General features: G+C 41.3%; 4 protein-coding genes across 13 annotated transcripts in view; all 4 read left to right on the top strand.

Moving 5' to 3' along the window:
* The window catches only part of LOC136710907 (histamine N-methyltransferase-like), an 11,372-nt gene extending 9,573 nt beyond the window's left edge, over positions 1 to 1,799 (top strand). For 5 of the 9 annotated variants that reach the window (XM_066686794.1, XM_066686791.1, XM_066686790.1 and 2 more), the window contains 3 exons: positions 1 to 103; positions 671 to 764; positions 952 to 1,798. The exon at positions 1 to 103 is cut by the window's left edge and continues 28 nt beyond it. In XM_066686794.1, coding sequence (XP_066542891.1) covers positions 1 to 103; positions 671 to 764; positions 952 to 1,310 — 556 coding nt within the window. In that variant the 3' untranslated portion in view covers positions 1,311 to 1,798. Of the gene's footprint in view, positions 104 to 670; positions 765 to 951 lie in introns of all 9 variants that reach the window. The other 4 variants (XM_066686797.1, XM_066686796.1, XM_066686795.1 and 1 more) reach the window with 2 other exon arrangements.
* Positions 1,800 to 6,076: 4,277 nt separating this feature from the next.
* LOC136664267 (histamine N-methyltransferase-like) lies at positions 6,077 to 11,571 on the top strand. The gene is made up of 6 exons (XM_066641396.1): positions 6,077 to 6,251; positions 8,120 to 8,172; positions 8,458 to 8,565; positions 9,070 to 9,200; positions 10,085 to 10,178; positions 10,791 to 11,571. The coding sequence occupies exons 1-6, from the start codon at positions 6,112 to 6,114 to the stop codon at positions 11,144 to 11,146; spliced, it is 882 nt and encodes a 293-aa protein (XP_066497493.1). The 5' UTR covers positions 6,077 to 6,111; the 3' UTR covers positions 11,147 to 11,571.
* Positions 11,572 to 15,570: 3,999 nt separating this feature from the next.
* On the top strand, positions 15,571 to 22,861 carry LOC136664244 (histamine N-methyltransferase-like). The gene is made up of 7 exons (XM_066641356.1): positions 15,571 to 15,587; positions 16,834 to 16,998; positions 18,565 to 18,617; positions 18,888 to 18,995; positions 19,561 to 19,691; positions 20,105 to 20,198; positions 22,127 to 22,861. Exons 2-7 carry the CDS (start codon positions 16,859 to 16,861, stop codon positions 22,477 to 22,479), a joined length of 879 nt encoding a protein of 292 aa, XP_066497453.1. The 5' UTR covers positions 15,571 to 15,587; positions 16,834 to 16,858; the 3' UTR covers positions 22,480 to 22,861.
* Positions 22,862 to 36,379: 13,518 nt separating this feature from the next.
* LOC136664120 (histamine N-methyltransferase-like) lies at positions 36,380 to 65,924 on the top strand. Of its 2 annotated transcripts, XM_066641184.1 has the most exons (9): positions 36,383 to 36,412; positions 53,266 to 53,469; positions 56,733 to 56,773; positions 57,292 to 57,440; positions 59,263 to 59,315; positions 63,177 to 63,284; positions 63,787 to 63,917; positions 64,818 to 64,911; positions 65,022 to 65,924. In XM_066641184.1, the coding sequence occupies exons 4-9, from the start codon at positions 57,301 to 57,303 to the stop codon at positions 65,375 to 65,377; spliced, it is 882 nt and encodes a 293-aa protein (XP_066497281.1). In that variant the 5' UTR covers positions 36,383 to 36,412; positions 53,266 to 53,469; positions 56,733 to 56,773; positions 57,292 to 57,300; the 3' UTR covers positions 65,378 to 65,924. The 2 variants fall into 2 exon arrangements, with proteins under 2 accessions (XP_066497279.1, XP_066497281.1); XM_066641182.1 differs by lacking the exon at positions 53,266 to 53,469 and having other exon boundaries at positions 36,380 to 36,412.
* The last annotated feature ends 6,165 nt before the right edge of the window (positions 65,925 to 72,089 follow it).

Raw genomic sequence — 72,089 nt, 5'->3', positions numbered from 1 at the left:
CCACATCACCTTCAGGTTTAATACGATGACAGCGTCTGAGTTCGAGGAGAACTGGAAACAGAGAAACACAGACAAAAAGATGGATTTCATTCACATGATTCAGGTTCGTACTGGTGTTTAAGCTGTGTTGTGATTCTCTTTTTGTCCACTGGGAAACATATGTGTTTTTATAATTGTTTTTTTTTTTTTTTTTTTTTTTCAGCAAACATCTATTAAGAGTTAACAGCTGCAGTCAGAGAACACAGATCAGGTGTAGCCTGGAGTGTAGACATTTGGTTCCTGAGTGGGGCAGGGGTCTTAGCGTTGACTTTATCTACAGCAGGGTGCCGTTTTAAAGCCCAGATGTTGCGTCAACCACTCAAGGCCAGGGGTCCTGGAGAGCACAACTGGTCTCTCTTTCTCTGAGAGTGTGGGATCGCCCTCAACACCCCAACACAGGTGTCTGTCTGCTGATGTGACAGACCTGGGCAGTCAATGCTCTCCTCCAGTACATGGAGCTGTTCATTGGGGAAGCATTAGCTTTAGCATAAGTGCTAATGAGATGATGGTGTCTCAGAGGAGACATGTACTCGTCCTCACCTTCCCAGTGTTTAAGGACATTGTCCTCCAGTGTAAACAAAGACTAATTTTCCATCTAATGAGCTGCTTCTGGTGTCTCCTCTCCGTCTAGATGCTGTATTATGTGAGGGATCCCGAGGCCACAGTTGCATTTTTCCAAAGTTTGCTGAACAATCATGGAAAACTGCTCATCATCCTGGCCTCAGGTAACACTGACAGGTGTTGATCAATGTACACAGGGTTTAAAACTCCAGCAGCACTGCTGTGTCTGATCCACTCGCACCAGCACAACACACACTAACACACCACCACCACGTCAGTGTCACTGCAGCGCTGAGAATGTAGCCTTATCTAATCGTTAATCCAATATCTTTATCATTACGCCCCCTGCAGGAGACAGTGGATGGGGTGGACTGTGGAGAACGTACCGAGCAGAGTACATCGGTAACAGTGACCTCAACCAATTCACTAATACAGGAGACATCAGAAAGTTCCTGGACGCCAGAGGAATCCCGTACAGTAAATACACTCTTCCGTCTCAGATGGACATCAGCGAGTGCTTCTCTCCAGGGGACGAGCGAGGAGAACTGCTGCTGGACTTCCTCACAGAGGTTGTAGACTTCAGTAAGAACGCCTCTCCAGAGCTGAAGGCAGGAGTTCTGCAGCTGCTCAAACACCCAGAGTGCAGCAGGGAGGAGAACGGCAGGGTCATGTTCAACGACAATATGGAGGCTCTCGTCCTCGACCCGTAGATCAGACACATACCTGCACTCACTGGACAGTGATAGTGTCCACTTAGAGCTGACTCACACTGTCCAGGGATTATTTATTGTTAAACGTCACAGGTTCCTTTAACCCTATGAACCTCATACTGTCCTCATTTTGGTCAGTTACAGTTACAACGTCTTTATATGAGGCAGCTTTATGCTTTATGCTTTACGCACATGCTTTATGTTCTTATTTGCAGGAGATTCTTGTTTCCTGAAACGTGTAGTTGTTGGAGGTGGAATTGTTAACATTAATTAGTGTGTACATGTTGTGTTTGTAGATTTTACCAAATACCTACCTTTTTTGATGGATAATCATTAAACTTCTTTTCTGTAAACGCTCATGAAATTTCAATTTCACAAACTGCACAAACCCAGCCAAATACTTTCAAAGATTAGACCAGCGTTAGTGGTATTTTTGCTCCTAAAGCCTCAGAGTAATTCACTTTTACAGCAAGGTCCTGAAAGTGTGTGTGTGTGTGTGTGTGTGTGTGTGTGTGTGTGTGTGTGTGTGTGTGTTCACTGCCACAGATGGGTAAAATACAGAAGACTTGCTGTACAACGACGAATAGTTACACATTACATGTGTGTGTGTATATACACACCCTCCATCTGCGTGTGGAGGCAAAGAATGTCTTTAAATCAGATATTAACTCTGGTGGAAGGAGATGAAGAGTACCATTTCACTATGTTCCCTGTTGGTCTTTGGAGCTGATACTGTGAGCTGCATGACTCACCCATAGATGTGTTAAAAACCTATTCAAATGACAGCACCCTCTTGTGGTGAACTCAATAAGGACATGACAAATGAAGTAATGCAATATCTTGAGGTCAGCTACAACGACTGTGTTAGCACTGCTCCTGTCAGATATATTGCACAGGTCCTCAGAGGGAGATTCCAGTTTAGAAAAGCAAGCGCCTCCAACTGGTGTCACAGAACTACAAGATGGACTGGGTGAGAAAAAGGAATGATGGAGCGGGATGTTGGAGCCCCTGGAAAGCTGGAGCTAATGAAAACTGTCAATCAAACTGGGAAATCTTACTCATCAATCATGTGTCACTCTACAATCAATGTTTTTAATCACTCAACCAGGCATTGCTCTATGTACATGTCAAATGCAAATGTTCATCTTCTGTAAATTAATCTCCATGAAAGGGATGACTCAGGTGTTCAAGATCGAGATCTTCTACAGAAATCTAGACCCATTAGCCTCTAACGTGGCCATTTCATAATTGAGTTTACGGACTAATATCCCATGATCTACGATCACAGCTCCAGGATAAAGACGCTGCCCTTATCAAGTGAAAGAGGGAAATCATTAGTTTCTCTCATTAACTCATGCAGACACAGGGAGAACACACCACACTCCTCACAGACAGTCACCCGGAGGAAACCCACGCAGACACAGGGAGAACACACCACACTCCTCACAGACAGTCACCCGGAGGAAACCCACGCAGACACAGGGAGAACACACCACACTCCTCACAGACAGTCACCCGGAGGAAACCCACGCAGACACAGAGAGAACACACCACACTCCTCACAGACAGTCACCCGGAGGAAACCCACGCAGACACAGGGAGAACACACCACACTCCTCACAAACAGTCACCCGGAGGAAACCCACGCAGACACAGAGAGAACACACCACACTCCTCACAGACAGTCACCCGGAGGAAACCCACGCAGACACAGAAAGAACACACCACACTCCTCACAGACAGTCACCCGGAGGAAACCCACGCAGACACAGAGAGAACACACCACACTCCTCACAGACAGTCACCCGGAGGAAATCCACGCGGACACAGGGAGAACACAGCACACTCCTCACAGAGAGTCACCCGGAGGAAATCCACGCGGACACAGGGAGAACACAGCACACTCCTCACAGAGAGTCACCCGGAGGAAACCCACGCGGACACAGGGAGAACACAGCACACTCCTCACAGAGAGTCACCCGGAGGAAACCCACGCAGACACAGAAAGAACACACCACACTCCTCACAAACAGTCGTCTGGAGGAAACCCACGCAGACACAGAGAGAACACACCACACTCCTCACAGACAGTCACCCGGAGGAAACCCACGCAGACACAGAGAGAACACACCACACTCCTCACAGACAGTCACCCGGAGGAAATCCACGCGGACACAGGGAGAACACAGCACACTCCTCACAGAGAGTCACCCGGAGGAAATCCACGCGGACACAGGGAGAACACAGCACACTCCTCACAGAGAGTCACCCGGAGGAAACCCACGCGGACACAGGGAGAACACAGCACACTCCTCACAGAGAGTCACCCGGAGGAAACCCACGCGGACACAGGGAGAACACACCACACTCCTCACAGACAGTCACCCGGAGGAAACCCACGCGGACACAGGGAGAACACACCACACTCCTCACAGGTCAGAACAACATTGACCTGAAATTCTGACCTGCACCAAACATAACCAAAAATAATCACCAGAGAAGTTTTAAACACATCCTGTTATCCCACAAGCTCCTAGATGGTCTGTAGTTACAGACGGGACAGTTCCCTCCACAGATCCTCCAAGCCCTGCCTCTCTAAATTAACCAAGTTCTGTACAAAGGGGCCTTTCCATAGCTGTGTTTTAATGAGCTGAAAGAGACCCGGGTACAAAGTGAGAATCCAGTAGATGCCACACAGCGGTCTTGTGCCTAAAGAACTACAGACCTCTAAAGTCATCAACATACAGCATCAAAGATAATGATGATTATAATGTCTTTGCCCAAGAACAACAACAAACAAGGTATTTGAAATCTATACATTCATGTACCGCTGCTCTCTGCCGAACATTCGGCCTGTGTCTTGTGATGTCTCCAAAACGTCAGTGGAACCGAACAACTGCTGAAGAGAATGTAAACGGGAATGTACTGACAGGTCTTAATGTATGAACATTTATGAAGGGTAATGGATCCCCACAGAATGTGCGCACATGTTTCTGTAGAGGCTCGCTGTGGGATTTTCTCCAGAGCCAGGGAGGTTATTTCCAAAAGAGAAAAAGACTCAGTCACAGTCCAAGAACAGTGTAAAAATCTTAATCACTGCCCCATCTTTGGAGAAGACTATAACAGTTCTAACACAAACATCTCAGGTCCTATTAGATTTTTTTTAAACAATGGCTGAAATCTAATTTTTGTCCTCCGTTACCACACATCAAAAACAGATTAGATGAATGAATGAATTCTCCCTCCACTGAGTAAAGTCAGTCCAATATCATTTATTGTATAGTTCTCTCTCTCTCTCTCTCTCTCGCTCTCTCTCTCTCTCAACCAGGAAGGAGGACAGATTCTCAGGCCCGAGGAGAAATCAGAGGAACAAAGGCACAGAGTCAAGTACTCACTCCAATCTCTAGTTTATTCAAAGATTTGTTGCACTATATATAGGACCCCAGTCACGTACACCCTTATGTCATGTGCCCCTTCTGCACGTACACCAAGCATCATGTGTACCGTTCGAACGTTATTACATCATGTCTCATTTCATCAACCCAGACGTTCCCTTAACTGGCTTTACTTGCTCTGCTTATATTTGTTGTCTCCTATTTTATTACTGTCAGCAAAAATGGTTGCAGATGGTTGGGGCTAGGTTCAAGATGTGCAGGATGTTCTTCAGCTTGTTGACTCTCAACTGCCCTTTTCCATCGTATCAAAGAACCTAGTTCCCAAATATAATCTCAGCACTTTCCCCCTCATACACTCACCAACAGTCTCCTGGGTCATGTCCGGACAAGTCCCGAGGACACAATGCAACAAGTTATTTAACGTCACAGGCACACTAAGGCCTATATCTTTAATCTAGTAAGATTTATTCAAGATTAATTACTACAATTACTCCCTGAATATATTGTGTCATTAGTTATCATTAATCATTACTCATTGGTGTTAGTCTGCATTTTCCCATCACAACGAGAAGCAGGGGGGATAGCCCCACCCTCAGTTAATCAACTTATATTTACATGTTCCGCCTGAAAATGAAAAGGGGACAATGAAAAAGAAATTGGCAGTAGGTGTAGTGTTTCATTTCCCTTTTCTTTGTTTCCGTGAAAACACCTTCAGAGATGAGAACGGAATTTTAAACCCTCGTTCTGACTTTTATTTTTCCATTTTTCAGTTTAATTTGGTCACCTCTGTTTCATACTGGAGATGAAAATGAAAAGTTAAACACACACTTCATTTTCTTTTGACTCTAATTACGCAGTTCATGAAGAAAAGAAAAGTCAAAGTAGAGTTTGAATTCTCTTTTCCTCATTAGTTTTCATTTTAGATTTGATCATATAACACCAGCGTAGTTTCATAATAGTTTCAGTCAGATGCTTGTGATTGAAATGAGTCTAAACATCATGTCTCTGTGTGTTTCACGCCCAGGCTCAAAAATTCCTGTCTTATCCTTATTTCGTTGCAGGGAAACCTTTGAACATCTACAATAGTCTCTATCCACTTCCAGCAGCTCCCACAAGGGGGCGTCCCCGGTGACCAGCCCTCACCTGGCTGAGGGTTTCACTCAGGCTCCGGATCTGTGTGTGGAGAATAAACTGCCCCCCTTCAGGCTCTGCAGAGCAGTTACACTCATCTCATGAGTTCATCTCTCTCGCTCTCTCTCTCTCATTCCCACACACACACACACGATACCGAAAGCTGCAGTAGCTGCAGTATTTATTCCATCTCAATCTCTCTTACAGACACAGATACACACACCCTCAGGAACAGAGAGCTGCATCAGGTCTGTATTCTCTCACAGAAAGTTGAAATGGCGGCGGCTCCTTTTCAAAATCTGATAGAGGATTTCTCCAGATATCTCCAGACGTTCCAGCTGTTCCTGGAGTGTTCTACCGAGCAGCAGTGTATGAGAGAGTTCATCCAGAAAACACTCCCAGAAATCCTGTCCAGGTAAAACAAGCCTTGGGGTATACAAACACACACACACACACACACACACACACACAGAGTGTAGAATAGTAGGTAATGGTGCAGCAAGTTGAATGGATGAGACTCATAATGCATGTCACTTCTAAGACGTTACTTTGACTTAGTGTTTTAAATAAATTCCAGTGGAGTCCGGACGCAAAAGATTTGTATCTGAGTCAAACATATTCTTCAACTACGTTTAAAAAAGAGGGGCACTACAGGCCAAGTACGAGAACCACAGATTTAAAGGAAAAGGCGCTGAAATTCCATGGTGCTCAGGTACTGTTTGTGCATGGGTCTCTGTGCCTCTGTTGTGCTGAAGTGTGAGTGTGTGTGTGTGTGTGGTCGTGGGGGTGGTGGTGGGGTCCACGTATTTATCACATTGTGTGGTATTGTTTTCTTTATGGAAAAAGCAAAGCATGTCCCTATGATGTAAATCATAACATATTCGTGTGAAAATGTGCTCAAGGTAAAGTTGTCATCTACAGATGCTCCGCCCACAAGCAGACGGAGAGTCTGATACTTTTAGTGTGTTAATCTGGCCTCACCAATTACATTCTGATTGGCTCTCTTTATATCTGCTTATACACACTTCCATGTACTGGTCAAATAGGTTCACCTCGATGGCAGTGATTCAACTGGAAGGAGAGATACTACTGCAATAGACCCATCAGGACTATTGATCAGTTTAATGAATAAACTGGAGAGATATGGTATTAGAAGAGAAGCATATTCATGGCTCAAGAGTTACCTTTGTGATAGATAACAATTTGTATTAATTAATGACATTAAAACCAAAACTACTCAAGGTCACTTATGGGGTCCCACAAGGTTCAGTGTTAGGACCTAAGATGTTTCTGTTGTATATTAATTGTATCTGTAAAAGGTCTAAATTGTTTAAAGTTGTTGTATTTGCTGATGACAAAGGTACATTTTTAGTATAGTTTGGACCAGTTTGTGAATGCAGTGTAATTAAAAGACTAAAATATATATATTTTTATCATTGATTTGTCTGAAACTGAAAAATCAAGAGTGATGTTAAAATTATGATCAATAATTTTGAAAGAGAAAGAGTGTATGGAAAATATCTGGGTGTGATAATTGATAAACAACATAAATAATGTAAAAACAAACATTTATAAAATTATTACAGTATTATATCAAATTAACATCATGAATCAGCATTGAATCAGAATTCACTTTGTATACTGTACTGTACATAGCTCCACACATGGTCTGTGATGTGGAGGTATTGGGAAACACATAAATCCATAACTCAACCAATTTTCATGCTACAAATGAAAGTTAAATGGATTGCAAATCCAACTGATTATTACAAAGCAACCGAGAAACTATTCATCGTTTTACAAGCTTTACATATCAGTGATTTACTTAACTGTGTTTGTTCAGCACAAATAATATACAAACTGTGTTCAGAACTTGTCTGAAATTAAAGAGAGACAATATGAACTTGGGGAAACAGGTAGGTTTTAAAAAATGTGAGCAGATACAAAAAAAAAATAATAATAAAAAATGAAAGGTGATGTTCAGGATTGTAATCAATAAACATTATATATAAAATTCAGAAAATGTTTCATCACCACGTGCTGCTCTCCAGTCAGAGCATGTTACCAGTTCCCAAATGGACTGGAAACCTTTTGATGAAAACTAACTTGACCCAACATATAGATGGATTTTGGGGCAAGGATTGTCCCTGTCACACAGAAGACAGTTGACCAAAGAGGCCTCATTAAAACGAAGGGACTCCTGAAGAGTGTCACAGCAAACAAAAAGTGTGGGATCACCTCATCCAATAGTTCTGCATAAATGTTCTCATTCTCTCTCTGCAGCATTGGAACTGGACAGGACACTATAAATGTGATGGGAGTGGGAAGTGGAACAGGTCAGACAATTAACATTATATTAACACCTTAACATTGACCCCTCTAGTTCACAGCATTATATTTTTTCTGATTTGACACCCACAAAATGTCTAAAAACTGTACTGATTTTAATCTCTATAAACATTTATATATATCAGTGAATTAATAAAGTCCATGTCATCATGTGCCACCATCTAATCAGCTACTAGACGTTAAGAAATGTACTCTTCACTGTTCTTTAATATTTATCTGCTATAAAAATGCACCGCCATAATGTTCACCATCATATTTTATACCATCCGCAGGTGTGATTGACTTGGACGTGCTTCACCAGCTGCGCCTGCTGTATCCAGACACCAAAGTGGACAACGAGGTGGTGGAGCCCAGTGGAGACATGCTTCACAGATATAAAGGTAGGGACTGAAGCTGGTTACGTCTGAGTGGGTTTGATGTGTTTATACATGTAGTGTAACTGTGGAAACAGGTGAGGGGCAACCATGGGGATAGCTATAGCTAGAGACATTGAGAGGGAAGACATTGCTCACAGGTAAAAATAAAAATGAATAAAGATAGTTCTTTATGGCTAAGTGTGGCATCTGTTCATGGGGATGTCTGACCCTCCAATAAAAGGAGAGGTGAGAAAGGACTTATCTGGTAGCAACCTGAAAACAATGGGATATTTAAGCCAAACACTACAAAGGGCTTGCTTTATTCACATATGGGCCTAGTCTTGCCCGAGTGAAAACAGTGGCCCCACAGCATTAAAAATGCCAGTGGAAACTAGTGTATGTTGTGAAATGTGTATTTAAAATGGTGTGACATACACATAGATGAGAGTGTAACCCTGTGCTGCTATAAATGAGGAGAGTGGATTAACTACATTTCACAGTATGTTAACTCGGGTTCACTGTGTTCAGAGTTAGTGTCCAAGACTCCAGACCTGGACCACATCACCTTCAGGTTTAATGAGATGACAGCGTCTGAGTTTACGGAGAACTGGAAAAAGAGGAACACGGACAAAAAGATGGACTTCATTCACCTGATTCAGGTTCGTACTCATTCAGTCATTCATTTCATTTAACTATGTATCCAGTTCAGGGCCCCATTGGGTCTGGAGCGTGCTTGGACTCACTGGGTGCAATACAGAAACACACACGGAACAAGGCGCCAGTCTATCACAAGGCATAACACCTAAGGACACTACTGATTAGTCAATCCACCTACCAGTGTGTGTTTGTGGCCTTTGGGAGAAAACCAGAACACCTGGAGGAAACCCATGCAGGCACGATAGTAACACGCCAAACGCCTCACAGACAGTCACCCAAGGAGGGTCTTGAACCCACAACCCCATGACCCTGGAGCTGTGTGACAGTGACATTACCCCAGGTTTTTCCTCAGCTTTTAAATAATGTTGTGTTTTTTTCTTTTTTCCGCATTTGGAAATGAGTCTTAAAACATAATATTTCAGCACATAATCAAAAATGGAAATATTTTCCAATTCGTGATTATTTGTTTACAACTAGCAAGTGCTCTACAGCTACAAAAATCTGGTCTAAATATCAAATTAAAGAAATAAATCTGGGTGTTGCTGAATAGTGTCTTAGCATTAACCCTATAATCAGGAGAGTGCTGGTTCAAACTCAGATGATAATCCAGCCACCCGAGGCCAGGAGTCCTGCATCAGAGAACTGGCTCTACTCTCCCGTCAGCACAGGGCACGATGTCAGACAACACAGACATCTATCGGGTGATGACTTATGCACACAGTGCTCTCCTTTGGTACATGGAATTGTCCGATGGTGAAGCAATGGCACTCGTCTTCACCTTCCCAGTGTTGGTAGCATCATGTGTGAAGGGAAGAGTCTCCCGCAGTGTAAACATCACCTGATTGTTATCTAATGAACTGTTTCCGCTGTCTCTTCTCTTGTCCAGATGCTGTATTTTATAAAGGATCCTGAGGCCACAGTTATGTTTTTCAGAAGTTTGTTGAACATTCACGGAAAACTGCTCATCATCTTGATTTCAGGTAAAACTTAGGGGGAAGAGAGTAAATCCTGAGCAGTGTACATCAGTGATGGGGCAACACTGACACTGTGCTGGTAAAATGGATCAGACACAGCAGTGCTGCTGGAGTTTTAAAAACCCTGAACTGAGAACAGTCCACCGACCAAAAATATCCAGCCGACAGCATCCTGTGTCACTGATGAAGGACTAGAGGACGAGCGACACACACTGTGCAGCGACAGATGAGCTACTGTCTCTGACTCTACATCTACAAAGTGCACCAACGAGGGAGGAGTGTCTCACAGAGTGGACAGAGAGTGGACACAGGGTTTAAAAACTCCAGCAGCACTGCTGTGTCTGATCCACTCTACACCAGCACAACACACACTAACACACCACCACCACGTCAGTGTCACTGCAGCGCTGAGAATGATCCACCACCACATTACACCTGCTCTGTGGGGGGGGTGTGCATTTAAGAAACTTTCACTTTTAAGGCGAACATAGTATTCAGAGCAACAAATGGACTACGGTGTGTATATGTGTGGTACCTGTGTGGTCAGCGGAATTGAGAAAATGGTTAATGCAGAGACGTCATACAAACCCTATATTTTCATAATTGTGACCCCTGCAGGAGACAGCGGTTGGGCTCGACTGTCAAAAACATGCCATGCAGAGGTCTGTGACAGTGAACAATGCCAGTGCATCAACTCAGGAGACGTCCAAAAGTTCCTGGACGCCATAGGAATCCCATACAGTAAATACACCCTTCCATCTCAGATAGACATCAGCGAGTGCTTTTCTCCAGGGGACGAGCGAGGAGAACTGCTGCTTGACGGCCTTATCGAAGTTGTAGACTTCAGTAAGAAAGCCTCTCCGAAGCTGAGGGCAGAAGTTCTGCAGCTGCTCAAACACCCAGAGTGCAGCAGGGAGGAGAACGGCAGGATCATGTTTAACATCAATCTGGAGGCTTTCATCCTCGACCCGTAGATCACACACATACCTGCACTCACTGGACAGTGATAGTGTCCACTTACAGCTGCACTCACACTGTCCAGTGATTGTCGACAGTTAGACATCGCACCTTACATTCATTCATTATCTGTAACCCTTATCCAAATCAGGGTCGCAGTGGGCCCTACCTGGAATCATTGGGCGCAAGGTGGGAATACACCCTGGAGGGGGCGCCAGTCCTTCACAGGGCAACACAGACACAGACACATTCACTCACACACACACATCTATGGACACTTTTGAGTCACCAATCCATCTACCAACGTGTGTTTTTTTTTGGACTGTGGGAGGAAACCCACGCAGACACAGAGAGAACACACCACACTCCTCACAGACAGTCACCCGGAGGAAACCCACGCAGACACAGAGAGAACACACCACACTCCTCACAGACAGTCACCCGGAGCGGGAATCGAACCCACAACCTACAGGCCCCTGGAACTGTGTGACTGCGACACTACTGTGCCGCCCTTTATATATATAAATAAAAGCATAATATGCTATAGCCATTTTTATTATGCATTATGTATTATCATAATGCATCATCTCTGTTCATAATGTGTTATACGTCAATATCAATAAAACCAGCCTCATGTTGCAAAGAGGCATAATGACTAACAAACTGCATATTTATAAACATACACCCAGCCATACACTAATTACCTTTTACCACTAATGATTTATACTTATCTTGGATATTTTACAGATAAGTTTACAGACACGGCAGGTGACAGAAGTTCATCAGTGAAGTATATAATTAATGATAGGCACAGTGTTTTAATCCAGTTTTAAGACTATAAGAAAGTACAAATTCACTTCTATTGAAAATTAAGAAGTGCTTTTACTTTTCCTGTAGTTATTATTTTGGGAGATACAGTACACGTTTTTAATTGGACAGTCAATTTAACATGTGGATGTCAAAATGAGAGTCAGGTCAAAAACAAATCTAAGTATTTAACGGTGGCACCGTGTATTACTAGCGAGCATCATCAGCAAGCAGTGGTAAGTTCTCTGTTTTATCTGAATTTAGCAGAAGTTCTGAGTGCCACCAAGACTTTAAAGTCTATTGGAGAGCGAGTAAAGTTTTGTAGACAGATGATGACATTTGTTTTTTGTTGATATATAGAACTGAGTGTCTTAAGACTAACAGTGGAAATAAATGCCCTGCTTACGTGTTGTTCTACCCAGCAAGAGCATAAAGCATGAAGTGTAAACGACCAAGCACTGATCCTTGAGGAACATCATATTTGATGAGGAGATTTTGTTATTCAATAAGACATTGATAACACTCATTCCAATAAGATCAAACCAAAAGAGGACAGATCCTTTAACGCCAACCAGATGTTTGAGCCTATTGAGTAAAAGTACAGGATTATGGTATTAAATGCAGCATTATGATCAAGTAGCACCACAGAGATACTGCTATGTGAAAGAATTGCGTCATTACTTACTCTTGTTAAAGCAATTTCAGATGACAGGTAAGATAGTCATCATTCCCAAGCAGCGGGACATTTACAGATTTACATGGATGAGAGAATAAGCATTATAAGGTAGATATTGTTCTGATGCTGTAATTGAAACATTTGTAACCACTAGGATAGGCTTCTGTAGACTGGACAAAATGTGTATGATGTGCAATCATTTGCTGAATTTTGACTGCAAGAGGCAGTGCTATATTTATGGCAAGCAACAAAGGAGCTGTGTTTGGTCTACTGTCCACCAAAGAAGCAACAAACTTTATCATCTGAAAGTAGAGTTCAAGATGTTTGGGTGAGGGTTGTGTAGGAAGTAGCTTGAGAAATCAGTGGTCTACACAATTAAAAATGATGATTCTACAAGGGTTTTTTACATAGAACCCTGCACAATTGAAGCAACTTCTGCATGATTAAAGTGTTCTTTGAATCATTAAGGGGTTCTTCAGATTGATGGAGAATGTGCTATAGATGGTTCTGCACAGCACATTTTAGAGAAGGGTTCTATACGGCACCAAAAAATGTTCCTCTACTGTAACAATCTTGACATCATAACAACTGAAAACCCTTTGTGGTGCTGTATAGAACCCTTCTTTAAAAGATACCATATACAACAATCAGTAGCACAATTTCCATCAATCTGAAGAACCCTTTAATCATGCAAAAGTTGCTTTAAGTGTTCAGGGTTCTATATAAAGAACCCTTATAGAACCATCATTCTTATTTACAGTTTTGCAGTTTAATCTCTTCATTATGTAAATAAAGATACACAAGACACGCTGCATAAGGCTCTGGTATCAAGTCTCCAATAACAAATGAAAAGTCAAGAGAATTAGGTCTGGACATATTTATCATACACAATAACTAAGATGTTCTAACACATGAAGTGTACAGCTGGAGATTTTCTGTGTCTAGTGCATTTTCACAGCTGGAAATGACCTGCATGCTGTAGACTGTGGGTGGCGCTGATTGCCAGGTCTGTTTGCACATCCATCCATTGTGACAATACCTGGAATTTGCACTAGGGGGCTGGCAGGAAAAGTCTGGGTAAGGTCAGGTACATGTTACAGACATTTGCATTCACACGGCACAAGTAAAGTCTGGAAATGTTCTGAGTTAGCATTCACATGTGAGAATGTAACATTTCAATCCCCATGTGAAGAGGCAAAGTGCATGATACAACTTCTACAGATGTTTCAGGAACAATGTGTTCAGAGTTTCAAGGGAAAAGTAGCTTTGGAAACAAACGCTTGTGCAAAAAGCTCAACCAGTCTGATGTCCTCAAATACGTCATGCACAAGGCCTGGGGCATAGCCCAGAGTGACAGAAATATTAGACAAATTCTGTTAAAACAAACCTTCTCAGTTGCCTGAGCTCTAATTTGCAGCATTATTCTGTTCCTCATGTATTTCATTTGTTCAAAGATAAAAACAGCCTGACTTCTGACCTGTAGAAGTAATAATAATAAATAATAATTAGTTTAACTTATAAAGGGCCTTTCACAAACCAGACACCAGACAATCTTTCAACAATTTCTGCTGTCCCATGTGCTCCTGAATTTTCTGCAATTACAGACAAGATAGTTCCCTTTGACAGACCTTCCAAGCCCTGAAGTGAAAACCATACATCTCTAATGTAATCCAGTCCTGTCACAGGGGCTCAACAACTTTTTTACTGCTGTATGAAACAGCTGAATGAGAATTAGGTAAAAAATTATTAAGAATCATGTCCTGTGTCTGATTAATAACACTCTCCAAAATAACTCTGGGATTTAACAACTGCTAAGTAGAAAGTAAAGTGGGTTTGTACTGACAGGATGAACTCAACTGGCTCCACTACACTGGAATGCTCTTCATAATACCTGCTCTTAAAGGTGTCTTTGCTCAAAGAATTGCCATTGCTCAATGGCAATTCAAAGTACTTTACAAAAACATTACAGAAAAAAACTGCAGTAGAAGAAAATAATTTTTAAAAATAACTAAACACTTTTAAAACAATTAAAATAAGATTTGCAACATTAGTGCCAAATAAAACAGTTCAAAAAGAGAAAAGACATGATTAAACTGAAAGAATCAAAGCATTAGATCATTTCTGAGATCTAGATTTTGCACAGAAACATTTAATAAAACAGTACAATGTGAAACAAACAAACAAAGGCAGTAAATTAGAATATAAAATACAGTGGCTGTAAAGTGCTGTTACACAATAGGTGAAGTATTTTAAACTGAGCAGTGAGATTTTTTATTTAAAAGTGTCTAAAGTTGGGGCTCTTCTAATGTTCTCTAACTAAACCCTGCTTCTGGTGCAGTGTGGAGTTAATGAAGATTGTCCACCAGGCTGCTCCAATTTAGCCATGACACCTCCCACACTACAATGACAGGTGTTTCCATCTTTTCAACTTCAATTTGCATATTTTTGTTTCATAATAACTTTCATTTTAGTCATATGTTCTATTGCACTATATTTTTACCCTTTTAAAGTTTTGTTTTAAAGAAATGATCTGCATTCATGTATAACATTGTGCAAATAAAGATTACTACTAATATTATTATTATTATTATATGGTTATTGCCTGTTTTCATGAGATGCCTAAAGGATTAGAGTTTCACTCAGGCTCCGGATCTGTTTGTGGAGAATAAACTCCCCCCTTTAGGCTCTTCATCTCATGAGTTGGACTTCGGTGACAAAATGCAAAATATTATTAATTGTGTTCAAGGTCATTGTTTGCTAGGTTTGGGCAGTAAAACTGACTGACTGCACCTTTAAAAGCAAGTGTTCAGGTGCACTAACAGAGGCAGGACTATGGCACAGTGCATTTAAAATGTGGGTGGGGCTTCTCTCTTACTTACATGGTACAGGAACCTGCAGTAGGTCAGAGTATAAATTCTCTCTCAATCCAGCGTACAGATACAGACACACCCTCATGAAACAGAAGGCTGCAACAGGTCTGTATTCTCTCTCTCTCTCTCTGTAGCTGTATAATTGACATGTCTCTAACATTCTTCTCTGTTCAGTATTTATTAGTTTAGTAAATAATTTACTGTCTATACACATGTTTAACTTTAGAATTAAATCTGCAGATTTCAGGTCTGGTTTATAGTTGGCCTATTTATGAATTAACACAGTTATGATAAAAAGATCATTAATATTTACTAATGAGTTTGGAGGGGTAGGCATCTGGAAGCACTGGAAATATTAATTCCCTCAGGCTTTTGTTGTGGTTTGGTCTTGGGACTCAGACGCTCCGCCCACAAGTAGATGGAGAGTCTGATACTTTCAGTGCACTAACCTGGCCTCACTGTCTGGATCCTGCCAGCTGCATTCTGACTTCCGTGTATGGTTTTGTACTGGCTGTTACGTGGTCCGATGTGAATTGCGTCCTTGTAGGCGTGATATCAAAATAGCCGACCTGTGATTGGTCATGGCGCAGGTCTTTGACGGTTCTTTTCCTGTAGTGATAGGTGGTTTTTGTCCACGTTAAGTGGTAAAAAGGCACCAGATTCTCCCTAGAGGCTCTGGAAATGCAGGACTATTATGTGGTCAGCCAAAAGGAGCTCTGGGTTTGTACAAGACCTCATATGGCTGTCGCTGGGGTCAGGCCTGTAGAGGTGAGGACCGTTATACAGTTTCACTGAGGACAGACCTTTCAGTTAGAAAATGTTTCTGAGGGGCTCTAAAAGTCCCACTAAGTTTCAGAAAAGTCCATCTCAAATATATGGATTTATGAAGGATTCCTTCATTTGATGGTGGTTACAGAGATGCCAGTGTCCATCCTTCATCATTTCAGTTCTGTAGCTCTGACTGCGTCTTCACATTTTCTTTTATGAAAGGCAAAGGAGATCTGACACCCTGACGTCCCGTCTGTCATTTTCTTAGGAGTTTCTCTCACAAAATACCTCTCCATGTTGTGTACAATCCCCACAGTGCTCAGTATTTATTGTGGACTAGACTGAGACTAGTCAATTCAACAAGTAGAATCAGGTGTGCTCCTGATTAACTGATCCCTTATCCCTTTGGGGATAAGATTGGTGACCCATGCTATAGACCATCAACTTGACCATCTATCCCTTCACATTATTTGGATTTTCTGTTTTTCAGTCACTAAAATAAAAAGTACTGGGTGGGACCTGGTTTAGTCGGAAGAACACAGTTCCACTGGTCCAAAGTGACTCATATTATGTTTATCCACAGATATATCACACACGTTTTGTTTGAGATGATGGCAGCTCCTCTGAAAACCATAGTGAAGGATTACACCAGATACCTCCAGGCATTCCAACTGTTTCTGGAGCGTTCCTCTGAGCACCAGTGTATGAGAGAATTCATCCAGAAAATTCTCCCAGAAATCCTGTCCAGGTAAGACGAGCCTCGGTGTCCGAGTACACACACACCGGTGGACCCATGTTTGTGTGAGAGTGCAAAGATAAGCACCTCATCTACATATTTATCACATTGTGGGGATTAAAATCTCTCCACAAACTCTCCACATTGTGGGGACTTGTTTTTCTTATAGGAACAACCCCCATAACATAAATACCCCATGACATAAACCATTAAGGTGCATTAAGGGTAAAGTTATCATTAGATTTAGGGTTATATTGATTAGGGTAACGATGATAGGGCTGCGGTCAAAACAGTTGTGCAGGGGCACGTACACACATGAAAAATTAAACAACACCCACAGTGTAGTTTACAAAGTGATGCAAACACATCTCAAACTCTCACTGGACAGAGACGTCTGCTTTTCTCAGAATGCGTCAGAATGAGCAAACTGTTTCAACAGATTTTTATGGATATCTTGTGATTAAAAATGGATAAGAATTTATAAATTTTACTAATAAAAATAAACATATTGAAATGACATTCTGTTGCCATGGCACAAGGCCAGCCCATAACAAAAGTTCTTATTATTTCCATGACACTCTTAATTATTGAAGACATTTGTAGTGCATTTACACAATTGACCAACTCGTCAAAAGTCAGATATGTCAAAGGACATATCTGTATACCCCAGTGAGTATTGGGTGAGGGTGATGGGTGGGGAACATGGCCACCATCTTGAAAACCACCATATTGGATCAAGGGCAAATTTAGATCAAAGGGCTGTGACCCTTCATCCGTGAATTCATTTTCTCTTGCTGGTCCCAAGCTCACGTCTTTAACCTCAAGGCCACGGTTACCAAGGATGAAAATCTGTGCTGCACCGGTGTCCATTAAATGTATTATCTATTGATTAGAAGTGAAACAAACCCATCCAAACAAATGGTTCAAATGCAGCATCATAGGACCACACCCATGGCTTTAAGAGGAAATGTGCATGTTCTGGTTGTTTCTGGTTAATGCTGAAGACACCACAATTAAATTGCCAATTTCACGACAATAAACGCACTCAAAGGATTCACTTTTGGAGACTTTAATGCTCTTAGTTATGCTGGCATTAGGTCACAAAGCACATGCTGTGGCAAAGGAAATACTACATGTGAGTACAAAATCTTCAGCCAAAACTGTAGCATCAACCAGCAACAAGATCATTTGCTCATTGAAATATCCCATAATCCTGTGAGATACGCAGGTCTTTGTTCATGTAACAAAACTCAGTTCTTAAACTGTTTTTGGTCACAGTTTTACAAATGATACACAATGTGGTGGCTTTTTCTTGGACAAATAACACAATTGTGGCTGGCTGCTTTGATGTGTTTCAGAATTTTCTGTCAGTAAGCTTCAGGGACAAGTCACATACACACACAGCACAGCAGACTTTACCGCCTCATAATCTAAACTTCCCTGTAATGACAGAGTGGAGCAGATTTTTTGCGCTTTCTCAACCAACTTACACCGTAGCAACAAAGACCAAACTGTGTCGGGCCATTGTAGTGTCTCCTCTCAATCACTCTCTCTCTCCCTCTCTCTCTCTCTTGGCAGCATTGGAAATGGAAAGGACACTATAAATGTGTTGGGTGTAGGAAGTGGAGCAGGTCAGTTATTATATTAATGCCTTAACTCTGACACCTGTTTTTTCTGTCTTTTGAAAGTACTGGTCAAAACAGACTAACATTGTTTTAAAAATGTCTACGACTGTATTGATTTTATTTACATAATCAAAAAAATCATACGCAAATTAATAAAGATGTCATCATATGCCACCATTCAATCAGCTATATGTTACTAAGCACTAACTCTACACTCTTCAAGTCCTGACATTACCCAGCAGCAAAGCACAAAATCATATTTCACACCATCTACAGGTGAGATGGACCTGGACATGCTGCACCAGCTGCGTCTGAAGCACCCAGACGCCAAAGTGGACAACGAGGTGGTGGAGCCCAGTGGAGACATGCTTCACAGATATAAAGGTGCGGGCTACTGCTATCTGCATGAAAGTAAACACAGAGGGAAAGTGCTACAAAACTAAACAGCTCGAGTTACACTTGAGTTTCTGTGGGAATTCAAACAGTGAATAAACACTTACAGACAATTTACACTTCAGACACCAACAAGATACAGCTTGCTTTTGACTTAAATATACCGTTCCACTATACAAGATGATGAACCTCTTAATAAACACCAACGCTGGTTGGTGGTTTTCCTTTGAGAACAGAATCATCCACATTGCATTAAAGTATTGTGCTACAGTAAATCAGTAAAAAGTGAAAAAAGGTAAAATGGAAAAAAAATGTGTTTTTCAATTCTACCACAGTTTCAGTAGGTAGTTCACAGAGGATTTCTAGGAACCTTTATAAGAGTCAGTCCATTTTCTTGTGTTGCTCACCAGGTACTTCCAAAAACTTACTGAAGTTGTTTCTAAAGTATCCAGAGATTTTACAGCAGCATGAATTCTATTTCACTCTGTTTTTATCTACATTTAACTGCATTTCACTATATTTTAACTGTTTTAATTTACTGTGTTTCACTGTTCAGAGTTAGTGTCCAAGACTCCAGACCTGGACCACATCACCTTCAGGTTTAATAAGATGACATCTTCTGAGTTCGAGGAGAACTGGAAACAGAGAAACACAGACAAAAAGATGGATTTCATTCACTTGATTCAGGTTTGTTCTCAGGGTTTTAGCTGTGTTTTGTTTCTTTTTTGGCTTTAAAATCAGATTCTTCAGCACAGAATCAAAAATGGAACTAGCTGTTGTGATGTTCATATCAATGTGTGTTTACTACTAGCCAAGAAATAGCAACTGCCCTATAGCTACAACCTGGCCACAGGAGGGGAAAAAGAACAAAACAAAACAAAATAAAAAATGGGTGTTCAGTAATCTACTCCGGCACGTGGAGCTGCCTAGTGGTGAAGCTTGAGCTGCGGTTGGCTAACATCATGAGTCTCACAGAAAACATGTGCTCATCCTAACCGCTCCAGTGGTGGCGGTAGTGTGATGAGAGAACTATGTACCCACTGTAAACAAAGCCTAATTGTTATCTAAAAACCTGCTTATGTCATCTCTCTGTTGTCCAGATGCTGTATTATGTGAAGCATCCTGAAGCTACGATTGAGTTTTTCCGGAGTTTGCTGAATAAGGATGGAAAACTGCTGATCATCGTGGTGGCAGGTAAAACTGATGAGTAACTGAGTGTAGATCATCACTGCAAGGGCAGTGACGTGATAGTGGGGTGTGTTTTGCTGCTATAAGTGGATCAGACACAGCAGTGCTGCTGGAGTTTTTAAACCCCCCAGTGTCAATGCTGGACTAGTGGATAGTCCACGGCCAAAAACATCCAGCCGACAGCGTCCTGTGGACAGGATCCTGTGGGTAGAGTCCTGTGTCACTGATAAATGGCTAGAGTACCTTCAAACTGTGCTGCGAAAGATGAGCTACTGTCTCTGACTTTACATTGACAACCCCTGACAAACATTGAATCACAGTTCTTGGAGAATGTTCTTTAAATTGTTTAATCTTGTAGAAAAAATGTACCAGAAACATACCAAAAAAAGAAACATTAATAAAAGATAGAAATGTAATGGTTGTAGTCAGTTAGTCAGTCACAATTGTTAATTTTTTAGATCATATAGAGGAAACAATATGGAATCACATAATTCTGAGGAAAACATTATCACTAGAACTACCAGGATTTTCATACAACCCCTTTTTTTACCAGAAGCTGCCAAATGGCAGTGCTGGGGTAATTTGCATCCCATTAGGCCACCTTTTGTTATGTACATTAAGCCACTACTAGGTGCTAAACAGGGGGATGGGTGATAGTGTGAACTATGTTGACTGATAAAGCTCTGAGAGTCACAGCAGGCACAGACTTTTAGTTCAGGGCAACAGTCTCAACAAATAAAAAATATTTTGGTACTTTGGCAGTTTTCTCAGCTGCAGATAATAATAACAATTATTATTATAATATTTTAAAAATATGATGAAATAATACTTGTTTATTTAGAATACACACAATAAATAATTATTTAAGCTTTTTAGTTTATATTTGTTGATCTAATGCAATATTATTTGATGATGAAACTTACAAAAACCTTGAAAAATATAAATAAAAAAATCAGTTAAGTAAAAATTGCTCAAAAATAGTATTTTATCTTAATTTGAGTCATATTTACTTGTCAAGAAAAAAAAATGCCAATGGGGTGAAATATTTTGACTTAAAACAAGACAAAATGTCCTGATAAGATTCTTTTACTTCGGGTTTTAAAAATAAAGATATAAAAATAAAAAAGTAATAAAATGTAAAAAGTAAAAATGTCCTTTTTACAAGTAGCTGAGGGTTGTTTTTTTTTTTATATAAATTTATTTATGGAATCATGAGGAAAAACTCTGCACTGTTAATAATTCCACCTCTGGCTTTTATAACAGCTTCTCTGAGGAATGGACTTAACTAGTGACAAACAGTATTCCTAATCAATCCTGCCCTTATTGCTGTTGCCAGATCAGCTTTGAAGGTTGGAGCCTGGTCATTGACGATTTTCTTCTATTTCCACCAGAGATTTTCAACTGGCTTGAGCTCCGGACTATTCACAGGCCATGTCATTGACATTGTATGTCTTTCTTGAAGGAAAGTTTTAAGAGCAAAATTAGTGCCGTAAAAATACTGTTTTTATTTTTATTTTTTTCTCTACAAAATTAAACAACTAAGTGATGATTCCATAATCTTTGTCATGGTTGTACAAGGTGGACCAACGAGGGAGGGGTGTCTCACAGAGTGGACAGAGAGTGGACACAGGGTTTAAAAACTCCAGCAGCACTGCTGTGTCTGATCCACTCTACACCAGCACAACACACACTAACACACCACCACCACGTCAGTGTCACTGCAGCGCTGAGAATGATCCACCACCACATCACACCTGCTCTGTGGGGGTCCTGAGCGCTAAGGAACAGGGGGAAAGGGCAACAGACGGACTACAATCTGTAATTCTAAAACTAGACAGTGCTCTTGTATGTTAACAGGAGCTGATCAGCTTGTTAATGAGTTTATAAAAAGGAATGTGGCATCTATATCCTATATCTTATTTTTTCCCCTGCAGGAGACAGTGGTTGGGCTCCACTGGGCATGTACCATGAAGAGATCTGTGACAATGACCTCAGTCAGTGCATCACCACAGACCATATCCAAGAGTTCCTGGACACCAGAGGAATCCCGTACAGTAAATACAGGCTTCCGACTGAGTTGGACATCACAGAGTGCTTCACTCCAGGGGACGAGCAAGGAGAACTGCTGCTGGACTTCATCACTGAGGTTGAGGACTTCAGTAAGAACGTCTCTCCAGAGCTGAGGGCTGGAGTTGTGCAGCTGCTCAAACAACCGGAATGTAGCAGGGAGGAGAACGGCAGGATCATGTTAGACACCAGCCTGGAGGCTATCATATTTGGCGCATAGATTAGAAACATACCTGCACTCACTGGACAGTGATAGAGTTCACTTACCGCTGCACTCAGACTGTCCAGGGATTATGTACTGTTAAACATTGCAGGTTATTTTAACCCTATGAACCATAGATTTATTTGTTCTACATTGTCCTCATTTGGGTTAATTACAGTTAGAGTTACAAAGCCATTAAATGAGAATGACTTTACATACCTTTGTTAATTAAATTATAACGAATCAAAAGACAAATGGTGTTTTATGTATCACTGAATCTTGGATAAGACCTGATGAATATTTCATATTAAATGAAGCCACCCATGTAGGTCATAATTATGTACAGGTTATCAGGCAAAAGAATTGGTGTAGGTGTAATATGGCTTAAAATGTAATCAGAAAGTGTTGCACATATACTTTTTACTTTCATATTACTTTTCCTAATTCATATTAATTTCCCTATTATTAACCTATTCAAGCCTCTTACAAACAAGAGCTCGGTTTCACTAAATATTTACAGTCCACTAATCACAATTTATGCAAGAATTATTCATAGCAAAGTTGTAAAAGATGATACTATTAATTTTGAAAATGTTAATAATCCACTACAAAAGGCATTTTCATCAATCCTAGAGTTAAATCCCTGTCAGCTTTACCCAAAACAAAATTTACCCAACAAATTATTGTTATTATACCCTTGATTTATGCTGCATTCAAGAGGTGCTGGTGTGTTCTGCCCTCTGATTTAGATCAACAAAAGAAGCCCAATGTACATTGATTGTGGTAATTGATTATATATCATTTATTACAGTACTCATGAGTGACGTTTATTTTCATATATATGGGGGGAGGAGATCCTGACAAATCACACAAAGCACAGATGTACATGTAGCAAAAGCTGCTCCTGTATTTTACACCTCTTATGCACTTACACAATGGCTGTAATTTCCTTTGATGTTTAAAATGCATATAAAGTATAAGTAACACAGACCTGCCTTCATGCCAATGGTGGTTTATTAATGTTCAAACTAATGATAACAATGTGCTTATTCTGGTTTGCATCAACGCTAATCTTCAATAACATTATTTATTAACTTACAAGGGTTTAAACCACGTAGTGAGAACAGTACAATCGGTTTTACAAGAAAAACTAGCTTGCCACGAGGAGGCTCCACATGAACACATTTATTTATTTATTTATTTATTTATTTTATGCAAGATAATCTGGCTGAGTTGTGACATAAATATTATTTTCAACACAGTAGAACCCTCTACCAACAGTAAAATATCAAATATTAGTGGAAAATTGCATTGCTTAATTCTGAGAGGAATGTCATTTTTTTGACATTTTTAAAAATCTACAATGGACAGACGTTGTTCTGCTATATTTATTTTCAAAAACACAGATAGAAACACTAAGTGTTAGAGTTACAAAATGTGTAAGATAGATTCACGGTTTGAATTCACACAGAAAAATATTTGTAACTCAATGCAGTAAACACTCTCACGAATTTAGAGTCAGTTCCATCTACACCAAAAGCCCATTTTAACCCCCTGTAGGGCAGGAATAGAGCAACATCCTCATCTTGGTTCATGTTTTTCAACATTTGGTGGTCCCTTTATTCTCTAAAATTCTCCAAAATGCCTCAATGATTAAGAACCACCAAAATAATCCTACATTTTTTTTAGCATTATCTTATAACTTACTAAGAATCAGGTGGGTACAGAAGCCCAGATATCTACAACAGTGATGGTTTTACTAATTTTTCCATAAAAACTTTTAAATATTAGATAAAATATCCAGCCAGTATTTCTGACTCCAACCTGTCCGTTATCTGCTGTGGCTGATACAGCAAAAAAAAAAAAAAAAAAAAAAAAAAAAAAAAAAAAAAAAAAAAAGTTATGGAAGAAAGACTAGAGGCATTCTCTGCGATTCAACAGATACAACAGGAAGAAAAAAAATTAACTTCATTCAGTTTTACAACCTGCGTACTCAACACAATCCAAGCAAACTTACTTAAATCAGTCCTACCAGTTATAATCAAACCTCTAAACAACAGTAAAAAGTTCACTTCACCTGGGTCACATACCCAAAATGTTATGATTAAACAATTATAAAATAATTTGATTAAGAACATTTCTTACCTGTCCTTTACATCCAAGGTTTTAGAAAAGTGTCCCAAAAGCTCTGCTGATATCTACATATTAAATCAAACTTATGAAAAATTCCAATCTGGATCCAAAACCCTTCATAGCACAGTGACAGCACTTGTTAAAGTAACAAATGATGTTTTACTTCCTTCTGATCAAGGCTGTGTATCTTTGTTGGTTCTACTCTATCTAAGAGTGTCTCCTGATACCACAGACCACACACTCCTCTTAGAAAAAAAAAAAAAAAAAAGAAAGAAAGCATGGTTGGAATCACAGAAACAACTCTGTCCTGGCTTAAACACTTCTTAACTAACCCACTGATATCTGTTCGAAAAGGTAAACAATGTACCATCCAATCATATTAAAGTGAAATATAAAGTTCCACAAGGTTCTGTTTTAGGACCTGATATTATTCACATTACACTTGCTGACACTGGGCCCTGTTGTAAATTACACAGCATCAGTTTCCACTGTTCGACTGATGATAAGCTGCTGTATATTTCAGTCAAATCAGGTGATAAACAGAGATTGAAAAAGATTAATGACTGAGTAAAAGATGTAAAATACAGGATGTTTGTCATTTCCTTTTTCTAAACTCTAACTAATTACTGTGTAGCACCTGGGTCAGCAGGTCACAGTCGATCCATATCCATCATTTGAGAAACACACAGGTAACATTCACTAGGAGAGCTTTTCTTCATCTTCCAAATATTGCAACGTTAAGAACTGCCTTATTCCTACATGACACAGGAAAATTACTGCACGCCTTTATTACTTCAAGGTTAGATTATTGTAATATACAGCTGTCAGGGTGTTCCAGGAGAAACCTTGGTAACCTTCAGCTAGTTCAGACGCTGCAGACAGGGTCCTCACTAAAACTAGAAAGTCTGGTCATTTCAGCCCTGCACTGGCATCAGTTATATTTAACATTGATTATAACATAATTTTATTGAAATTTAAAAAGCCCTGCATGATCTCACCCCTGAATACCTGCAGGACCTCATTGTCTGTTATGAACCATCCTGTCCTCTTAGATCAGAGGACACTTGCTTTCTACAGCAGCTCCAGGTTTTAAGAGGTTTTAGTGGGGTAAGGACTTGTTCATATAAAGCCCTCAACTCTCAGATTATCTTCCAGTTAATGTTTTGAACTCAGGCGCTGTCTCAATCTTTAAGTTTTGGTTGAAACTTGCTTGTAGTAATTAACCTTTCACATTAGATGAAGGTAGTAGATCCAGCGGTTTGTGTTTTAAATCTGTTAATGTTTCTTTGTTCTCTCAATCTGTCCTTATTTCTGTGCTTATATTATGCTCTATAGTGTTTGGATTTCTTGGTTTTTGTTAAGATTATTTCTATCAAGCTCAGTTGCACTTGTGTATTTTATACGTTTTTAGTTCAGCGTGACACATGGACAGAGGGACTTGAGGTACACTGAGTTATTGGTGCTCCCATCTCTTTGCTAATGAGGTCACTCAGTTTTGATGAGGGTGGAGTATAAGGGGATGCTAGTGTTTTAGGGGACTCTCCTATCCTTCTTTCTGATTCAGATGTGGTACTGAGATCTGTCACTAAGTCACTCACCACACTCTGAACATATTCATTTTCTCTATAGTACAAAAACCTAAACTGAATGCCACCTCTTCACTCTGTTCTGAGTTAATGACTGTCCTCTTGTCCAGAACCACTGTGATGATAGATTGACTGTTATCCTCAGCTCACCTGCTTTAAAACAGCTATCTGCCCTCCATCTGCTCCATGACACTCCACACCTGTCGGGTCTGTGATCCCTGTGATTGCACTGTGAGGTCAAGGAGCCCTCAGGCGGTGTCCTCCTGAGCTCCAGATGGTGCTGTGTTCACTCCTCTCCTGCTTTAACATGAATAAATATCAACAGCTGTCCAGCAGGGTCTTTTGTGTTGTGTGAGTTTTCAGGTGCTGCACTGATCCAGAGTCTGCTGACCGGTCAGGACAGCACCGTCCTCCTCAGTCTGCAGGGGCTCACTGACCGCTGCATCCACAGGGTCAGTGGAGCTCTCTAGCAGCTTGTCCCCTGCTTCAACATTAAAAGGAGACACTATTTTACTGTTCTCATGACTGAACCACACACTGTAGAGTCCACCACCTCCATCTCTATGTCACGGGTCTAAACAACCTATAAATACAGGGTACAATGAAGAGGCAGAAAAACGTGGCTGTCTTTCACAAATGCCTCTCAGCTCGTTTTTAAACAAAACACATACAAATGTCTCCATGCTTACATCTTTTACACAGCACATACGACTAGGTATAATACAGAGGTACAATTTCCTGTTCCAGTATTCCATCAAATATCATGGTCTGAAATACCAATGTGCCCAGGTTGACACTGCTTCTATTTAAAATCCTCAGTGTGTTCTTCTGGGCAGAGATAAATCAATGTAATTTCAGTCCCATATGCACTCTGCACCAGACACATTTCCAAGTTCAGGTTAATAGTAAACACATACAACATGTATCTTTTCCCCAGCAATGCAAAAACACTAAAGCTCATGTAGTATAACTATATACAGGTGTATCTAATACATAAGATGAGACCAGGCAGGAAAGGTGCCCGAGAAATATCAAACTAAACAACTTTTAACTCTTACATGTACAACATTAATATAAAAGTACTTAAAGTTTTTACATTTTTTCTAACAATGGCATCTTAACAAATGTAACACCTTAGGACGAACACATACTAAATCTGCTGTTAAGTGTTTCAAGATCCTTTTTAACAAATTGGGGTGTTTGGAACGCTCACTAGAAACACAGAATGGCTGCCATTTTAACTCAGAATCTGCTTCGCCACAGTGTCACTCACAAACTCATTTGTAAAACTCAGTACCCAACACAGAAATATTTCTCCAAAATTCCCTGACAAAACTAAAGACTGTTGAAGATCTAGTTGGTCGTACCTTGTGTAGTAATGGTATCTGTCAGCCATGTTAGGAACAGCAGGTAGGGTTGGTTTAGGTAACACACTTATATTCAACCCACTTTCTCTCCCTTATAAAAGGATAGAAGGATTATTAATCCTTTATTCTCTGTGTGAAAAAGGGGAGTCTTCAAAGAGATTCTTTCAACAGTTTACACTGAGAGACGCCTCTGGAGTTTGGGCTTTTCATTTCAGATTACAGTAGCCATGGTAGTGGAGGAGAATTGCTTTCAAACCAGACATTTTACATGACTTGTTTTTATGTTGTTGTTGTTGTTGTTGTTAATGATGTTATTTTGTCCAGTCCACTGATAGGATGGTATCTAGCCCATGTTTGTAAAAGCCTGCCACTGATATCATTACACAGAGCTGCACTTTAGCAAGTGATTTTGGTGTTTTCACAGTAAGATCAAGGCTATTTCACTGGAAAGCTTTAAAACAGGCCTGAAGTGAAATGCATGATAGTTTTTCAGCAACCCTTACAAGGTCAGTCATTTTTCAGTTTTATAAAGTATTCATATTTTTGCCCAGTTAGTAATTTTAAAATTTAAAATACAATATTGTTTAATGATTCACTGTAATACAAAATATTGTTCAGTAACTTCCATACAGTTATCAACTCCATTTCTGGAAAAAGTTGAAAAACATGTTTTAAAATGAAATAAAAAAAACAAGCATCTATGATTATCTGTGTTAGTTCTTATTAACATGCATTTAACAGAGATATGTACAAAGAGAAGTATTATGAACTTGATTCAAGAAACTCATACCAAAAAAGTTGAGACAATGGCCGTGAGAAAATAAGATGTTTCTTTGTGTCACTTAAAATGTAGTTTATCCACATTTTCTATACATCACACTGTGAAATGGAGTTGCCTTGGTTCTAACTGCTTGGGTGTCTCATATATGAAGATATTAACTATGTGGATGTGTATATTGGGATATTTCAAAGAGAGCATGACTGGCCCTGGTACACTCCTATGGTGTGAATTATTCAGTGGTGACCACAAAGTGCTGAACTGCTGAAGTCTTGTTTCAAGAAAAAATGGCCAAAAAGTCCAATTGCACAACGTCAACAGGTGGTTTCCTCAGTTCCCAAATAATTAAGAAGTTTAATTAAAAGGCAATGTAATGTAACACCGTGGTTAATATGCCTATCTCCCAACTAACAAAATACAGTCAAGTTGATCAGTAAAAACTCTGGCAATCTTTTTTTTTTTTGTACTTTTATCAGTTCATTCATTGTGTGTAACCCTTACCCAGTTCAGGGCGGTGATGGGTCCGGAGTCTACCTGGAATCACTGGGTGCAAGGTGGGAACACACTCTGGAGGGGGCGCCAGTCCTTCACAGGGTGACACACACTCACACATTCACTTGTACCCATGGAAATTGTGAGTCTCTGATATACTCTTTTAGGTTAAAACCACACTGTAAGTAATTGCTTTAGTTTTATAATAATTGAAAATGATATTATGTATGGGCTACTCATGTAGCACTTTTCTAAACACTCAAATTACTGTACATTCTTGGGGACATTAGAGAGTTGCCCCAAACACCACTCATCAGCTACGTTAGGTAAAGAGGTGAGGAGGAAATCGGATGTGACCACAGTGTCAGATTTTGCCAGATATCTGTGGTCTCACCGCTTGTCTTTTCTATAAATGATCAGTGTGAAATAATTGTGTAGTTGTGGGAGTGCAGGATTAAGAAGGGAAGATAGCTATGGTGATGGCGTATCCATTAAAACACAGGAGGACAGATACAGACAGGTAGGTATAGGCAGGTGTTCTGTACTAAAGCTGAACTAAGACGAAAGGTACAGCCTTGGACTGAGACGGTGCATAATGAGGATGACGATGTGGAGAATGAGGATATGGCCAAGGATGGTTTGATATAATTACACCATCCATCCATTATCCACCGCTTATCCGGGTCCGGGTCGCGGGGGAAGCAGTCGGAGCAAAGAAACCCAGACCTCCCTCTCCCCAGCCACTGCTTCCAGCTCCTCCGGGGTATACCTAGGCGTTCCCAGGCCAGTCGAGACATGTAGTCTCTCCAGCGTGTTCTTGGTCTGCCCCGGGGCCTTCTCCCCATTGGACATGCCTGGAACATCTCACCAGGAAGGCTTCCAGGAGGCATCCGAACCAGATGCCCAAACCACCTCAACTGGCTCCTCTCGACAATATAATTACACATCCAAAAACACATGGCAATGCCAGAAATGTCTGCCTGTACCCCTTTTAAACTTTTAAACTCTTAGCCCCACCCTTTCCTGTTGCAAGGATTTGTGGTCTCAACCAAAGAACAGCATCATTTGTACAGTACATCCCTGGCACTGCACTCGGGCATTGGAATTCAAAAAGACCACAGAGGGAGCGCCCCCTGTTGGCTCCACCAACACCACCTCCAGCAGCTTTCCTTGGAGGTCTCTTTTCCAAGTACTGGCCAGGCCCAAACTTTTTAACCTCACTAGCCCTCACTGTAAGCTCTACAAGGATTAAGTCCAATTATACACTCCCACTTCCTGTAAATTAATATATATATATATATAAAATAACTATTTAATAGTGTTATCTTTTAAAGGGCTTAGGACGCCCATCCATTTGTCCAGGTAGATGACAGTGGGTGTGTTCATGTGTTTGTTTGTGTGTGTGGGTGAGTGTGTGTGTGCAGTGGTACGTGGAAAAAGAGCATGGGCATCTTGTTTTGCAGGTCTTTTATCACATTCCCTCAGCAATATGCCAGCATACGTGGGGAGAACACACCACACTCCTCACCGACAGTCACCGGGAGGAAACCCACACAGACACAGAGAGAACACACCACACTCCTCACAGACTCCTTTTTAGTCTCCAATTTACCTACCAACCTGTGTTTTTGGAGTGTGGGAGGAAACTGGAGCACCTGGAGGAAACCCACACAGACACAGGGAGAACACACCACACTCCTCACAGACAGTCACCCGGAGGAAACCCACACAGACACAGAGAGAACACACCTCACTCCTCACAGACAGTCACCTGGAGTGGGACTAGAACCCACAACCTGTGACAGAGACTTTACCTGCTGCTCCACTGTGCCGCCCTGTAAAATGTTATTAATTATTACAATTTGATTATTAAGATTTCTACTATTTAAATATTTTGGACAAGTTCTGACTGTTCATGACATACTCACACAGGAAGGGCACCTTGGTGAAATCAATTAATAAACACACAGAAAGGTAGATAAATAAACATATGAATACTAAAGTAGATTTACTAGCTTTAGACTTTACAGAGATGATAAGACGTCTAAAAGTGCCTAAGACCAATGTCTGTTTCTAAGATTAGAGACTTCAGTTTCTGTGATAAATCTGAGTACAGTGTGGTTAATACATTTTTTTAAAATACTGACTTAACTGCAATATTTCATTAGCTAGAAATCAGCAGCTCCTGGTGATGTAATCTACCCACATTTCATTCCAATCCAGATAAATTGACTGACTATCTCAGTGTCTAAATAGTTATACATGGTGTGCTCCATTTGCTGGAATGAAAACCTGCCCCCACACCGGCCCATGGTTGATAAGAGTGTTATCCCTGAGGTGAGTGAAACATTCTCAGCGGTCACCAAACTGCCCTGTGATCGACCACACCCCCAGCACGCTGTCTCCCCCATCATTCCTCATTCCACAGACAGGTGCCTGTCAGACAAAGTCACCAAGAATGTGAAGGATGCACAAAAATATACAATACATACAGCCTAATATACAGCTAATTTATTATAAGATTAGTGTTATATGAAGGCTGCTTGTTAACAGTGTTATGCTTTATCCAAAATAACAAAAGTCCCCAGTGGCCCTTAGAAAATTTAATAAAATATATAGGAAAAAAATCACCTTAAGCACCAGTCTGTATGTGGACCCAATATTCCATTTCCTCAGTTTCATTATAAGTATATATTGGTTTCCTATGGGTTGCCACACATTAGTTTCTGAACAATGTATGTACACTTCACCTGGTTATCATATGAAAAAGTGAAAAATGTAAAACACTACAACTTTCACCGTTGCTCTGATTAATACATCAGGAACACAAATGGTACTGTGTCAAACAGCAGAACTCAAAGGGATCCTGTTGGTGGACATTCAGAGTCTGAGGATAAGGTAAAAAAGAGCACCTGAGTGCCAGTGATGACGATGTGCTCACACACGAAGGACGGTGCTGAATGGCAAAACCTATTCTCCTGTTTATTCTCCTAGTGTTTCTGTGGGTAACAAAGTAAAACACCGTCAACCTTTAAAGGCATAGTTCATGATTTTAATCCAAAATCACTTTCTATAAAACTCTTGAGTGTGTTTCCTCTCCATGTGCTGCTGTGTTTACGAAGCCCCAGTGTCTGTAAATGGGTAAAAAAACAAAGTGTCTGGGTCCGGTGCTAGGCTTTCTCTCTCTCTGCTCACGGCAGAGAAACGCCATCTGGAGGTTTTTAGACAACGGAGAGACTCCAAACGCTGAAAAGCACCAACCGAGATGAGGATGTTGCTCTATTCCTGCTCCATAGGGGGGCAACACTGACTTATTTTTGCTGTTGCGGATCACTTAAGGTGGAAATGTCTCTAAACTCGGGAGACGGCTAACTGCATTAGCGACAGTGCTACAAACTAAACACCTCAAGTTACACGAATTTCTGTGGGAATTCAAACAGTGAATAAACACCGTGAACAATTAGCTTTATCCTAAAAAACGTTTGATGTCTCGTAAATAAACATACTTCTGTTTTATTGTGCTGGTATTGAAACAGTACAAAGTGCCTCAGCCTCTTTTTGTTTATCAAACAGGTGCAGATTGTTATTTTTTTTTTATTAAGAAGTGTCTGCAAACAAACTGTATTCAATTAGTGACTGACAAATACATCATCTCTTACTATTAAACACAACTATTTTCAAAACTTTTCATTAAGGGCTAGAAGCAAGGTTTATGTTTCGAATTTATTAGAAATAGGGGTTAAATAAAATAGAATCTTACTCAGAGGCGTACAACACACATTTCAGCAAATCATTAGAGCTTCCAAGTATCCATAAGTTACCTTTTGGTGCCCCATTTAAACCTCTGCAGTGCAACTTAAAGCTTGTGCTTGTGGAGGTTTCCACTGCTGAAAGTAGAGCTCAGGGATAACGAGCACAAACACAGGGTCTGCATCTCCACTTGTCCTAATTAAATGGGGGCAATGCACCTTAAACCCAACATCCATATTAATGTGGCCTGTTGATGTGGTTGGGACTCCACACCAAGCAAAATGGGTGTCAGACTGCTGATAGAGGACTTTATGTTCTCCACGTGCAACTTCTCTGTTCCCACTAGCGAAGACACATCAGAGCTAACAGCCAAGGACTCCAGCGTCTTCAGAGACACAACATCCTCCCTCTTCTGAGAAGGCAGAGCTGTCTGCGCTGAGACCCAAGGCCTCAAGGCTGTTTCTGACAGTGTAGAATTACTGGAGGAGAGCCATGTTTGAGCATGAGCAATCTACACCATCCTCCATCTCCACCTTGCCCTAACCCCACCTGAACCTTCCAGCCACAGTGGAGGAGCTGGTATCTGCAGGGACAAAGCTGTCCCTTTCCATGTCAGCTAGTCCTCAGGCACAGAGAAACATCAGCATAGATTCACCTCTACCACCATCTACTGCCCCAAGGACCCAGCAACCCCACCTCCTCCTCACTACACTCACAGATCAAAGAGTTAAAGCTGCCTCGATGAAGCTCCGCCAACCTTCCCTCCAATGAAAGGGAAGAGGCCACCTCAAGTAGTCAGACATATTGATACTTATTGGGTCGTGCAGCTACAGCGATAATGTCAGCAGTCCATGTTTACAAAACAAGCTCGGACCCTGTGAGTCTGTAATGTCTCTCATTCCAGCACTTAACAGAAACAGAATCGAGCGTGTAAATGTTTCCAACCTAAAGTAAGTTCTTAAGCACCGGTCACATATGAAACTCCCCTTTTTTAAAAACTAGCTCTTAATATCACATCACTTACAAATCACTAATTTGAAGTGAGTAAACGCATCTCCTCGCTCAATTTAGACTTTGATTTTACGCTGCTGTCCTTTTTAGAATCTGCTCCCCCAGAATTTAGGTTTAAATAGTTAAAGAAACCCACGCAGGCACAGAGAGAACACACCACACTCCTCACAGACAGTCACCCGGAGGAAACCCACGCAGACACAGGAAGAACACACCACACTCCTCACAGACAGTCGCCCGGAGGAAACCCACGCAGACACAGGAAGAACACACCACACTCCTCACAGACAGTCGCCCGGAGGAAACCCACGCAGACACAGAGAGAACACACCACACTCCTCACAGACAGTCACCCGGAGGAAACCCACGCAGACACAGGGAGAACACACCACACTCCTCACAGACAGTCACCCGGAGGAAACCCACGCAGGCACAGAGAGAACACACCACACTCCGCACAGACAGTCACCCGGAGGAAACCCACGCAGACACAGGAAGAACACACCACACTCCCCACAGACAGTCACCCGGAGGAAACCCACGCAGACACAGGAAGAACACACCACACTCCTCACAGACAGTCGCCCGGAGGAAACCCACACAGACACAGGGAGAACACACCACACTCCTCACAGACAGTCGCCCGGAGGAAACCCACGCAGACACAGGGAGAACACACCACACTCCTCACAGACAGTCACCCGGAGGAAACCCACGCAGGCACAGAGAGAACACACCACACTCCGCACAGACAGTCACCCGGAGGAAACCCACGGAGACACAGGAAGAACACACCACACTCCTCACAGACAGTCACCCGGAGTGGGACTCGAACCCACAACCTGTGACAGAGACACTACCTGCTGCACCACTGTGTCGCCCCCACATCTGGTTGTCTGATGTTAAACAGTGCTCCAACACAGTCCCCCTGCGAAGGACAGGCGCCTCCTCCAGAGCGTGTTCCTGCCTTGTGTCCAGTGATTCCGGGTGGGCTCCACTGCCGGATGCATACATAAGGAGCAACAGCTTCGGCCATTTTAGAATTTCTGCTGCCATTTTCATATGAAATTCACTTAAAGTAATTAATAATTACCTTTACTCCTACGTACAACATGAAATGCTTAAAACACACTATCGTATTGTACCTTAAAAACCTTTACACTCAATGGACTTCTTGAATTATTTTTCCATTAAACGGAGCGGCAGTAATGAGGGCGTTAGGTTTTCAACTCCAGTATTGTTTTTGTTTACCAAAGCTCTTCTACGGCAAATACAAAGAGGACATGGAGTTGTGGTTCCTCCTGGAGAATAGAACAGTGATGCATGGTTTATCTTAGCAGTGTTACTTACGCTCTTAAAGTGTAATTCCCTCTCCGACTCCAGCACATAAAGCATATGCTCCGTTCAGTAGGAGGGACTTAAACCTAATTGGCTGATTCTCTCAGAATTAAAGTTTTTTCTATTGTGAAATACGTTATTTCTTGGTCATTTATTAACAAACTTCAGTGGCTCATAATAATATTTTAAAGACGTATTTTAAATTAAAAATGAATATTTATGTAAGATTAATGTTCATAACTGAAGGTCTACAGGTGTGTAACTGAGTTACATTACACTCACCGGTAGGAAAAGGGTGGACGAGGCCTCATTAAAACTTTAGGAGCTCATTCCTGATTGCGCGGATGAAGATTAGAGTCTTTGGGGCATTGAAATCCGACATTGGGCAACAGTGACATCTGGTGGCTGGTGGTAATAATAACAGCCTTCTGTTCATATGACTCTAATATCACAGTTCACCCCGTGTATGTTCTGATCTACTGTTATTTATATTTGATCATGAAAGTGCTGCAGCTGAAACTAGTATGTGTTCATTACTGAGTATAGATTGAGGCTGTGATGTGGTGAGGAGAGGTCTGTCCCATCACCAAACACAGACTGACACACTGACTCTAGATAAGTATGTGAGGGGGTGTCCATTCTTCTTCTGGTAACCTGTGAGATATATTATAGTATATTGACTTATTATCGAAAATAATGAGATACTGTCTCAAAATAATGAGAATATCTATTGACTTAGTATCTCAATAATTTGAGATAGCAAATTGCATATTAACAAAAAATAAAAATTGGTGCCTTTTTTGTATTATTTGATGTGGTGGAAATGGGCTTCTGTAGATGGAGGCCCCCCCCCCCCACAACTCTTTTTACCAGATAACACTAGCTCCTTGTAGTTTTTTTGAGGACCTGGGTCTAATAATGTAAACTATAGTTTAAATCATTAATTATATTCTGGTTAATTCCATCAATGGTGTTATCTTTATTCTCACTGCATTCAGCAACTTTCTTATATTGATTTCTTGAGCCAGACATTGACGGTCCTCTTTTACAAATAAACAGTGACCATTTAAACAGGCATTAAACTAAATATGAATTATATATCACTTATTTCCCATAAATGTCTAACTGTGTTTAAAACATTCAGTGTAGGCCTGTAGTTACTTGTATTCTCTCTTATAATTGTATTAAATCTAAAATTAAAAATGCAACCAAGACTCCCCCAGAGCAGAGGAGGAACCAGGGGCCTCATGTTTCTGTGGTGAGACTCATGGGTGGTGCTTGGTCTAAAAAGTTTAAGAAACTACTGCTCTATAACAAAGTTGATCGTGCAATTTCGACCGCGCCCACAAGGGGTCGCCACTGAGGACCACGCAGTAACCCGACCGAGGACTGTGGAAGGGAATTGTTCCTTTAAGGGTGTGGGTGGGGCTTCTCTATATCTGTCTTCCTCTCTCTCTCACACACAAACACACACACAGAACCGAAGACTGCAGCTGGTGTGTACTCTCTCTTTCTGCCGCTTGTATAAAATATCTGCTGTAGTTAATGTTTCTTCGTGGATCTGTGTTTGGTTTTAATGTGGATTACAGGAATATGGCGTGTGTCTGTGTGTGTATATAAATATTACACATGCCTCAGCACACCATCACCATGCCCAATACCAACAGTCCACCTGAGCACTGGGCTGTGGAACAGTGTGTGTGTGTGTTTTAAAGTACAAGAGCTAAACTAAATATATTCTCACAAGCATTTGCTGTGTTTGTTTATTAGGTACAATGTTAAAACACATACAATATGTTTTTGGCCATATGTTTGCTGATACACCATAGCAGCCACCTTCTAAAGCTTTAGCAACTACATGCCATGCCTTTACAAATGCCTAGGAAAAATGAGCAATAACCCATTACAGTGTCAACTGAAAGATGTCAGCGCTGGTTTCATTTGAATTGCCTTAATATTATCATCCCTGCAAAATATGTCCATTGGTTTTGTGTGCTGTGTCATAAACAAGGCTGAGACTGCAGAGGAATACTCTGGAAGAATACCTGTCTTGTTTTTGGATTTCAAAATAACAAAGTGTGAGCATAAAGCAACTGTGTCTGTAAAGGGCCATCGTGGACCTAGGACACTGTCCAAAACAAGTAGCAACACGTCTGATCTTATGCATTAAATAAGGTAGCCTCTGCTATCTGAGAATGTCTGCTCTGGTTTTCTTTAAATGTATCCTGTTGATACACCAACCTTTTGTTCAACTTCATTCAAACAGCTACATGTTCTTTTGGAGCAATTTCATTAGACATTCAAAATCAGTTGAAGGTTATTCTCAAAAATGCAACCATGGGCTAGTAATGGTTAAATTGACCAAAATAAGATCTGTAGTATGTCATGTGGGTTACACTTGATCAAATACAACTTGTTTAGAAACAATGTCATCAAAAATTCAAAAACTGTTGACATTTTTAAAGAAAAATGTTTCACCACAGGTAAGTAATGGTTAAATTGACCAAAATAAGATCTGTAGTATGTCATGAGGGTTGTACTTAATTAAATTCAACTTGTTTAGAAACAATATCATCAAATGCTAAAATACTATTGAATTTTTTTTTCCTCAAAGACTCATCACCATGGGCCAGTAATTGTTAAGTTGACCAATATAAGAGGTGTACAGGGTGGGCCATTTATATGGATACACTTCGGCGGTGTATCCATATAAACACCTTACAACATGGCGGCCATTTTGAAGTCGGCCCAATAAGTTTGATGTGTCACATGACCCTCTTCCCATTAAAAAACAAAAGTTGGATCCAAAATGGAACTTCACAAAAAAAAAAAAAGAATGGTATGCTTATTAAGGTGTATCCATATAAATGCCCCCCATAGTATGTCATGTGGGCCGCACTTGATTAAATGTGATGGGAGTGGGAAGTGGAGCAGGTAGGTCCCAGTAACTCTCATTAGTCCTTAATAACAACTGTTAGAAGTGTGATGAGCCCCAGTTTTCTGTGGTGAGGTGGGGGTAATGACATTTTACAACAGGACGTTTGTAATATTTCTGATTAATAATAGATTAGAAATCTCAGTGTAAAGAACAGAGATGAGAGCGGCTACACCATTGCATTGCAGTAACACAGTGTGGATCAGACACAGCAGTGCTACTGGAGTTTTTAGACTGTCACTAGTGTTCTGAGAACAGCCCACCAACTGGAAATATCTAGCCTTTAATGACGTTATGTTATAGTGCTTTATAACAGAAGATGGACAGAAAATTTCACTCCCTCGTGATCCGTCACAGTTATTATAATTGCTGTTATAAACCACATAATGGCAGTGAATTAATGAGTAGGAAACTCCTTAATAATCTGTTTGCTATTGTTGGGCACTAAACTACCCTACAGTGTCTTCCTCTCAGTGATCTTGTGTGGATTTGGTTGGGGAGTCGTACAGCATCTGAGTTTCTCCACGTATCTCAGCGTCTCTGACATGTGCCATACATTACATCAATTAACCCCATTTTAGTGCCTCCATTCCTGAGAAAAATGCAAGAAACTCCTTTATAATATCCACCCACAAGTCAATAAACTTGAGATTAATATAGACCTGGGCTTATTTTTACTGCTCATTTCACACCTATCCTGTTTTAAGAGAGAGTCTAGAAGAGAATGAGTGTTCACACCACTGGTTTTTAAACCAGGTTTTGGAAACCTGAGGATTGGTGCATCCCTTGTCTCTGATTGGAAGTTCTTTTAGACTAGAACATCCCTTAGTAGTGACATCACATACAATTTATGACACTTGACAAGACAAAGACTCCTGTTGACTGAGTATCCAATATTTCTGAATAATGCTTTTGCAATATAAAATATTATATGTTAACACAAAATAATATCATTCAGACGAAACCATGTTTTACATAATTCTTGACCAAATAACACAGAGTATGTGATGATCTTGGTTCCTACATACGTTCTTAAAAAATGGTCATTTTAAACATGTAAATTTACACATGTAAATTAATTCAAGTGTCTAATTAATTACTTGTCTAACTATAATTAATTTTACAAAGTTGTATCCTATGTGCAACTTCAAACTATTTAAACCAATTGGAATTAATGTTTAATTCCATGGTTTGCAAAATTCTTGATTAAGCAGTTTTTACAGAGAGCAAGTTGACCTTAAGAGACCTTGGGTCTTGGGCCTGGAGTGGCCTTTAGTGCAGTTTACAGCACTCTCCGAGTTGGGGGATTTGGAGATGTCTCTGAGAGACCAATTGAAAGTCTAGGTATTAAAGTCAAATCCCAAAAAGGCACATTTCTTGTTAGAAATTAATGAAACATATACATCTCCCACTACAACTCCGACCAGCCAAAGCTTGTGCTTTGGAGTACTGCGGTAACCCTGCATGCCCTGCTTCCCTGAGCATTGTGCACTTTCTCAGTGTCCAGCTCTGTTTGGTTCACATCAGATGTGTTGTCCCTACCACTTCCCATTAGGCCTCTACTGATTTGTGCTCATGCTGTTTCCACTGTGCATGTAATACAGCACTCTTGGGCTATACTGTCTGTAATCTCAAGCCCTTTCTCCTCCACTACGGCTGCAGTGCTATGGCTGCCCCAGCCAGATGACCCATACACATTGTGCCACTCCTGCTTCGGAGTGCTTCGCCTTCATGAATCACTCACTGATTCCTTTGTGCACTGTCCTGCAATTATGCTTGCTACATTTGGCTCATGTCTGTTCTAGTCAACATTGACGCTATGCTAGCCCCCTCCAGAACTCCGGCAGCATGGTGTGGGGCAAAACACTCAACAACTGCCAACTGCACCCACGTCAGGGAAAAGAGTGGGGAAGCTTCTTTGGTAATGGGAGAATAATCTTTCCCTTGGTAGCAGCTCTCTTCCACCCCACAGTGCTGGGCTTTTGGATGATGACATGCTTTCCACAGCTGTTTCCAGATGCTTTATTCACATCTGAAAGAGATGTCGTCACCTCTCATCTGGCTTCGGGCTCTTCTTCGACATGACAATATACTGGACAACGGTTCTTCTGTTCCAGTGATGGTTTGAGCTACATTAGCCTGATTGGGCTCAGCTGCTGCACAGGCCAGCTTGGGAGCAAGTAGTTATTTTAAACAGGTTGCTACAGACGCACCTGCTTTTATTACCACATGCAATGCTTTTGTGCAGTAATTTGTCTGCTTTTTCCACAGCAGTCCTATGCCTGTGAGCTGCATCCCTCACTCGAGCGTTCAGGAATATGGGCTCGGTATATGTTGACCCATATGCGTCAGTGGAGTCTTGTCTGTTCATTTTGCCTGATGAAGCATTGCACACTAATGGGTGCTGTTCGTGTAGGGCATGCAGAAACACTTATTATGGGCTTGTTAAGGCTTATGCTCACACTGCTCTTTAATCTCCTCCTGGAAATGGACTCTTCATCTCAGCTGGTGAACATGCCTCATGCTTTCAGAGGTGCTCTTCAGACGGATCTTCACAATATGCGTTTTTTCACGCAGGAGCTGGGCAGCTGTGACAATATTTGTGGCTTTCACAAACCCTTCTGTCCGATACTTGCACTCAGAGAGCTTCCCTTTGTACTAGGCCAGCTGTGGATCAGCAGCTAAGGAGGCATTAAAGCTGCTAATCCAGCAGCAGCAGTCTGAATTGGGATACACTCATGCAGCTTCAGAGCTGTAGCGATCGCGGTGAGCAGCTCTGTGTTTTACTGTAGCCTGGAACAGAAATGTGTTGAACATTGTTGTGGTAACATTTATCATAGTCTCTTCTTTTTGGTTGGAGACAGCCAAAGTTGTTTCTGTGACAGCCTTTTGTTTTCCAGTATATATTTAACAAACAGAAAGATATACTGTCTGTCCCTATAATGATGAGAAAACATGGACACATCTCACCATTACTGACTTTCGGATGAGTAAATTATATCTGCACAGCTTTCTGTTTAACTTTATTTTGGGCTTTTCCTATTTTTGAAATGCCACAAACACCTCTGTGACAATTGATCAATGGCTATGGTGGTCTGGCAAAACTAGGCTTAGCTAGTTTCTTTGCTCTTGCTCTTTTACTGTAGCTATATTTCAAGAGTTTAAATCCTGACCTGTGCTATCCTTGCTCAATAGAGCAAGATTGTTTTAAACAGTCGAGTTTTATTCCTCTTTTTGCCCTCCCCCTCATAAACCAATTTTTTCCTTACATGACGTGGTTTTTCACATGGATCTCATACCATAGTGTTGAATAACTCTGCAGCTTATTTCAGTAAAACTGATGCTTTGTGTTGAATTTGAAGCACCAACTTGTTTGGTTAGTTTTGTTGAGTGATTTAAACAGTTCTTGTTTAATGACTTTTTGCAAAAAGTTGCAAGTTTGTTTGTTGTAAATGTGTATTAATAATTTCAATTGCAATTTAGGTCTATAGTCAAATGTTTTTTGAACAGTTTACTTTGGGGGTCATTTATATATTTATTTATTTAATTTTGCAGGATATAAAATAACAGCAAGCAGTATATCATTTCATGCCAGATAATGAATCTGAATAAGCTCCTTATTCCCCAGATTCTTAGTCTGATGTTCCGTTCCACCTTAAATCGTGCCTAAATCCACGAGGACAAGCTGCCGGTACAGCAACAAGGCCAAGTTTTATTTAAATTTATCTAGTTCTCTGCTCCTTTGAGGCCAGAGTGCATTGCACCAATCCCCTGAAAGAAGAGTAGAGTCAGTTTCAATTTTAGTCACCATCGTTGAGAAACCTAGTTGGTTCTTCGAAGCCAAAAGCACCCTGAGTGAGCAGAAGGAGAGCGAAGCGAAGCCGGACTCATTTATATATTTTATAATATATATATATATATATATATATATATATATATATATATATATAAACCTTAGCAGTATCACATTCTTTCAAGTACAGCCACAACTGGACTAGTAACTGAAGGCCAAAGAGCCACTTCTATTGGCCATGTGAATTTGCTGTCTTAAATAGGACCACAGATGTCTGTTCTCTTCATTCATGGTGACTTAAAAAAAAACTAAGAACAAAGTATTCCTCCAGGTGACCCCCACAATTCACAGAGACAAGTATGTGTGTGTGTGGGGGGGGGCTCTGCTTGTTGAACAGACAGAAATTGTACTATACCATGTTGAAAACTACAGGCATTAGCCAAATCAGGTCACAGATATTTTATTAAGAACCAGAAGTGTGTTCCACTGTGGAGAAAAGAGAGAGTGTTTCCTCTTTAATAGAAACAACTGGACTGTAATATCATATATCACTAAATTGAATACTTGCCATTAATCACCCATCACTCCACAAATTGAGGAGATTAATGGTGATTCATGTTTTAATCACTGAGTAAAATAATGTGTATAAAGCCCTGCTCTAATGGCATTAGTTTTCCCTGTGGAAGTGAGGTAATGTAATAGTTGCTGGAGTATCTCTGTGATTTTAGTCCTGTCTGAAAAGAGGTGTTCAAATCCAGACTTTGATCCATTTTTACAAAACCCAACCTGTATGACTATACCTGGCCTGTCAGGTGCATTAGCAGCCCATTTCAGTAATTTTAGTGGAGTGTGTGCTCCTGTTTCAGGTTAGGTTTACACTCAAGATTTTCAACACTTCTGTTAGTCAGAACAAACCCAGAATATAGAAAGAAAATGTAGATAGAAAAGGAAAGAAGAGGGGTGGCATGAAGGAGAAATTTAGATACACCCAAGGGTGAATCTGCTTCCAGTCAGGACACTCACCTAAGAGAGCCCAGAAATTCCAACAGAAGTTTTATTTTTATTTCTAGTAGTAATATTAGAAAGCTATAGTTTAAATCCAGCAAAGCTGACACAACGCCCAGGGCATGAAAAAGACCTCAGGCCTCTGACCCTCAGCAGTGGGAAAAGAGCTTCAGGATCAGTGACGAAGCAGAAGGCCACATGCTCCCTCAGAATTATCGCCTTCTGAGGTGGTGCCTCTGAACAAAGGCCCAGGACAGACATGCATTGACGTGGCTCTCACAAGGAGGAAAATCAGCAGCAAAGGAGAATCCCATATGCCCCTCAGGATGCCACCACCTCGGATGGAGCAGTTGCTGTGTTCAAGGGTCTTTGGCCAAAAGCAAAATGCAAAAAAAAAGAAGGGTTACAACGCTACAAGGTCCGTGAGAGGCTCCAGAAAGACCAGCATGTCTGTGATGTCCTGTAAGCCGTCTCCACTCCTTTCCAGGGATACGTACGATCACTGGTTAAATTATTTAGCTCAGGAGATTGGTGCTGAATGCTGTGCTGGGATAGACTGTAGTCATTTTAGAATTTAGGGTAATTATCATAGAGAAATTCCCTCATATATTTATCACCCTGCTCCCTCATGTATCGCTGTAATCCCTTTCATTATATGAATGTATAATCAATATATTCAATATTTGATCTTATCTTTAATAAATCAGTTGTGTGATAAAACCAGTCCTTGGTTGTTTGTTTGTATGTCCACTTTTCTTGTATGGAATTATTCTATTTGGGTAATTTCAAAGCCAAGAACCTACAGTGGGTCAATGAGCTAATAATAATTAATTCTAGCTAATTCTGCTATATTATGTGTAACGTCGCTCAGCATTATAGCCTACTTGTCCAAGCTGAGACTGGACAGGTAAAGACACTACATATAACTTAATGGCTCCCAACCTTGGAGCTTAACAAAATGAATTAAATAATTTATCATTATTCAAATAAAAATTAATTATCTCTGACTCCACTACAATGTTAAAGCTGAAGTAGATGTAGTACAAAACATCTCATGAGGGTGGGAAAACTGCAAATTGTGAATGGTACAGGGCGTGAGAAGAAAAAGAGGGCGTTCATACATGTGCGGTGACCCTTATTCTTTCTCTGTCTAATAGGCATGAAATCGGAATTAGGCGTTATTCAGGACATTTAACAAGGCTGAATACATGTGAGTGCTGGGGGAGCAGAGTGCTTTTTACTGCTGTGGAGCCTATAGGATGGAGTGGAGTGTTGCCTTTATCTAAAAATCCCAATCTCAATTAACTAACCAAACACCCAATGAACGAAAATCTAGGGCTTGAATGTCTAGGATTAAGAGGACACCCCAGGTGTTGTTTTTATTACAAGAGGTCTGCTCCTGTATTTATGGGGTTGTCCCAAATAAAATCAACCTCTTTTCCAAGTGAAACAGCTAACAAAGTTGTTTAAGTCTTCTTAATCCCCTTCACTTATGAAAAAAAATAAATAATTTTGTTTTCTCACTTTTAGGTCATGATCAGTTTCATGGCGAAGTTCTCTGACAAAATCAAATTCTCTGGCGAAGAATTATGACAAAATGTATAAAATAGTTAACCTCTAAATTAGTTTTCCCTGAAATCGTCTGGTGCTGCCTGATTATGACTATGTTCACATGTAGGAATAGCAATGTCTTGCTTTTGTCTGTAGAGCATTAAAATAAACAAGGTTTTAAAACAAACGGAACATGAACTTTGTTCACAATCATTTCACACTGAACTACGTACAACCAACAGGTTGTGTACCAAAACCTAAAAGGACCCTCTTTGGATGATGACATTACGTCTCTTTCTTTTAACTGACTTTGGCAATTGATCTGTCTCATCTTTAACTTGCCCTGTCTCTACATCAACTTGCCCTGCACAAAACAAACATAAACTGAATAAATACTTAACATTATTTTTTGTTTTTGTCCTCCTAAGTGTGCCACACCCTGCTTATGTAGTACTACTGTCCCGTCATTCTTCTTGTCTTTACTGCTCTAACACATCTGATCCAAATAATCCTAAGATGTTTCACAGTGAAAAAGCAACAAAATAAGCAGACCAAGAGAACACCATTCTGTTTGTCATGACCATTTTATTTGTCAAGACAACAGTTGTCAAAACTAAACTTAGGCAAGCTATACCATTTCTAGATTCTGCATGTAGCATCATAGCAATAAAGCTCTACCTCATTTGTACTGATGAGATATGCTTCAAATACAACATTTACATAACACACCTATGGTGCACACACATACAATATAACCACATCAAGAAGTACTTCTACATTGAGGGGCAGACCTGTCAGGGAAACAAATAGTTGTAAACAGTACTACCATTACATATGACAACATTACAGAAAAAAAAAGAGGTTTGTTAACCAGATACCTGTCATGCAGCTACCACTGCTTTCTGTTTTTTTTTTTCCTTCTGCAACTTGCTCTAAAGGAAAATCTTGCTCTAATATATATATATATATATATATTTTTTTTTTTTTTTTCTTTCCTCAGGTAGGCTAGGTGTAGTTTTTTATTAAAAAATCACCGGTTTTAGACCCAGTGTTCTAAGACCCAGTATTCTAAAACCAAATTTAAGCTTATCCAGCACCTTACAGCTGTTATAATTGCATATTTAAATGCCCACATACTTAAAATCAGTACTTCACATATACATACATATACATTATATATATAATTAAGCATTTTAAGCCCTTTATCCAAAATCCCAGCACTTTTCACACCTGGAAAATACAACATTAATTTTCAAGTATTTTCAAGGATTTCAAATACTGTATGCACCCTGTGTATGGTAACAAATATTCATGATCACTTGATGTTTTGCAAGAACTACTTGTGTGGTGTACTGTATCTTCAGGATCAATGATGATATTATCAAGATTCCTCCCCTTGAAATCTGCCAAGCATCCCTTTTCAAGTGCTATGAGGACTTTGAATTTTACCAGCTTGATAGTACCCTCAGGTAAGCAGTAAAACTGCCGATGGACACAAATATCATGTCGTACGAAGTCAGCCAATTGATCAAGCTCTGCATTGCAGAGATTCAAAAGTTGGGAAAGGGTTCCAATTTGTTTCCTAAACATTGTAGAAGTTAAAATAGATGGTTATTTTTGCACCACAAGCTTTTGCAAGATATCTGATGCAGTCTGAGCCTCAAAAGCAGGTCATTGAAAAGGGGTGTGCAAAAAGATAAACATTTTCCTGCCGTACTCCATATTTACGTCGTGTCTCAAAAAGGAGGTCAAGTGATTCTTGCATTGTTGAAGTTACCAAAACAGCAACCTTCCTGCCTCTTTTGCATCTGATCTCTATTTGTCTGAAGTGCTGACAGAGCTTCTTTTCCAGTCCTGAGAGGGCCAGACTAACATCTGGATATGGCTCTGATGCTTCTCTAAAAGTGTAAGCAGACACCTTACGGTAATGGTGCTCTTGTTCGTCAAGATATAATGAAGACGTTTCAGTGAAAGGAAGTAACTGAGGAGTGTTCCACCTTGACTCCTCTAGTTTTTGCCAGGCTGTGGCTGAAATATATTCATGCCATCTGGAGCCATAGATTTTTTGGAAGTTGTTAGCCTCTTTTGCAGTTTTTTCATCTCCTTCAATGGTGACATTGCTTTCAACAAGCATGGCAATCCTGTTCAGGCTGTGTCCAAGTTTTACAGCCACAATTAGTGATTCATATTTGTCCGTGTCTTTGTTGTAACCAGCTCTCTGCTTAACTGCGCTGACTGTGTACATGAAATTTTCAGGAAGAATGAGATCTTTAACACATTTAAGAGGGGTATACTCTTGTGCGCATATAGGAAGTCTTCCAAGCTCCCTGAGTTTTTGCCATATGCATTTGTGCATTTTAATGCGGGATCCATACTTATTATGCAGATGCATTCCAAACTCAATACACTGGTCATTCTTGACAGCAAGTGACACTTTATCTTGATTCATGGCATTTAAAAGTTTCCAAACATCAGTTACACCTCATGGGGGAGGTGTTGCAAAAGAGCACAAAGCCAGGACTCTAGGCTTTAGGTCTGCTTTCTCCTGGCTTGAATTTGCATATTTTAACATGTCGCCACAATGTTTTCTTTAAAAACAATCCCTGGCAGTATATACAAGAAATTAAATCTTCACCTTCTGAGAGTGTTTTTGGTAACTTGCGAGGAACTAGTTTTCCTTCACTTGCTTTCAACACATCAGAATTGTCTTCAAAATTACCTTTGTTACGCACATACTCTAACTGCTTTCGCCTTTCTCTGGATCCCTTTGGATGACTTAGTGCCTTCACTACCTCTATTTCGTTGAAATGTTTACGCTGTAGGTGTCTTGCAAGTTTTGAAAAAGCTAAGCCACAGAACAAGCAATGCTGTTTTTTGTCGTAAATTCTTCCACCATTACTCTTTTTGTTTATAGCAGGAATAACCACTAAGAGTTGTGCTTTCTTGGTCAACAAATGACGTACTGTCAGGAGGAAGTGAATCATGGCTGAGAGAGAGCTGAGTGCCGCGACTGGTCAGAAGATCCCAGTTTCTGCTGCCGCTCTTAATCCGAGACGTTGAGTGTTTGATTGTTCTGATGAATTTGGTTTGTTCTTGTACTACAGCTCTGACTTGGAGAAGAAATGGGCCATCTTTTGAACTGTGACAACAGCACATTTGTGCTACTTTCTGAGCTATCTCCTGAGGTATCTGGAATATATTCTTCCTCACTCCGTTTACCGATATCAGTCACCTCCTCACAGGTATCAGACTCATCTAAGTTTTCAGGTCTCTTCCCTCTAAACTAAAAGAAAAAATAATAGTGACCATTTAAATCATGACATTCTGAACTATAGGTTATAATGTCTGATGGAATAAAAAAAAAAAAAAACCTAAGACTTACTAGGCTACTTTGTCGTTTTCTTAATTTCATCCCAGTCTGTGTGTGTTCAGTTGTTCTGACCTCATCAGTAGCTGCATCAATTCTGGGGTTCGTACTCTCATCACTGGAGTCAAAATGGTCATCCGAATCAGAAATCTTCTCTTGTGTCTTAGAAAAAAAAAATTAAAAATACTGTAATTCAGTTAAGGCACTCAAGTTACTGTTCAAATAATAATCCTAGAAAAACAGATGTAGTACACTAAAATGTGTACCCTAAGATCTGCAAAAAATTGAATCCATAACAATAATAATAATAAAAAAAATAAATAAAGCCACCATATAGTAATGCAATCAGTAGTAATTTTTTTTATTCATTTTATTATAATTGATCCTCTGAAGAGTTTTTTTTTAAATAATCTGGCATATTGGATATTATTTTTATTATATCAAACAGATTTTATGATATTTGGTACAAGAAGATTAAGGCCTACCAAACTGCTTTTTGTTCTAAATGTTGATACGGACCCCTAAAATTGTCGTAATGATGATAAAAAGAAAATTAAAGCCACATGCATCTCTTTTTAGTTAAGTGTTTAAAACAAAGAAGTGTTAACCACAGGATGTTGTATTTAACTGTTAAAAACCAAACTGTACATATACACAAACTGATTTAATGAATCAGTGATGGCTAACCTGTACATGCAATGTGTTAACACCTGCTAGCAAAGCTGAAATGTGACTGCCGAAGCACTCTACAAGAATAGTTTGGAGCTTAGCTTGGAGGTACAGATTTTACAGCGGATGAAGCCACTGGTGTGCTTTCATCACTGGCATCAGATGCAGATAGCGCATAATTGCCAGAGTCTCTAGTAAGAGTCTGTTATCTTTCACCACTTGGCCAAGAACCACCTACTACCAGGAAAAGAAAATTGACTGAAACACTGAAGGACCAATTGTAAGTCTTGTATTTTGGCATGACGTGTAGGTGGAAGCAGTTTTTAATTCACATCAAACTGTCATCAGGGCCAGTACAAAACGACACATGGACAGACACAGGCAGAAACTGACAGTGAGGCCAACTTAATGCACGGAAGATATCAGACACTGTCTACTTATGGGCAGAGTGTGTGTGAATGAGACTAATCATTACTCGCAAAAAGAGTTTCAGCCATTATTTTCACTGATCCTATGTCTACCTGTCCTTAAATAATCTAATTGGGAGAAGGATTTTCAACTGACCTTGAGAATGCCTAGAGATTAGACAGTGGTTCTCAAACTTTTTAAACCAAGTACCACCTATCAATCCTATGAATGTCTTTCTTTAATTTTTATAATTTGCATGCATTACACAAAGTTATTCTAAAAGTCCACAGTTCTGGAGACCCCCGGTGATGGGTATTTAAAGCCCGAGGAGTGACACCCTCTGGGCTTAAGGGGATGGTTTGGGTGGCTTCCCCTCCCTCAAGAGACTTCCATGGACCCCGGTGATGCGAATACACAAGCCCGAGGAGTGACACACTCTGGGCTTAAGGGATGGGCAGAGGGACCCTCCCATCGAAACGGGTTCTTCGAACTGAGACGGGTTATGAATGGAACAAACTTATCTTTTGACTCCCCGAGGGAGTGGGACTCTCGGGGTGGATTGGATATGATTTAGTACGTCCTTACCCTCTGGAAAGTTGGATAAATATTTCGAAGTCCACACTTCCATAGACCCCGATGATTCAAATACACAAGCCCAGAGGAGTGACGCCCTCTGGGGTTAAAGGGGATGATATGACCGGCCTCCCCTCTTTATGAAAAAAAAACTCTAAGTCCCAATGGCAAATGACAATGCTTTGAGCCGAAACAAGAGAGTGTTTGATCGGGCTAGGATGGGTGGTAACCCAGGCCCTCCAGCCCTGGAAGTTCAAAGCTGTACACTGGGTGAAACTTGAACTAGAAGTCCGAGGGAGGTTTGACCTCTCTGGGCTTGAAAGGGATGGTCTGACCAGCCTCCCTTTGGAAGTAAATTAAGTCCCTACCTAGGTCCACATTGATCCACGATGATACATTCGATATATGCCCAGGAGGGGACAACTTTCCCGGGCATGGGGGGTTGAGCATATGAGGGTGTTCCCCTGTGGTTCTCCTACATCATCCAGCCGTCTGGGTCCACCGTGCACCAGCCCCACTCGTGGGGTGGGTGGAGCGGGTCGCCCGACGGCAGTTGACCGTAAAACCATTAATCGTTTAAAGGCTTAATACTGCCCATGTGCGAGTCGAAGGGGCGTTTAACCCCCAAGGCGTAGACTGGCGTAACGTTGGTCTAACGTGGGATCTCCCAACTTTTCCCCCATGTGTGGGACTTGGGAGCGCACCACCGGGCCCCCGTTGGAAACAGCCGGGGGCAAAGAGCGCATTAGAGGTGACACCGATCGGTCTTCCCAGGCCGCGTTTGGAAGTTTGCAGGGTCGGCCAACGGATCGACCCTTCGTCTTCTTAAATGCAGACATTTACCATAGGCTCCGGGGGCAAGCCATAAACCGATGCCGACCTCCTCGTGCTTTGAGGGGGCCAGGATTCTCTTCAATTCTCTTCCCTTAACGGCCGTCCTTTACGACCGTTTGAGCTCGGTACTCTCGGAGCACCAGGGGCAGGCTTCTAATCCGAATACCGGTTATAGAACGATCCTCCTCGCCTTGTGCTCCAGCCTCCATGACTCGGGGACCTCCAGCCTCCATGACTCGGGGACCCCCCCCCCCCCCCCGTAATAGGGTGGTCTGCTTGTTCAGAATTGTTCCGAGGGAGACTTACTCAATCGGTTGGGAATATGAATCCAACCCCGGTGAACGGTGGCGCCTTAGGCCAGGATCAGTTTGAATGACCTGGCCACTAGCCTGCACCGTCCCGCGGGTCACGGTTGTACACCCTGAAAGTGTGATAATTTCTCAGTTCGAAGCTGAACGCTGGTAGAACTGAACTGACTATCTGCCCCTAGTCCCCTTTGGTTTGTTCGATATATGCCCGGAGAGGTGGCTGTTCCCTGGGGTCAAAAAAGCCGAATGGTCTCCTACATCCGTACGACGAGTGCCTAAAGGTAGTTTTCCCACCCCCGGGACTGTCCCGGGGACTGCCTTGGGTCGATAGGCCTCCGGCCACTGCTCCCTTGTGGGGCGGTGGAATGGGCTGCTCGCGGAAGTTAACTGTGAAACCAAAAGACCTTACTTCCACACCAACCCCCCGGGGGAATTGGTTGTATTGTATGCCCGGATATGTGGCTGATTTCCAGGGCCAAGAAAGCCACTTGGTCTCCTACATCCATCCGACGGGTGCCTAAAAAGTAGTTTTCCCACCCCCGGGACTGTCCTGGGGACTGCCTAAGGTCGATAGGCCTCCGACCACTGCTCCTTTGCGGGGCGGTGGAACGGGCCACCCGCCGACAATGTTAACCCATAACCACTGATCGTTAAAGTCTTAATTCCGGACAAGGTCCAGAATTGGTTCTATATATGCCCGGAGAAGTGGCTGGTCTCCGGGGCCAAAAAAGCCAAATGGTCTCCTACATCCATGCGATAGGTGCCTAAAAGGTAGTTTACCACACGGGAACACTTTAGTTGGGGATTCAGAAATAAATTTTAGTTTTAATAAATTTTAGGTTCAGGGCGCTTCGAGGGTTCTCACCCTCGGTTCTCGCGAGCCCAAATCACATCGGCCGCAGAGAGGCCGTCTCGGTAGAAGGCCCGGGCGGTGATGTTGGAGTGACACATGCTTGTCTTCACTCGATCTCTATCTTCGGCCGGCAGAGTCGAAACCTGGAACAGAGGGGCGAGGTGTCAGAAGTAGGAAGGCCTGGTCAAGAGCCACATAAGTTGGATTAAGTTCAACACTCACCTGATTCGAAACAGCCGTGCGGATCAGGTTGAAGGCCACCATGCCTCCGAGACCCGCATCCGTCCACACGATCCGAAGCAGTGAGTTTGGCTTGCACAGCTGTTTCCCCCGGTCCAAGAACACGAACCCATCCTGGGCCCCGTGTAATTCGCTGAGGGCGGTCAACCAGGCCAGCTCTGTGGCAGACAACCCGATTGGAGCGTCACCGAACAAGGCGCTGGTCTTATGTTGACGGACGTAAACCACGAAGCCGGCGCCATCCGTGGTGCTGGCTTGCCTCCAACCGTGAGGTTGAGAAACACAACCGACCAATGGCCGGTAAAGACAGACAAAAGGCCGAGCAGGTAACCCTGGAGCATCCGTAGGGTCGAGCGGCGGGCGGTGTCCCCCGTTCGGGCTGCGTCGATGAGCTCAGGGATTTGGGTCTTAGTGTGGCTTAGGAAGACCCTGAAATCCGATGGTGGTGGCAAGCGACTCAGCTTCGCTCTCTTCACGCGCTGACGATGGCCCAGAATCGTGTGTGCGATGTCACGATGAGCCTTGGTGAAGGTCAGCTTCAGCCTCTGGAGCTCTTCGGGGCTGACTCCAGCGGTCTCTGGGTCGAAGGCAGCGACGTGCGAGACGAATGCCTTGGCGCTGTGCAGGTAACACTTTACAGTGGTCGAAGCGTAACCCAATTTCTGAAGGCTCTGTACCCAAGTGGAAACAGTGGTGTGATGGTTGAAAGACAGGTCTGTGAATTCGCAGCCGGGCGGGGCGCAGTGAAGCAGGAACCGGATAACGTGGCCCCGTCGCTGGTGAGAGTTCTCGATGTCCTTCGGTGATGCATTGGCCCGGAGGTAGAACTTCTGGAAGTCATCTACCGAACGGCTGGCGTAGGTGTCCCGAAACCGATGCGGGATCATGAGCTGCCTCCCCCGGAAGGTTCGCCGTGCACGCTCGGTCTCCGAATACGTGTCTGAGGTGAATTCGGCAGGGGAAGACTCGCTCGGTTGGTAGTCGCTGTTGAAGAATTTCAGTGTTATTTTTGGACCGTTCCCAAAGTAATTAAAATTTAGAAGATCTCCAAAAGATCCAAAATACACCCTCTCTCCTGAGGGAGGCGTGCTCGTTCCGGAAGTTTCACAAAGACCAGTCGAGTGAAGTTCAAAGCAAACCAAAGTATTTATTTTAATACTGGAACCAGGAGAACTAATACATAAGAAACGCAACCTAGTGCCCTTCCACGCAAAGTTCTGACTCTTGGGATCTGACTCCATAGTTTTATACCCCAAATGACGAATACCCTGCTAGCAAGGCGTTTCTGGCTGATTAACATATATTAATATGCATAATTAGACATGTTAGTACTCAGGTTTCTCGCGTGCAGGTTTCCCATGCACCTATGACCCCAAAACACTCATCATGCCCTTCTGACTCTGTAGGTTTTATTACCCACATTCCTTTTCTGTCACCAAGATTCAGAGGGGTCACTAATGGACTTAAGGTCACTGATAGACTTAAGGTCACTGAGATGCCCTAAAGTTCAACTCCCCCTTCTGGCTAACAGTTGTAATTTATGCTAAAAGCCTGAGTGTAGATCTGTTCAATGTTAGAGGTCTAAGAATTTAGAAAGGTGGTAATACTGAGTCAACATGCCAGTTAGTGTGCAGATTCTAAACTGTTTAAATGCATAGTTAAAATACTGGTTAATCATTCATATGAATACAAGGTTTCATACAATGAATATGTAATTATACTTTCTAATTTTAACTAATCATCATTTAAGGATATTTGTCCACTAACACAAAGTAATAAAATTATTTTTCACAACACTGTCGACCGGCTCCAGCGTGGCTTGGCCCAGTGTGGCTTGGCCCGGCGAGGCAGGGTCCGGCGACGCAGGGTCCGGTGAGGCAGGGTCCGGGAAACAGGATCCCGAGGGCGATGGCTGAGCCTCTTGATGGCGACGCAAAAGTTGGATGGTGCAAAGGCGTCAAGCGGCAGAGAGAGCGATCCGAAGGGCGAGGCCTTTGAGGGAATGCGCCGAGCCCAGGTGATACGCCTTCATAATACCTGCTCTTAAAGGTGTCTTTGCTTAAAGAATTTAAGTCTACAACCCACCGGAGGTAGGGATCTGCCAGTTGTTCAAGATCAACCAGGACAACCTCTCTTGGAGATAGTTAAGGCAAAGCAAGGCAAGTTTGTTTACAGAGCACCTTTCATACTCAATGGCAATTCAAAGTACTTTACAAAAACATTACAGAAAAAAAAACTGCACTAGAAGTATATAATTTTTTAAAATTAACTAAACAATGTTAAAACAATTAAAATAAGATTTGCAACATTAGTGCCAAATAAAACAGTTCAAAAAGAGAAAACACTGAAAGAATCAAAGCAATAGATCATGCCTGAGATCTAGCTTTTGCACAGAAACATTTAATAAAACAGTACAATGTGAAACAAACAAACAAAAAAGGCAGTACATTAGAATATAAAATACTGTGGCTGTAAAGTGCTGTTACACAATAGGTGAAGTTTAAACTGAGCAGTGAGATTTTTTATTTAAAAGTGTATAAAGTCGGGGCTCTTCTAATGTTCTCTAACTAAACCCTGCTTCTACAGGGGTTAGACAATAAAACTGAAACACCTGGTTTTAGACCACAATAATTTATCAGTACGGTGTAGGGCCTCCTTTTGCGGCCGATACAGCGTTAGTTCGTCTTGGGAATGACATATACAAGTCCTGCACAGTGGTCAGAGGGATTTTAAGCCATTCTTCTTGCAGGACAGTGGCCGGGTCAGTACGTGATGCTGGTGGAGGAAAACGTTTCCTGACTCGCTCCTCCAAAACACCCCAAAGAGGCTCAATAATATTTAGATCTGGTGACTGTGCAGGCCATGGGAGATGTTCAACTTCACTTTCATGTTCATCAAAACAATCTTTCACAAGTCTTGCTGTGTGTATTGGTGCATTGTCGTCCTGATACACGGCACCGCCTTCAGGACACAATGTTTGAACCATTTTCAGAGTTTAAAGAGAAAAGTGCCCCTTTGGAAACAAACAAAGGCATATGCAAAGTGCAAGCTGAACGGGTGCCACACTCAGAGAAGTCTTGCAAAATATCTGGGGCATAGCCTGGAGTGACATAAAAATTAGGCAAAATACACCATTACACGGCATTAACCTGTGTGTTTCTTTGGTTTAATAATCAAACGTCTGATCAGCCTCATGCCAGGATCAGATTACACAATATTATTGTCTTTCACATTGGTCATGAAGGACTACATCAGACTATTTTTGGTGACAATGTGTATTTAGTTGTTTCACATTTTAAAAGTGCACACCACATTGTCACTGATGTATAAAAAGACTTGCTGTTGGTGGCTAATTTATTAAATGTTTAAACGTATTAACAAATATATGCTGGAGCCAACAAACTTGACAAAAAAGTTGAAAAAAGACAACTGATGAAGAAGATAAATTGAGGTCAGTATCTGGTAAGATCTGAGGTTTAACAGTAGATGGAGGTGGGTTCAATATTTGGCAAATAACAGGTAAGTGCTGCCCTTTCTATCTGTGTTTTATAACTGAATATTAATGACTATTAATGTATTAAAAGCATAATTAATATCTATTCATGAAGAGATCTTAAACCATTTATAAACGTTTATATTTTTAGTCCAATTCTAAAGTGTATAATCAGGACTACAGAAGCTTTGTGTGTGATGCTGGTGATTTTGTTTTCTAAAACAAAACAATGACTGTATTTTTTTTTTTCTTTAGTTGAATGCCATTTCTCCTAGCATTTGGACTGGTTTGGAAAGTCACACACGCTCCCTAACCTTACCTCATGTGATAAGCTCAAACATTGTCAGTTTTACGCCACTGAAATCAGATATGTTCATGGCTACAACATGCCTATACTTTACGACAGTGCTCCTGGGTGTTACCTGTTTCAGAACCTGTTTCTCTTCTAGTTGATCAACCCATATGTAAGGTTGCAAAATTGGGAATAAAGGCATATGCCTGTCAAACCAGATCAGACCATATTCAGACAGGAACCAGAACTGTTGGAGATGCCAGACTTGTCTAAAATATGCAAATCATTCTAACATGCTAGACCTTTCATCGGGGTGTCCTTAGGCAACCCAGATGTTAGAATGTTAGAAAGTGGAGGGATACAAATAATCACATCAAAATCAGGCTAAATTTTTGTAAAAACAAAAAGCTGCAGTAGTAGTCACCAGAGAAGCTCTCAACCAAGTCTGTTATCCCTTATGCTCCAAAATGATCTGCAGTGTCAGACTGGACAGTCCTTCACAGTGCCTCCAAGCCCTAGAATGAAAAAAAACAAAAAAAAAACATGTTTCTCTAAAGTAATCAGGTCCTGTAAAAGGGGCTCAACATCTATTCCATAGCTCTACATTTTTACATAATCACACTTAAGACTGTTAAGTATATAGTTGAAAAAGCGGAATAAAAATCCAATAGATTAGATTTTATTAATCCCAGAGGTAACTAACTGTAGTGTCACTAAGGCTGGACAATAATTATATATATATATATATATATCACAATACCTAATGTTTTAATAAAAATGATATGGTATAGTTTGGCACTCAAAAAGTTTTAACTGTAAATTGTAAATATTAATATTGACAAAGCCAAGAGGGTGTTGTTTGATGGTGATGATAAATTCTGGCCGTACCGTCCGATCCTAGATGTCACAGTACTGTACATAGTGCACAGAGAAGACATTAAAACATAATAAATACGGTAAAAATGTGTTATGATCCTTAATATAACAAATGTGAAGAGGGTTTATAAACATATCAGTTCTATATGTTACGTATGGAGCCGAGCAGGTGCTGCACAACGTTTGCCTGTTTTCATGAGATGCCTAAAGGATTAGAGCTCAAAGTCAGCAACATACAAGGATCTTGATCATTTCAAAACTTCACCCCGGGGGAATTAAAATAATAATAATAATGCATTTCTTTGCAAAACGTCAGCTGTTTGTGACTGAAATGAGTCTAAACATGTTTCTGTGTGTTTCACATCCAGGCTCAAGAACTCCTGTCTTATCCTTATTTAGTTGCAGGAAACCTTTGAACATCTACAATAGTCTCTATCCACTTTCAGCAGCTCCCACAAGGGGGCGCCCTTCAGGCTCTGCAGAGCAGTTACACTCATCTTATGAGTTCATATCTCTCGCTCTCTCTCTCTCATTCACACACACACACACACACACACAAACACACTATCGAAAGCTTCAGTAGGTTCAAGTATTTATGCTGTCTCAATCTCTCTTACAGACACAAATGCACACACCCTCAGGAACAGAAGGCTGCATCAGGTCTGTATTTTCTCTCTCTCTTTCTCTCTCTCTCTCTCTCTCTCTCTGTAGCTATGTCATTTTTCATGTTTGTAACATTCATCTGTTTTGAATCACTTTCAAAACTGTTTTCTCTTCACAAATGATTAACCTTAGGATTAAATCAGTAGATTTCAGATCTTGTTTAAAGCTGATCTGTTTATGAAGATGATGCATGAATGGACACACATTAAAAAAGAGGAAAACCTTCATATTTGTGAGATTTTGGAGGAATAAACATCTCCAATCTGTTGTTTGGACCAAGCTTGTAGAATTCAGGATATTTTTACAGAGTTTCACCAGCGGCAGACCAAAGCTCTCAGTTAGGAAATGTTTCCTAGAGACTCATAAACATACAGTCTATAGACTAGTAAAGGTACTGGACATGGTTTATTCTGAAGAACCCAGTTCCACTGCTCCACAGCCTCTTGTCACAGGGTCTCGTGACGTTAGACTCATGTGAAGCTGCTCCAGATTGTCCCATATTATTTTATCCACAGAAATTTGAAATGGCGGTGGCTCCTTTCCAAAATCTGATAGAGGATTTCTCCAGATATCTCCAGACGTTCCAGCTGTTTCTGGAGTGTTCTACCGAGCAGCAGTGTATGAGAGAGTTCACCCAGAAAACACTCCCAGAAATCCTGTCCAGGTAAAACAAGCCTTGGGCTACACACACACACACACACACACACACACAGAGAGTGTAGAATAGTAGGTAATGGTGCAGCAAGTTGAATGGATGAGACTCATAATGCATGTCACTTCTAAGACGTTACTTTGACTTAGTGTTTTAAATAAATTCCACTGGAGTCTGGATGCAAAAGATTACAGAGTCAAACATATTCTTCAACTACGTTTAAAAAAGAGGGGCACTACAGGCCAAGTACGAGAACCACAGATTTAAAGGAAAAGGCGCTGAAATTCCATGGTGCTCAGGTACTGTTTGTGCATGGGTCTCTGTGCCTCTGTTGTGCTGAAGTGTGAGTGTGTGTGTGTGTGTGTGTGTGTGGTCGTGGGGGTGGTGGTGGGGTCCACGTATTTATCACATTGTGTGGTATTGTTTTCCTTATGGTAAAAATAAAGCATGTCCCTATGATGTTGAAGTTGTCATCTACAGATGCTCCGCCCACAAGCAGACGGAGAGTCTGATACTTTTAGTGTGTTAATCTGGCCTCACCAATTACATTCTGATTGGCTCTCTTTATATCTGCTTATACACACTTCCATGTACTGGTCAAATAGGTTCACCTCGATGGCAGTGATTCAACTGGAAGGAGAGATACTACTGCAATAGACCCATCAGGACTATTGACCAGTTTAATGAATAAACTGGAGAGATATGGTATTAGAAGAGAAGCATATTCATGGCTCAAGAGTTACCTTTGTGATAGATAACAATTTGTATTAATTAATGACATAAAACCAAAACTACTCAAGGTCACTTATGGGGTCCCACAAGGTTCAGTGTTAGGACCTAAGATGTTTCTGTTGTATATTAATTGTATCTGTAAAAGGTCTAAATTGTTTAAAGTTGTTGTATTTGCTGATGACAAATGTACATTTTTCTGGGGATAGTTTGGACCAGTTTGTGAATGCAGTGTAATATATATATTTTATCATTGATTTGTCTGAAACTGAAAAATCAAGAGTGATGTTAAAATTATGATCAATAATTTTGAAAGAGAAAGAGTGTATGGAAAATATCTTGGTGTGATAATTGATAAACAACATAAATAATGTAAAAACAAACATTTATAAAATTATTACAGTATTATATCAAATTAACATCTTGAATCAGCATTGAATCAGAATTCACTTTGTATACTGTACTGTACATAGCTCCACACATGGTCTGTGATGTGGAGGTATTGGGAAGCATATAAATCCATAACTCAACCAATTTTCATGCTACAAATGAAAGTTAAATGGATTGCAAATCCAACTGATTATTACAAAGCAACCGAGAAACTATTCATCGTTTTACAAGCTTTACATTTCAGTGATTTACTTAACTGTGTTTGTTCAGCACAAATAATATACAAACTGTGTTCAGAACTTGTCTGAAATTAAAGAGAGACAATATGAACTTGGGGAAACAGTTAGGATATAAAAATGTGAGCAGATACAAAAAAAATAAATAAATAAAAATAAAAATAAAGGTGATGTTCAGGATTGTAATCAATAAACATTATATATAAAATTCAGAAAATGTTTCATCACCAAGTGCTGCTCTCCAGTCAGAGCATGTTGCCAGTTCCCAAATGGACTGGAAACCTTTAGATGAAGAACTAACTTGACCCAACATATAGATGGATTTTGGGGCAAGGATTGTTCCTGTAACACAGAAGACAGTTGACCAAAGTTGGCCTCATTAAAACGAAGGGGCTCCTGAAGAGTGTCACAGCAAACAAAAAGTGTGGGATCACCTCATCCAATAGTTCTGCATAAATGTTCTCATTCTCTCTCTGCAGCATTGGAACTGGACAGGACACTATAAATGTGATGGGAGTGGGAAGTGGAACAGGTCAGACAATTAACATTATTTTAACACCTTAACATTGACCCCTCTAGTTCACAGCATTATATTTTTCTGATTTGACACCCACAAAATGTCTAAAAAACGTATTGATTTTTATCTCTATAAACATTTATATATAACTGTCACGGATCACTGGGCGGACTGACAGAGGCGGACGCACTTGCTAGAACTCGGAGAGTTTTAATATAACAAAAGATATAACAAAACACAGACAAGCTATAAAGGAAACAACAAGACGGGGATTATAAACTACTTGAGACAGGAAATACACTAAACGACAAAACGAGGGAACAAACAATACGAAACAAAGAAACAACACGACATGACTAGAAAGGACAACGAAACGACTTGACTGGGTAAAGATACTATACAAAATGAATGACAACGGGAAGTGATGGAAGGGGACTTAAATACACTACATAGACGAGACGCACCTGGACAGATAACGAGGAGGACGGGTTAACACATGACACAGACGAGAAGGCGGAACAAAGGCGGTACAAGGGCGGGGACAAGAACATAAACAAAACATAGCCATGTGCTAAAAGAGCACATGACCGGGGAAAACAGAGGTGACGAGACGAGGGCGTGACAGATGCCCCCCCCTGAACGCGCAACTCCCGGGGCGCGTACACCTAAACCCCCCAGGAGCTGGCACAGGAGAGGGCACGGAAAACAAGACAGACTAAGACAAGACAAGGAACCATGGGAGACATGACTCAGGACAGGACGGGAACAGACAAAGGAAATGGAGCTGGGAACTTGACAGGACTGGATCTATGAGACGGGACTGGGGACATGACATGAGACTGACAAAGGGGGGCAACAAGAGACTGGAAAGGAGACGGGACAGGTGACGGAATGGAGAACTGGGAATGGACAGGGGACTGGACCTGAGACAAGACAGAGGGTTGAAATGGGGACTTGACCGGAGACGGGACTTGAGACGAGACAGGTGATTGAACGCGGGATGGATACGGGGACTTGACATGTTTAGGGACAGAGGACTGTACATGATTAACAGGTGACTGGACATGAGACGAGACAGAGGGTTGAAATGGGACCTGGACAGGAGACGGGACAGAGGGTTGAAACAGGGACTGGACTGGGGGCAAGACAGGTGATTGAACATTGGACGGACACGGGGACTGGACTGGACTAGGCAGGGGAACAGGGACCAAGACATTTAGGGGGACAGACGCGAATACAGTGACAGGGACTGGGACAGAGACAAAGGCAGACACGGGCACAGGGACAAGGACAGAGACAGGAACCTGGACAGGGACAGACAAGGGAACCAAAATAACAGGTGGGTGCCCAGGACTGGCAAATGTCTGAGGGGAAGTCTGAGAAGCCAGCCTGGGCACAGTTCTAGGGATCGGCCCCGTAGACCTTGGGGCCGTCCCATTGGCACGATCAGGAGTGGCCGGAGCCACCGTCACGGGTGCCGGAAAGTCCCTAGCCACAGTCACAGGGGCAGAAACGGCCGTAGCCACAGTCACGGAGGCAGAAAAGGCCGTAGCCACAGTCACGGGGGCAGAGGGAGCCGCCTTCACGGGGACAGGAGGCCCTACAGCGATGTCCACGTAGGCAGGGGAACCTGCAGCGACGTCCACGGAGGCAGGGGTCCCTGCAGCGACGTCCACGGAAACAGGGGAACCTGCAGCGACGTCCACGGAGGCAGGGGAACCTGCAGCGACGTCCACGGAGGCAGGGGAACCTGCAGCGACGTCCACGGAGGCAGGGGAACCTGCGACAACGTCCACGGAGGCAGGGGAACCTGCGACAACGTCCACGGAGGCAGGGGAACCTGCGACAACGTCCACGGAGGCAGGGGAACCTGCGACAACGTCCACGGAGGCGGGGAACCTGCGACAACGTCCACGGAGGCGGGGGGCCCTGCGACGGCGTCCACGGAGGCAGGAGCGTCTGGAAGCGCCGCGCTCCAAAGACAGGAGAGGCGGGCGCCGCGCTCACGGAGACTGGAGAGGCGGGCGCCGCGCTCACGGAGACTGGAGAGGCGGGCGCCGCGCTCACGGAGACTGGAGAGGCGGGCGCCGCGCTCACGGAGACTGGAGAGGCGGGCGCCGCGCTCACGGAGACAGGCGCTGCTGGAGACGCCGCTTTCACAGGGACAGGCGCGGCTGGAGGCGCCGCTTTCACGAAGACAGGCGTGGCTGGAGGCGCCGCTTTCACGAAGACAGGCGTGGCTGGAGACGCCACTCTCACAGGGACAGGTGCGGCTGGAGGCGCCGCTTTCACGAAAACAGGCACGGATGGAGACGCCGCTCTCACAAAGACAGGCGCGGCTGGAGGCGCCGCTTTCACAAAGACAGGCGCGGCTGGAGGCGCCGCTTTCACAAAGACAGGCGCGGCTGGAGGCGCCGCTTTCACAAGGACAGGAGCGGCTGGAGGCGCCGCTCTCACAGGAACAGAAGTGGCTGGAGGCGCTGCTTTCACGGGAACAGAAGAGGCTGGTTTCACCGCCTTTCCGGAGACAGGAGCTGAGACGTCCACCGAGGCAGGGGCTCGTGCTGCTCGCCGAGCACGTGTTGTAGATTTAGCGATTTTAGGGGCACTGATGGGCACACTCTCGAGGGACTTCTTTGACCGTAGTTCCCCCGGAGATGCGCCCCTGTTAGCCTCATCTCCCATGTCCAGTGATTTGAGGCTAACAGCCCCTACCCATAACCCCCCCCCCCAAAAAAAAAAAAAATCTCCCCGGACCTGAGGGGGTTATCCTCGGAAGCAGGGGTAACTGCAGAGATGTCCTCGGGAGCAGGGGTACCTGCAGAGCCGTGCTCAATAGCTGGGGTTCCTGCAGAAACGTCCTTGGAAGCAGGGGTTCCTGCAGAGGCGACCTCGGGAGCTGGATGGGAGAATCTCTGAGTAAAGAGTTCAAAAAATGTCTCTACATTAATATTATGAGATCTCTCCTTAATTACAGTCTCCGCCCACCGTAACGCCTCTCCTCTAAGGAGAGATTTCATGAACATGACTTGTATTAACGCTGGAGGAGGAGGACAAGTTAAATATTCAAAATAGTTCATGCATTGGAATAAAAAACCTTTCCAGTTGGGACCTCCCTCGTATTCCGCTGGAACTCCCAGATATGACTGTAAAACGAGAGGTTGATCACCAACCCTTACAGCCAGTATATCCTCTGCCATCCTTATGTTCTTTTCTGGTAAAACGTCCATGTTAGCTGCATCCTTGTGGTTGTTCATTCTGTCACGGATCACTTGGCGGACTGACAGAGGCGGACGCACTTGCTAGAACTCGGAGAGTTTTAATATAACAAAAGATATAACAAAACACAGACAAGCTATAAAGGAAACAACAAGACGGGGATTAAAAACTACTTGAGACAGGAAATACACTAAATGACAAAACTAGGGAACAAACAATACGAAACAAAGAAACAACACGACATGACTAGAAAGGACAACGAAACGACTTGACTGGGTAACAATACAATACAAAATGAATGACAACAGGAAGTGATGGAAGGGGACTTAAATACACAACATAGACGAAATGCACCTGGCCAGATAACGAGGAGGACGGGTTAACACATGACACAGACGAGAAGGCGGGACAAGGGCGGGGACAAGAACATAAACAAAACATAGCCATGTGCTAAAAGAGCACATGACCGGGGAAAACAGAGGTGACGAGACGAGGGAGTGACAATAACAGTGAATTAATAAAGTCCATGTGATCATGTGCCACCATCCAATCAGCTACTAGACATTAAGAAATGTACTCTTCACTGTTCTTTAATATTTATCTGCCATAAAAATGCACCGCCATAATGTTCACCATCATATTTCATACCATCCGCAGGTGTGATTGACTTGGACGTGCTTCACCAGCTGCGCCTGCTGTATCCAGAAACCAAAGTGGACAACGAGGTGGTGGAGCCCAGTGGAGACATGCTTCACAGATATAAAGGTAGGGAATGAAGCTGGTTACGTCTGAGTGGGTTTGATGTGTTTATACATGTAGTGTAACTGTGGAAACAGGTGAGGGGCAACCATGGGGATAGCTATAGCTAGAGACATTGAGAGGGAAGACATTGCTCACAGGTAAAAATAAAAATGAATAAAGATAGTTCTTTATGGCTAAGTGCGGCATCTTTCCTTTTCTTTATGGCATCTGTTCATGGGGATGTCTGACCCTTCAATAAAAGGAGAGGTGAGAAAGGACTAACCTGGTAGCAACCTGAAAACAATGGGATATTTAAGCCAAACACTACAAAGGGCTTGCTCTATTCACATATGGGCCTAGTCTTGCCCGAGTGAAAACAGTGGCCCCACAGCATTAAAAATGCCAGTGGAAACTAGTGTATGTTGTGTAATGTGTATTTAAAATGGTGTAACCCTGTGCTGCTATAAATGAGGAGAGTGGATTAACTACATTTCACAGTATGTTAACTCGGGTTCACTGTGTTCAGAGTTAGTGTCCAAGACTCCAGACCTGGACCACATCACCTTCAGGTTTAATGAGATGACAGCGTCTGAGTTTATGGAGAACTGGAAACAGAGGAACACGGACAAAAAGATGGACTTCATTCACTTGATTCAGGTTCGTACTCATTCATTCATTCATTCATTTAACTATGTATCCAGTTCAGGGCCGAATTGGGTCTGGAGCGTGCTTGGACTCACTGGGTGCAATACAGAAACACACACGGAACAAGGCGCCAGTCTATCACAAGGCATCACACCTAAGGACACTACTGATTAGTCAATCCACCTACCAGTGTGTGTTTGTGGCCTTTGGGAGAAAACCAGAACACCTGGAGGAAACCCAAGCAGGCACGATAGTAACACGCCAAACGCCTCACAGACAGTCACCCAAGGAGGGTCTTGAACCCACAACCCTATGACCCTGGAGCTGTGTGACAGTGACATTACCCCAGGTTTTTCCTCAGCTTTTAAATAATGTTGTGTTTTTTTCTTTTTTCCGCATTTGGAAATGAGTCTTAAAACATAATATTTCAGCACATAATCAAAAATGGAAATATTTTCCAATTCGTGATTATTTGTTTACAACTACCAAACAACTAGCAAGTGCTCTACAGCTACAAAAATCAGGTCTAAGTATCAAATTAAAGAAATAAATCTGGGTGTTGCTGAATAGTGCAGGGGTCTTAGCATTAACCCTATAATCAGGAGAGTGCTGGTTCAAACTCAGATGATAATCCAGCCACCCGAGGCCAGGAGTCCTGCATCAGAGAACTGGCTCTACTCTCCCGTCAGCACAGGGCACGATGTCAGACAACACAGACATCTATCGGGTGATGACTTATGCACACAGTGCTCTCCTTTGGTACATGGAATTGTCCGGTGGTGAAGCAATGGCACTCGTCTTCACCTTCCCAGTGTTGGTAGCATCATGTGTGAAGGGAAGAGTCTCCCGCAGTGTAAACATCACCTGATTGTTATCTAATGAACTGTTTCCGCTGTCTCTTCTCTTGTCCAGATGCTGTATTTTATTAAGGATCCTGAGGCCACAGTTATGTTTTTCAGAAGTTTGTTGAACATTCACGGAAAACTGCTCATCATCTTGATTTCAGGTAAAACTTAGGGGGAAGAGACTAAAACCTGAGCAGTGTACATCAATGATGGGGCAACACTGACACTGTGCTGGTAAAACTCTATGTTTTCATAATTGTGCCCCCTGCAGGAGACAGCGGTTGGGCTCGACTGTCAAAAACATGCCATGCAGAGGTCTGTGACAGTGAACAATGCCAGTGCATCAACTCAGGAGACGTCCAAAAGTTCCTGGACGCCAGAGGAATCCCATACAGTAAATACACCCTTCCATCTCAGATAGACATCAGCGAGTGCTTCTCTCCAGGGGACGAGCGAGGAGAACTGCTGCTGGACGGCCTTATCGAAGTTGTAGACTTCAGTAAGAATGCCTCTCCGAAGCTGAGGGCAGAAGTTCTGCAGCTGCTCAAACACCCAGAGTGTAGCAGGGAGGAGAACGGCAGGGTCATGTTCAACATCAATCTGGAGGCTTTCATCCTCGACCCATAGATCAGACACATACCTGCACTCACTGGACAGTGATAGTGTCCACTTACAGCTGCACTCACACTGTCCAGTGATTGTTGACAGTTAGACATCGCACCTTACCTTATATCTTGTGTCTATTACTTTTTTCCTCATTTTGTTCAAATTCAGTTACAGTTGTATAGTCATTATGTGAGGTAGCTACATATGCCATATGTTGTTATTTTCAGCAGGCACATGGCAGCTCAAATATACAGTCAGTTCAGACGTAACAGCTTGCAGATTTTTTACATGTTTCCATAAAAAGTTTACCAAACTGCCTCTTTTTCCTTTTACCAAATGTAGTGTTCAGTATTCATGTTAGCGTGGATAAGCAATGACGTGGGTGGACTGCATTTCACATTGTCCTACTGCTGTGATTGCTTTTCAGTTTTGCACTAATTCCTCTTCATAGTTTACTCCAATGTTTTGTGTATGAGCAAAAGAAAAGCATTGATGAACATGTGCATGTATTGCATTCAAAATCATTTCATGAAGGCAATACCAGTACTTTCAAATAAGTAAATAAATAAATACATAATTAAATAAAGGATTGCTAGTTGTCAAAATTGATTGCTATGTGGTTGCTCTGTGTTGCAGGTGGTTTCTCAAGTTACTAGGCCGTTGCCTTTGTATCCCAGGTGGTTGCTAAGATCCTTCTAGATGTTTACTAATAAGTTTTAATGTTGTTTGTGTGTTGCTAGACAGGTTATTCTAGGTGGCTGCTAAGCTGTTGCTAAGGTGGTTTTAATTTGTTGCTTAATTGTTTAGTACATGTACTTTTTGTCTGTGAAACATGTATCTTAAAGCATATATACAAAACAATTACTAAGTACATACAGGTAACACTTTCTATGAATGTAATTTTTATAACTATACGAAAACATCCAAAACACACTATAGTGTATTCTTCAGGCATTGTAAAGATGAATATACACACACACACACACACACACACACATATATATATATATATATATATATATATATATATATATATATATAGTTATTATTTTGGGAGATACAGTACATGTTTTTAATTGGACAGACAATTTAAAATGTGGATGTCAAACATGAGTCAGGTCAAAAACAACACCTAAGTGTTTAACGGTGGCACCGTGTATTACTAGCGAGCATCATCAGCAAGCAGTGGTAAGTTCTCTGTTTTATCTGAATTTAGCAGAAGTTCTGAGTGCCACCAAGACTTTAAAGTCTATTGGAGAGCGAGTAAAGTTTTATAGACAGATGATGACATTTGTTTTTTGTTGATATATAGAACTGAGTGTCTTAAGACTAACAGTGGGAATGAATGCCATGCTTACGTGCTGTTCTACCCATCAAGAGCATAAAGCATGAAGTGTAAATGACCAAGCACTGATCCTTGAGGAACATCATATTTCACGAGGAGATTTTGTTATTCAATAAGACATTGATAACACAATTGAAGCAACTTTTGAAGCAACTTTTGCATGATTAAAGTGTTCTTTGTATCATCAAGGGGTACTTCAGATTGATGGAGAATGTGCTATAGATGGTTCTGCACAGCACATTTTAGAGAAGGGTTCTATACGGCACCAAAAATGTTCCTCTACTGTAACAATCTTGACATCATAACAACTGAAAACCCTTTGTGGTGCTGTATAGAACCCTTCCTTAAAAGATACCATATAGAACCATCAGTAGCACATTTTCCATCAATCTGAAGAACCCTTTAATAATGCAAAAGTTGCTTTATGTGTTCAGGGTTCTATATAAAGAACCCTTATAGAACCATCATTCTTATTTACAGTTTTGCAGTTTAATCTCTTCATTATGTAAATAAAGATACACAAGACACGCTGGATAAGGCTCTGGTATCAAGTCTCCAATAACAAATGAAAAGTCAAGAGAATTAGGTCTGGACATATTTATCATACACAATAACTAAGATGTTCTAACACATGAAGTGTACAGCTGGAGATTTTCTGTGTCTAGTGCATTTTCACAGCTGGAAATGACCTGCATGCTGTAGACTGTGGGTGGCGCAGATTGCCAGGTCTGTTTGCACATCCATCCATTGTGACAATACCTGGAATTTGCACTAGGGGGCTGGCAGGGAAAGTCTGGGTAAGGTCAGGTTACAGACACTTGCATTCACACGGCACGAGTAAAGTCTGGAAATGTTCTGAGTTAGCATTCACATGTGAGAATGTAACATTTCAATCCCCATGTGAAGAGGCAAAGTGCATGATACAACTTCTACAGATGTTTCAGGAACAATGTGTTCAGAGTTTCAAGGGAAAAGTAGCTTTGGAAACAAACACTTGTGCAAAATGCAAGCTCAACCAGTCTGATGTCCTCAAATACGTCATGCACAAGGCCTGGGGCATAGCCCAGAGTGACAGAAATATTAGACAAATTCTGTTAAAACAAACCTTCTCAGTTGCCTGAGCTCTAATTTGCAGCATTATCCTGTTCCTCATGTATTTCATTTATTCAAAGATAAAAACAGCCTGACTTCTGACCTGTAGAAGTAATAATAATAAATAATAATTAGTTTAACTTATAAAGGGCCTTTCACAAACCAGACACCAGACAATCTTTCAACAATTTCTGCTGTCCCATGTGCTCCTAAATGTTCAGCAATTACAGACTACATAGTTCCCTTTGACAGACCTTCCAAGCCCTGAAGTGAAAACCATACATCTCTAATGTAATCCAGTCCTGTCACAGGGGCTCAACAACTTTTTTACTGCTGTATGAAACAGCTGAATGAGAATTAGGTGATAAATTATTAAGAATCCTGTAGATGCCACAACATTTGCATGTTTTCATGTGTTGCCTAAAGTATTACAGACTTCAAAGTCATCAACATACAAATATACCAATCATTTCAAATGTTTACCAGAGGAAAATAAAACATGTTTCTTTTAAATGATGACAGTCTCTGTCTTGTGTCTGATTAATAACACTCTCCAAAATAACTCTGGGATTTAACAACTGCTAAATAGAAAGTAAAATGGGTTTGTACTGACAGGATGAACTCAACTGGCTCCACTACACTGGAATGCTCTTCATAATACCTGCTCTTAAAGGTGTCTTTGCTCAAAGAATTTAAGTTTACAACCCACCGGAGGTAGGGATCTACCAGTTGTTCAAGATCGACCAGGACAACCTCTCTTGGAGATAGTTAAGACAAAGCAAGGCAAGTTTGTTTACAGAGCACCTTTCGTACTCAATGGCAATTCAAAGTACTTTACAAAAACATTACAAAAAAAAAACTGCAGTAGAAGAATATAATATTTAAAAATAACTAAACACTTATAAAACAATTAAAATAAGATTTGCAACATTAGAGCCAAATAAAACAGTTCAAAAAGAGAAAACACATGATTAAACTGAAAGAATCAAAGCATTAGATCATTTCTGAGATCTAGCTTTTGCACAGAAACATTTAATAAAATAGTACAATGTGAAACAAACAAAAAAAAGCAGTACATTAGAATATAAAATACAGTGGCTGTAAAGTGCTATTACACAATAGGTGAAGTATTTTAAACTGAGCAGTGAGATTTTTTATTTAAAAGTGTCTAAAGTTGTGGCTCTTCTAATGTTCTCTAACTAAACCCTGCTTCTACAGGGGTTTTAGACCACAATAATTTATTAGTATGGTGTAGGGCCTGCTTTTGAGGCCGATACAGCGTCAGTTGGTCTTGGGAATGACATACACAAGTCCTGCACAGTGGTCAGAGGGATTTGAAGCCATTCTTCTTGCAGGATAGTGGCCAGGTCACTACGTGATGCTGGTGGAGGAAAACGTTTCCTGACTCGCTCCTCCAAAACACCCCAAAGTGGCTCAATAATATTTAGATCTGGTGACTGTGCAGGCCATGGGAGATGTTCAACTTCACTTTCATGTTCATCAAAACAATCTTTCACCAGTCTTGCTTTGTGTACTGGTGCACTGTCACCCTGATACACGGCACCGCCTTCAGGACACAATGTTTGAACCATTGGATGCACATGGTCTTATGGTCTTAATGGTGGAATGTGCAATTAATGAAGATTGTCCACCAGGCTGCTCCAATTTAGCCATGAAACCTCCCACACTAAAACGACAGGTATTTCAGTTTCATTGTCTAACCCCTGTACATGTTTAGTTTTCACCTGAGGCAGGACAAATGGACTAGTTCCTACCTAACGTTTACTCTTCCTCTCCAAGGGGCTGGAAATGACTTGAGTAAATGTTCTCCTAACATTTAACATTTGTTTTAAAATTTGCAAACACTGTGAATTAACAGCTTAGAGGTGAGTCCTAACTCTGGGTGCAGGAAAACTCCACGCTTGACTATAATCCATCTTTTCAAATTTATTTTTATTTTAGTTGCATATTTTTTTTTCATAATAACTGTCATTTTAGTCATGTATTCTATTGCACTATATTTTTACCCTTTTAAAGTTTTGTTTTAAAGAAATGATCTGCATTCATGTATAACATTGTGCAAATAAAGATTACTACTAATATTATTATTATTATTATATGGTTATTATTATTTATGTATTTATTTAGGTCCTTGCAGAGGCAACCGTGAGCTCTAAAACAGAAGGTCTGTTTGTTTTATTCCCAAACATATATGGAAATGTCAGGAACATTTTCAGAAATGTTCCCCTTTGGAAATAAACAAAGGCACATGCAAAGTGCAAGCTGAACGGGTGCCACACACAGAGAAGTCTTGCATAATATCTGGGGCATAGCCTGGAGTAACATAAAAATTAGGCAAAATACACCATTACACAGCATTAACCTGTGTGTTTCTTTGGTTTAATAATCAAACATCTGATCAGCCTCATGCCAGGATCAGATTACACAATATTATTATCTTTCACATTGGTCATGAAAGACTACATCAGACTATTTTTGGTGACAATATGTATTTAGTTGTTTCACATTTTAAAAGTGCACACCACATTGTCACTGATGTATAAAAAGACCTGCTGTTGGTGTCTAATTTATTAAATGTTTAAACGTATTAACAAATATATGCTGGAGCCAACAAACTTGACAAAAACTTTGAAAAAAGACAACTGATGAAGAAGATAAAATGAGGTCAGTTCACTATTTGGCAAATAACAGGTCAATGCTGCCCCTTCTACCTGTTTTTTTATAACTGATTATTAATGACTATTAATGTATTAAAAGCATAATTAATATCTATTTATGAAGATATCTTAAACCGTTTATATTTTTAGTCCAATTCTAAAGTGTAAAATCAGGACTACAGAAGCTTTGTGTGTGATGCTGGTGATTTTGTTTTCTAAAATGAAAGAAAACAAAACAATGACTGTGGATGTAATTTTTTTTCTTTAGTTGAATGCCATTTCTCCTAGCATTTGGACAGGTTTGGAAAGTCACACACGCTCCCTAACCTTACCTCATGTGATAAGCTCAAACATGGTCAGTTTTACGCCACTGAAATCAGATATGTTCATGGCTACAACATGCCTATACCTTACGACAATGCTCCTGGGTGTTATCTGTTTCAGAACCTGTTTCTCTTCTAGTAGATCAACCCATATGTAAGGTTGCTAAATTGGGAATAAAGGCATGTGCCTGTCAAACCAGATCAGACCACATTCAGACTTTTGGAACCAGAACTGTTGGAGATGCCAGACTTGTCTGAAATATACAAATCATTCTAACATGCTAGACCTTTCATCGGGGTGTCCTTAGGCAACCCAGATGTTAGAATGTTAGAAAGTGGAGGAATACAAATAATCACATCAAAATCAGGCTAAATTTTTGTAAAAACAAAAAGCTACAGTAGTAACACAGCCTCCAAGCCCTAGAATGAAAAAAAAAAAAAAAAAACATGTTTCTTTAAAGTAATCAGGTCTTGTAAAAGAGGCTCAACATCTATTCAATAGTTCTACATTTTTACATAATCACACTTAAGACTGTTAAGTATATAGTTGAAATAGCGGAATAAAAATCCAATAAATTAGACTTTATTAATCCCAGAGGTAACTAACTGTTGTGTCACTAAGGCTGGACAATAATTATACATATATATTATATAATACATTATACATATATATATATATATATATATATATATATATATATATCACAATACCTAATGTTTTAATAATAATGATATGGTATAGTTTGGCACTCAAAAAGTTTTAACTGTAAATATTAATATTGACAAAGCCAAGAGGGTGTTGTTTGATGGTGATGTCATGGTGATGATAAATTCTGGCCGTACCGTCCGATCCTAGATGTCACAGTACTGTACATAGTGCACAGAGAAGACATTAAAACATAATAAATACGGTAAAAATGTGTTATGATCCTTAATATAACAAATGTGAAGAGGGTTTATAAACATATCAGTTCTATATGTGACGTATGGAGCCGAGCAGGTGCTGCACAACGTTTGCCTGTTTTCATGAGATGCCTAAAGGATTAGAGCTCAAAGTCAGCAACATACAAGGATCTTGATCATTTCAAAACTTCACCCCGGGGGAATTAAAATAATAATAATAATGCATTTCTTTGCAAAACGTCAGATGTTTGTGACTGAAATGAGTCTAAACATGTTTCTGTGTGTTTCACATCCAGGCTCAAGAACTCCTGTCTTATCCTTATTTAGTTGCAGGAAACCTTTGAACATCTACAATAGTCTCTATCCACTTTCAGCAGCTCCCACAAGGTGTC

This window comes from Hoplias malabaricus, chromosome 12 (assembly GCF_029633855.1).
Source record: "Hoplias malabaricus isolate fHopMal1 chromosome 12, fHopMal1.hap1, whole genome shotgun sequence".
In the NCBI taxonomy this organism is placed as follows: Eukaryota; Metazoa; Chordata; class Actinopteri; order Characiformes; family Erythrinidae; genus Hoplias; species Hoplias malabaricus.
This window is presented reverse-complemented; position numbering and strand designations above follow the sequence as displayed.

Coding starts and splice junctions, on each gene's coding strand:
- LOC136664267 (XM_066641396.1), top strand. CDS start 6,112: ATGGCGGCGGCTCCTTTTCAAAATCTGATAGAGGATTTCTCCAGATAT. Junction 8,173..8,457: donor GGGAGTGGGAAGTGGAACAG/GTCAGACAATTA, acceptor TACCATCCGCAG/GTGTGATTGACTTGGACGTG. Junction 8,566..9,069: donor CATGCTTCACAGATATAAAG/GTAGGGACTGAA, acceptor CACTGTGTTCAG/AGTTAGTGTCCAAGACTCCA.
- LOC136664244 (XM_066641356.1), top strand. CDS start 16,859: ATGATGGCAGCTCCTCTGAAAACCATAGTGAAGGATTACACCAGATAC. Junction 19,692..20,104: donor ATTTCATTCACTTGATTCAG/GTTTGTTCTCAG, acceptor TCTGTTGTCCAG/ATGCTGTATTATGTGAAGCA. Junction 20,199..22,126: donor GCTGATCATCGTGGTGGCAG/GTAAAACTGATG, acceptor TTTCCCCTGCAG/GAGACAGTGGTTGGGCTCCA.
- LOC136664120 (XM_066641182.1), top strand. CDS start 57,301: ATGGCGGTGGCTCCTTTCCAAAATCTGATAGAGGATTTCTCCAGATAT. Junction 59,316..63,176: donor GGGAGTGGGAAGTGGAACAG/GTCAGACAATTA, acceptor TACCATCCGCAG/GTGTGATTGACTTGGACGTG. Junction 63,285..63,786: donor CATGCTTCACAGATATAAAG/GTAGGGAATGAA, acceptor CACTGTGTTCAG/AGTTAGTGTCCAAGACTCCA.